The sequence below is a fragment of the Vicugna pacos genome, chromosome 12 (genome assembly GCF_048564905.1).
Source record: "Vicugna pacos chromosome 12, VicPac4, whole genome shotgun sequence".
Classification (NCBI taxonomy): domain Eukaryota; kingdom Metazoa; phylum Chordata; class Mammalia; order Artiodactyla; family Camelidae; genus Vicugna; species Vicugna pacos.
In genome coordinates this window covers 14,187,721-14,258,708 of record NC_132998.1, presented here as the reverse complement: position 1 = coordinate 14,258,708, position 70,988 = coordinate 14,187,721, and the positions used below count along the sequence as shown (strand labels likewise).

The following is a 70,988-nucleotide window of genomic DNA, read 5'->3' as shown; positions in this document are numbered from 1 at the left end:
AGGCTCCCCTTTGTCTCCAGAATATAATCAAGGCTCAATTTTTTCAGCAGCAACAATAGATGCCAGAAGACAACAGAACAGTATTCAAAGTGCTGAAAGAAAATATAATAAAAACTATATATGCTGTGAAGTGATCATTAAAGATTAAGGGCAAAATAAATACTTTTTAAAAAAATGTATTGAAGTATAGTCAGTTTACAGTGTATTGTTAATTTCTAGTGTACAGCATAGTGTTTCACATATACATATAGATTTCTTTTCATATTCTTTTTTATTATAGGCCATTACAAGATATTGAATATCTTCCCTGTGCTGTACAGTAGAACCTTGTTCTTTATCTATTTTATAGGTAGTAGTTAGTATCTGCTAATCCCAAACTCCTAATTTATCCCTCCACCGCCCACCTCTCCCCCTTAGTAATAAATTTGTTTTCTATGTCTGTGAGTCTGTTTCTGTTTTGTAAATAAGTTCATTTGTGTCATTTTTTTCAGATTCCACATATAAGTGATGTCATATGGTATTTTTCTCTCTTTCTGGCTTACTTCACTTAGTATGACAACCTCCAGGTCCATCCATGTTGCTGCAAATGGCATTATTTTATTCTTTTTTATGACTGAGTAGTATTCCATTGTGTATATATATCATAACTTCTTTATCCAGTCATCTGTTGATGGACATTTAGGTTGCTTCCATGTCTTGGCTATTGTAAATAGTGCTGCTATGAACATTGGGGTTCATGTATCTTTTTGAGTTAGAGTTTCCTCCAGGTATATGCCAGGGAGTGGGATTGCTGGATCATAGGCTAAGTTTATTTTTAGCTTTTTAAGGAATCTCCAGACTGTTTTCTATAATGGCTGCACCAAACTACATTACCAACAGCAGTGTAGGAGGGATCCCTTTTCTCCACACCCTCTCCAGGATTTATCATTTGTGGACTTTTTAACGATGGCCATTCTTATTGGTGAGTTAATACCTTATTATAGTTTTGATTTTCATTTCTCTGGTAATTAGCGATATTGAACATTTTTTCACATGCCTATTGGCCATTTGTATGTCTTCATTGGAGAACTACTTGTTTAGGTCTCCTGCCCATTTTTGGATTATGTTGTTTGTTTTTTGTTACTGAGTTGTATGAGCTGTTTATATATTCTGGAAATTAAGCCCTTGTCAGCTGCATCATTTGCAAATATTTTCTCCCATTCTGTAGGTTGTCTTTTTGTTTCGCTTATACAGACTTTAAATATACAAAACTAATAGTTTTTTTTTTTTACCACCCACATTCTCTCTCTGTATAAACTACTAAAGAGTGTTCTGCAGCAAAAAGAAAAATCAAACTAAAGGTATGACATGGGCAACACAACGAACCCAGAAATTGTAAAACACACTGGGCAACTTCCACTGACTAGTAACTATAGTCAGTCAAAAAGCACCATCAGTTACCCTCCACCCCACCCCAGTTCTGTGCACATGTTACTGAAAATAGCAACAGGATGCAGGACTATTAACAGCTGGCCTTTGGCAACATCTCAGTCCAGCACATACATCTGAGCTCCCATATCCACTACCCACCACCCCGAGATCTCTAGCAGCTATTATGGGTCATTGTGGAAATCTACTTACTCCTCCAAAAGAGAGCCAGGGAAGGCGGAACCTCAACACTGTCCTTGGAACTCTAACTCTGGCTTCAGAGCCTGTGGCAGAGGTCCTGGAATTGCTGGTGGATGAGGGCTTGGCTTTAAGACACCACTGGTGTCACCGGCTGAACAATTTCCCAGTGGCAGGAAGAAATGAACCCTCAGATCCACTGTGGTCTGGCTGAGTCTGCAGAGCAGGCAGAGCCTGGGGGAGCCCAGATCACAGCAGGAGCCCGGGAGCCCCCTTTTTCTGGAAATCCAAGTCTTGACGACTGTTTCAAAAATAGGAGCTGAAAGCCAGAAGGCTCCCCAGTGGAGTGGAGATTTAATTTAGATAGAGCACACCGGAGGAAGCATGAAATCTGAACTGACAGCAGATAAAGGGCTAGGATGTTTCTTCCAATACGTGACTCAGGCTCCAAATGAGAGAAAGTGATCTCAGCCACACCACATTATGAAGTCGCTCATCGGCACCCCTAGCCCCAGCGTGCTCACTGCTTTGGGGCTGCTGCCTCCACTGAAATGAAGAGCCCGGTTCTCGGGCTGTAGGTGCGTGGAGGAGAGCTTAGGTGTGATCCTTCGAGTACTAGGATGCCAGTGAGAACCCTCACCACTAACATCTCTCTTCCAAAATGGGTTGTTGATTTTGGTCGTGGGCATAACTGGATGGACGTGGCTCCTCAAGGAAGTCTGCCTGAAACAGGTCTCCCCCTCAATGTCACTGAAGCAGCCTGCTCTCTACCTCCCCTCTCACCCCATGTCTCACATTTTATTGCCTTCTTTACATTTGATTGTGTTCTCATTAGATTTGCTCCCCACAGTAATAAAACGCAACACTTATGGTCACTGACTATGCTGCAAACCCAGTGCCAAACACTTTAGATGAACTGTCTCACTGTATCCCCACATCAGCTGTGTGAAGTAAGTGCTGTTATTATCTCCTTTTTGTTTGAGGCGGAGAGATCTTTGGACAGGGGTGGGGGTGATAATTAGCTTTATTTGTTTCTTTATAGGAGGTACTGGGGATTGAACCCAGGACCTCGTGCATGCTAGGCACCGCACTCTACCACTGAGCTATCCCCTCCCCCACCTTTTTAAAGATGGAAGAATCTTAAGTTCTGAGACTTTGGGTCATTAGCCCTGAGCTGTCTGATTCCTGGGCCTACATTCTGATGCTGTGCAGCCGCTCCAGACTGTAAACACAAAGGCAGTTAAGGTGTCATTCATTCATTTGCAAGTATTTACTGAATGATCACTAAGCTATGTGCTGGGAGTAGAACAGACAAGGTCCCATTTGCAAGAAGCTAACATTCTAGAGGTTTTGAAAACAGGCAAAGAACGAGTAACTAATAAATGAAAAAGATAAATCAGGTAGTGTTAAATGCTAAGATTGCAATAAACGAAGTGGATATGCTGGTTACAGAATGACCAGAGCAGGTGTGTGGCCAGGAGGGAGAGAGAGTAACTTCAGCCTGAGTGGGGAAGACCTCTCTTAGGAGGTGACATTTGACTTTCAGGATGAGGAAGGAAGAAAGTCCCAGGCAATGGCTTAAGGGGTTTTCAAAAAACAAAAAGGAGGCTTGTGTGGCCAGAGCGAAATGCACAAGGACAGTCAACCTGATGCTGGAAGCAAGGTTTTACTATCAGTACGATAAAGAGCCAACACTGTCTCCTTCATCACTGAATCTACAGCACTTAGAGATGTGCTCAAGGTGCACATAATAGTCACTGAAGAAAACGCTTGATGCATAAGGGAGTGAAGGAACGAACACCCAGCTTCCAGCTCTGAGGAAGAAGGCACCGAACCGTGTGTCCTGCACGGACCCAGGATGCAAAGCCTTCCTCCTCCCACCTCCGCTGCCCCCTGCAGGCCTGACTGGTGCAGAATGGAGAACCGCAAATCAAAGCCTTTTGTATTTTGTTGCAGGCCTGTAATACAAGGAGTGGGAGATGGGCGTGTCATTGCTGGGGGGGGGTTGTGTGGTGCCCCTATTCACAGTCTCCACAACAGCTTCCTTTTTTGGCTACAGATACAATCCTCTTCGATCTCTGGAGGTCAAAGTGCTCACAACGTATCAGAGGATGCCACTCCCCTGTGGAGTGTGGTCCTCATTTCTGGGGGACAGAATCCAAAGAGCTATGCTTGCTGCTTCCAAGGGCCCCGAGTATGAGCAGGAAGGGAACTTGGTGAAGAATCACACCAGCCTCCCCAAGGATGGGGGACAACGGACTGGCTTGAGCCAGTCGGTACCTGAGACCATTTGCCTGACTCACGGTTTGCCTTCCTTCACACTGTGGTTCTCATCTGTGATATGTCATCTGATTAAAAAAAAAAAAAGCCTTGCTGATGATCTCCAAGCCACAGGAAGCAAGCATGCAGGCCACCTGAAATAGTCATCTGCACATTCTTATCTGGCCAAGAATCTGATCAGCCTTTCCAGATGATGCTTCTGCCCCTCCAAGTGCCATAAGTAGATGATACAGCACAGAGGAAAGGGCAACAAGACAAGAGCTGGTTTCAGAGGCAGGGATTCTTTTCAGGACCAGCCCCAAGTGTGGCTGCGAACACAGTGAACTTTGATTTTTTCCTACCATGCTCAGTACCACCCCATCTCTGTGTGACCGTCCGGCAAGAGGCAGCTGTAGAGAGGTGATGTAGCTTTAGAAGCAGAACTGGTTTTGAATTCCAGTTTTACTACTGTTAGCAGGTGACCTCAGTCACACCACCCTGCCTCTATGTGCCTCAGCAGGTCAGTCTGTCAACTTAAGAGAAGAGTGTTGAGAAAATTAAAATGCAAAACACATCAGAGCACCTGGCTCTGTCCCAGGCATATGTCCAGTACCCAGCATTCCCATCCTTCCCCTACAGCTGTCCCTTGGGTTCCCTACGGACACTGGCTGGCACAGAGGGACATCTCACGACAATGGTAATGTCCAGTAAGTCTTATGGGTTTCTCTTCCCAATTATATTTGTGTTCCAACTGGGAAGGGTTAGAGTCAGGGTTACGCTGGTTGAATCCAAGGCAAAGAATTTTCTAGTTCAAGGATTTCACACTACGTAGTCATGTTGGCAGAGGGTAAGAGAGCCTTCTCCTAACTGCAGCCCATCACCCTGTACCAAGCCTGCAGAACAAGCCAACCAGGGCTTCTGTGAGTTTACCATGCTCCATCCCCATTTCTACGTGGTACAACCATAGTTCACTCAAATAGACGAGGAAAATCCACATAAAGCTTTGGAAGTAAAATTTTTAGACAAAGCACACTCTTATTGAGTCTTGGCACTAGATCAGAAATTCATTAACTCAGAAAAAAAATGAAAGTCCACTCATTCAGTTCTTACGCCAGATTCACTTTAATGCTGAGAAGTCTAGTCGGCTCTCAAACAGCCAGCCAGCCAGGATGTGCGCTCTCTCAAGCCCCTCTGTTCCCTAGCCCCTCTTCTCTCTGTCTGGAAAGCTCTTATCACCCTTTCTGCACCTGGCAGAAGCCTATTCATCTTGGCGGGCCTCGCTCAAATGCCATCTACTCTGTAAAGCTTTTCAAAATCTTCATCCATCCATCCAGCTAAATTTGCCACATAATTCTCTCTCTCCTGATGTTTTGTTCCCACCTCTGGAATAAGGCTTGTCACAGTTTATTCCCACATCACATTGTAGTACAGTTAGCGATTTGTACTCTGTCTCCCACTCCAGACGGTGAGCAGTTAGACAGCTAAAGCCATGCTTTTTCCACGTCTGTATCCCTGGTGTCACGCACTGTGCCTGGCGTGTTTTAAAGCTCAGTAAATGTTGGTGGAGTCAAATTCATTAACTTTGGGGGAAGTACTGGATCTCCTCAAGCCTCCGTTTCCTCCTTTTTAGGAAGTGACAAAGATGTTTACAACAAAACGTCAGTGCTCAGATTCAGTGATACGTCAGATATCAAATACTGTCTTGCACCCAACATAATCCCTTCTATGTGATTAGCTCATTGGGAGTTGATTACAGTCATCTAGTCAATAAAAAATATTTCGATACTGTGCCCCCAGTGAATCTCAGTAAACAAGACAGGCAAGGACCCTGATCTCATGGAGTTTATATCTCAGAGGGAGAAAAGAGCTGCTGGCTAGTTCATCTATGCATATACCAGAAAATACTAGGGATAAAATGCTTTGGAGATAGTTAAACAAGGTGTTGATACAGAAAATTACTTGGGGAAGGAAGGTGGTGGGGAAGGCTTCCCGGAGGAGGTGATGTTTAAGCTGGAATCCACATGACCAGTGCAACCTGTGAAGGTCTGGGAGGGAGCACTCAGGGCTTTGCAACAGCAGGTACACACCCTGAGGCAGGTACGAGAGAGAAGTCCCGAAGACAGAAATATGAGGTAAGTCTGGTGACTGATGGCATTTTGACTTATGAGAGGCGTGGAGGAAAGGAGGCTGGAAACATAGGAAGGGGAGAGGTTGTTGGGGAACTGCACAGACTAGCATAAGGAATTCATATTTCATTCAAAGTGCAATGGAAAACCATTTGGAAGCTCTTCATCGGGGTAGGAACATGAAGTGATTTATGGTTTTCAGAGTTCACTCTAACAATTGCGTAGAGACGAGAATGGAAGCAGGAAGACCAGTTGCTCCCAACTGTAGCAGCCTAGGAGCAGACGCTGGCGTGGTCTTCGCTGGTGGAAGTGAGGACAGAGAGGAGAGGGTCTGAATACGTTTCAATATTCAAAACAGAAGACCGACTGTGGGAAATGAGGGAAAGTAAGTAACCAAGCCTGATGCGCAGACTTCAACTTGAGCTTCTGGGTGAGATTAAGTTTGAAAGCACAGACAGTATTTAAAACAATTATTGGTAGGCGTCTCTCTCTCTTATTTCTCCTGCTAAGTATGATTAAAAACCCCAGACATTATTTATAAATCAAATATAAGGAGACTGAAAAATAAAGAGAAGGCGGCAGGTCGACTTGGGACTTTGGTGAGAACACAGTAGTGGAGCCCCTACCTGGGCTTGCTTTTTGCCTCATATATCCCGTGCGTAGAGCTGCAGAGGCCAGGAACACCAGTGGGCACAGAGCAAACCCTCCCCCCAAAGCCTGCTCTCTCCATCCAAAGGACCAGGAAAGGAACAGCCAAGTGAGACGGAAACTCTCAGATAGTAACATTTCTCCTGCAGGTAAGCACCTCAGAAAAATCCATGGCCCCTCTCTCATCCACACCAGCAAAAGCCAAGAAGGAACCCTGGATTCCCACCCTCATAAGGCTCCAAGGAGGAGCTCTAACATCCAAAGGGGAGGAAAGGTCGAGTAGGGAGACAGGAATTTTATCCCCACTGGCCAGTAACAAATACCCCAACCCTTTACGGTATTAATGGAGACCACAGGAGGCAAGTGGACTATTCCACGCAGTAGAACTCAGGTGCCCATCCCACCCTGCACTGGGATGGTGTCAGAGGAGGACTGATGGAGAATGAGGACTTCCACCACCACTCCGCAGTAAAAAGACTGCTCTCAGCACAGCATCTGTGGACTCCACCCCGACCCATCTGTAAAGAGGACTCCTCACCTTCACCCCCACCAGTTAGGAGGCAGAGTGTGTTGCGAATAATGCGTTACAGCTCCGTGTTACAGCTCAGTTGTGACAGCAACCTGGATCCGGGCAAGAGGCCAAGTAGCACTCGGAAAGTTGGAGAACGCCCGCTGGCCCGGAAGAGTTAACACGTCAAGCTCTGGACGCCGTCTGTAGGGTAACACAGGCCTTTTATAGGCTGCCAGTTTTACACTTTGCAACATCATATGCAAATAGAGTACAGAAGTTGACCAACCAGGAACAAGCTTTGTAAAATAGACCAATCAGGAGTGAGCTCCATGCAAATGAAGTACTACAAATGGACCAATCAGAAGTTAGGGAAGTGGACCAATCAGAAGTGAGAGTAATAACCAATCAGGAGTGAAGGAAAGTGAGCTCAGGGAACCAATAGAATTCTAGGTGTAAGCTGCTTCAGAAGCAAAAAGTGAGATACAGCCTCTGGGCCAGGGAACTGGACGCTAGTGGGAGGAGAGCAGCAGCCCTGCCTAGGGGTCCTGCCCTATATATATGTGTGTGTGTGTATATATATATATATATATATATAAAAGGGAAGCCTTTTTATGGGGCTTCCCGCTTCAAGTGGAGAACCTCCACCTGACAGTAACAGGGTGGTGGTGCCCCCTCCCCCGCTGCCAGGTAAGTGTCTGATTAAATCCGTTTTTTTTTTAAATATAAGGATTAAATAAGATTCAGAATCTCATACACAATACAAAAATGTCCAGGTTTCAATAAAATAATTCATTATACAAAGAAATAGGAAGCACTCAAATTGAATGAACAAGACAATAGAGCTGACACCAGTTTGACAGAGATGCTAACATGACCTGACAAATATTTTAAAGCAACCATGAAAAATGCTTCAACAAGCAATTATAAATATTCTTCAAGCAAATAAAAAAATAGGAAATAGGACAAATAAAGAAAAACCAAAGGGAAATTTTGGAACTGAAAAATATAACTGAAATAAAAAATCTCAGTGGATGAGCTTAACAGCAGAAGGAGAAAACACAGGAGAGAAACAGTGAACTGAAAAATCAAACATTAGAAATGACCCAATCTGAAAAAAGTGAAGAGAGATTCAAAAAACAGTCTCAAGGATCTGTGGGGTTTTTTAAATAAAAAATAAAAAAAGATTCAACGTTCAAGGCAAAGAGAAAAGTAGCAGAGCTAAAAAAAGTACTCAGAGAAATAATGGCTGAAAACATCCCAAACTTCCCAGGAGAAAAAGACCTAAAAATTCAAGAAGCTGAGCAAACCGCGAACAGCATAAACCCAAAGAAATCCATGCCAAGACTTCATAATTAAACGCCTGAAAACTAAAAACAACTTGAAAAAACTTAACACCCATTCTTGATTTTTAAAAAACTCTTAGAAAAATAGAATCTAAAAAAAAATAGAATTTAAAGGCACTTTCTGCTGTATACCAGAAATTGACACATGTAACTGACTATACTTCAATTAAAAAAGAAAAATACACTTTCCTCAACTTGATAAAGACCTTTCTTATGCTCCTTTATGCAAGTCCTATTTATAACTCTCTCCACCTTCATCTTTCCAAAATGTGTTGACATCTTATTTCCTAATGCCCTGTTGTTTTCTTTTTACTGTTTTTGATTTATTTATTTGTAATCCTTTACTATTATTTTAGTAGGATCTGAGGAGAGGGGGACACTGATGGTGCTTAACCCACACTCTTTATCCAGAAGTCCCTTCCCATCCTTTGAATTAACACCTCCCTCTGAGAAGTCTCCTTGCTGATGTTAGACCACAGTAATCTCTCCTTTCTCCTAACTCCTAAATCACTTAACATGTAACTGTCTTCTGTTTCATTTTTATTAGCCTTGGGAGTCCACATCTAGGTTTTAAGCTTTTTAAAGCAATAATGGCTTTTTCTATTTCTCTTTTACCCACTGAATATCCAGTACAGTACTGTGTTCACTATTTGATTGATAAAAATAAGTAGATTAATTTCATGAATTTATATGATCCCATTCCTATTTTCAGCTTTGATATTTTATTAATGTTTTAATGTGATGGATCAATGAACACATTACATCATGGATTTCACAATGCACCACCCTATTGTACATGACAGCTTATGGGAGGTAGATTGGGCTCATGAACTTACCTTCATATCCAATGAATTTCTCATCCACTTGGATTTCACATCCAAGTCCCAAACTGAAAAGTACACTGCCATCTCCTGGATCAAAGGTAGTAATGCATCCCTTAGAAAAATAAGACTACAGCTCCAAGTAAAAAGCAGATCTATGAAAAGTAATTAATATACAAAAATGAAACTCTTTGCTTTCTTTGTAACAAATGTTAAGGATAATATAATTATAATCATTATTAATCACTAAAGCGTTGAAAATCTTAGTCCTGAATTCAGATTATTTGTAGCTAGTTCAGGTAATCTGTTATAACTCTCTTAAAACTCCTAATTTGGAAAGATACATGCACCCCAATGTTCATAGAGCAGCACTGTTTACAATGGCTAAGACATAGAAGCAATCTAAATGTTTATCAACAGATGACTGGATGAAGAATATGTGGTAAATACACACACACACACACACACACACACACACACACACAATGGAATATTACTGAGCCATAAAAAATAATGAAATATTGCCATTTGCAGCAACAAGGATGGATCTAGAGGATATCATATTAAGTGAAGTAAATTAGACAGAGAAGGACAAATATTATATGGTATCTCCTATGTGTGGTATCTAAAAAGTAATACAAGTGAATCTGTTTACAAAACAGAAACAGACTCAGACACAGAAAACAAACTTACAGTTAAAAGGGGAAGGCGGGGAATTAGAAGTATGGGATTAACAGATACACACCATTATATATAAAATAGATGAGCAACAAAGATTTACTGTATAATAGGGAATAATATTCAATATCTTATAATAACCTATAATGGAAAAGAATCTGAAAAATTATATATACATATATATAAATTGACTCCCTTTGCTGCACACCTGAAACTAACACAATATTGTAAATCAACTAGACTTCAATAAAAATAAATAACTAAATTTAAAAGGAGAAAAAAAAAACTATCTTCCAGGTTCATCTAGGGAGCCACATTCGCTTATGATTTTCTCTTTTGCTGAATGTCTACCAGGTCTAGATTCAACATTCCCTGGTAGTTAATGTTGTCATGTGGTCAGTTAGTGAAAACTTTGTTCTGCTTTGCTCTAGTGAAAGCAATGACAGATTACGTATGGTGAAAAATGAAGTAGCAAACACCCGTGCAGCCTGACTGCAGCATTTCAGACTGCAGACTGGGGTCTCCACGGTCTACTCGCCCAGTTTTGGCTTTCTGACTGGCTGACTGACTAATTATCCAAATCAAGCTTTCCTGGATGGAAAAAAAAGGTGCTAGGGTGAGCCAAAAGGACAAAGCCAATCCCAGGTGCCCAATGTAACAAACGCAAAACAAACAAACAAAATTAAAGCCAACACTTGAGGACTCATAAGCGTTTTCTGCATTCTTATGTGTTTCTGAAATTTCTTTTTCCTTTGGGAAGATTCTCCCATTGTTCTGGGAAACACAGTTTGGGTTTTAGTCAAGCAGATCTAAAGTAGGTCGTACTCACTCTTTCAGGGAGGTCCCCAAAGCAGGAGTAATCCACGAGCAAGTGCAGAGGCTGCAGGCTGAGAGGCTGAGCCCTCAAATGTAAAGCCCGCCTTGGCGGAGAGCAGTGGCCGGCCGCAGAGGCTTTGAGAAGAGGGTAGCTGGCCTGGGCGGCTGGTAGCGGAGAAGGGACGCCCGTGCAAAGCAGCGGTGGACTCCAGGAGCAGGGACACCTGTTCTCTTTTCTGGCCTGTCATGCTGATGGCATCCTCAAGTACTCGGTAACATTTTGTTAAACTCCACCTTCTAGTATCACCTATGTTTGTGTTACTGAGGGCAAGATCCTGTGCCCAATGCACCATGAGGCCAAAAACACCGCAAGGTCGGAGTGTGGAGCACAGAAAGGTTTATTGCAGGGCCAAGCAAGGCACTTGAGGCAGCTCATGCCCAAGAAAACCCCGAACTCCCTGAAGGGCTTCAGCAAAGCATATTGAAAGGCCAGGTGAGGGAGGGGGCGCAGGGTATGTGATCAGCGCATGCACAATCCTCTGATTGGCTGATAAGGAGGTGAACTGCTCATGCACAGTCCTCTGATTGGCTGATGTGGAGGTGAACAGCTCATGCACAGTCCTCTGATTGGCTGATGTGGAGGTAACAGGGCGGTCAACACTATCAACCCCTAAGCACCAGGAGGTCTGGGGGCCACGTGCTCCAGCATCAAGTAGCTAATTTCTTCCCTTTGGTGGTGGTTGTAAGCATTTGAAAAGCTCAGGAAATATACACAAGGCATTATTATCTAGGTATTTCAGAGAGGAGCTAGAGCAGAGGACATGGGGAGGGGTCTGACCCTGGAAGGCACCCCAGGGTCCTGCTCAGTTACCCTAGAACTAACGGAGAGGCTTGTGCCCACACCTGGCGTTAAGCTGGCCTGGAAAGGGAGTGGAAGCCGGAGAAGAGGCTGTGAGATGGCCGTGGCGGGGAAGCCTGGGGCAGCTGTCCAGCAAAAAAGCGGACGGGGAGCAGTCAGAATGGACTTGTGCACCTGTGCACAGTCCCTGGGCGGGGTGTTGCTGGGACCCAGTAGAAGGCTGGTGTCTTCCGGAGACTCAGGGAGGTGTCTCAGACTATGTTTGGGGGCATCAAAGTGATGGATGGTCCCCTAGAACTGGAGCACTGGAGATACTACGTAAGTCAACTTGAGTCTGGTGCTCTCTCTGGAGTCTGCATCTTGGGGGGGGGGGGGTTCTGACAGTCTTGCTGTTTGGTTTGCAGTAAAGCTGGAGGCAGGCGGGGGCCGCCTTATAGCGTCCTACTGCACCTCTCCCCTCAGCTTAGTCTAGCTGTTACTAAGGTAACAATAATCAGAACTGTAAGTTAGGAGTGCCTGGCACTGAACCAACTCAGAGCACTCACCCGGGAGACCCACGGATATTCAGGTCAAGCTGTGAGCCCAGGACTTCAGCTTCTCTAGGCCCCACTCTGAGCCTATGGGGTGTGGACGGGCCCCTCCCCTTTTTCTTCTCTTCCATTTACCCAGTTAGATCACCCTTTTCACTTCTGGATTACCCTAAACTTCACCTTGGCTCTGGTCTCCCAAGGCCTGCCTTTGGATTTTTTCAGAATCCTCTTCTCCAAGGCATGAGGATGGTAAGGTTTTTATCAGATAAAATTATCTCTGCTCATGGACCAATTAGCTCAAATTCAAATGATACTAATGTCTAGGTCAAGGTAAAACTGTTTGTGTCTGCAAGATGTCTAGAATAGGTTTTCCAGGCACTGCAGTGAGCCAGTGGGGAGATGTATCCAGCCAGGGGCCCTCTGGCGCTCCTCGGCGGCTGTTTCATCAGGGCCAGGGCCGAGGACAAGATCAAGTCTATAACCCAGCAGAGCTTCCACCCCTGCCAGACTCTCGGGACAACACTGCACTGACTCTTGGACTGTAGGCTCTTGGCACTAAATCAGGGCAGGAGAAAAAGACTGGCATGCCAGTGGTCTCTGTTTATTGCAAGGGGATAAACGGATGACTGCTTTCCTTTGGTCCTCTTGCCATCCTACTAAACCACCACCTGCCCAATGAGCAGTAACTAAGCACAAAGAATTCGAGGATGTTTAGCACTCACAAAGGACTTGGCACAAAGAGTGAAAAAGAGAGATGGAACATGATGTAATCTTTGGGATATCAAACTAAAGACCATACAACTAGGACAAGTTCTTGGTCTCAGCTTGGCCCTGTGAAATAAAATTCATATTTCATGGCAAGACAAGAAACATTTAAACATAAAAAAATTTCTCTGCCTTTGGCCTCGTCTCTCCCCCCTGTCATGCACTGTGTATCTGCATTGTACATCGACCAAACCTCCCCCATCAGCAGAAATACCTGCTCAACCATGAAGAGCAACATTCTCCTAGCATCAGCAAGACAGCTTCTTAAAAGATAACATTCCTTCTTGACCTTGAAAGGGGACACGATGATGCTCAGATCTGGACTGTGTGAACTGTCAATAATACGTCATCCAATGTACAGCCCTCTGTCTCAAAGAACTCACATAACTGTGCCTGGACTTCTAAGGGGTGGAACAGTTCTCGGAGCTTTCTGAGATGCTCTTCCCAGGTTATAATCCTCAAATTTGGCTTGAATAAAATTTTCCATTTCTTTCTTAGGATGACTGATTAAATTTTCCTCGGCAGCCTTTTGCCACAGAGCTTCTTTACCAAAATTCACGATCTGCCTTGACGTCATTATTATTATAGTTTTTGCCCTGATGTTACAGAACACGCATATTCAATTATTCCAGGGAGAATAAATAGCAAAGCACTAAATTTTATTACTTAAATGGACTCCATAAAGTAAATATCAAAACAATTTACGGTTGATGGAAACTGGCAGGCAGTGAAAGTAGAAGAGAAACAGGTATGTCTCAATGTGGTAGTTAAAACAGGTGAGTATCAGATACAGACTCAGACATTTCCTGCCAAACACATGCACGCATATAATATGCACCTCCCCTCTTTCGGTCCCAAGGAAAGACAGACATTTCTGCACACTTCTTAATGACAGCATTTTTGTGACGTCCTCTCCTCTTCAAAGTCCAGTCTGATATTTATTTTAGATGCAGGTCCCATGCACTAACTTACTGAGGGGAGGAAGAATTCCCTCACATGCACCCTGCAGATCCCTAGCAAGACCTTGTGAAACTGGAAAAGGGAGCCCTGCTTGGTCTAGGAAGGGGGTCCTTCTGACAGTCATGGCCAGGCACTGACTTCAGGATGTGCTCCTTTCTGGACACTGTCCCAGTGACCTCACAGCCTCCCTGCATGACCACACACTCCCAGGCATGTCGGGAAACTAAGGTCAAATCAGTGGATTCAATGGCTCATAACAAGGCCCAAATAAACACAAATGTCCTTTCCTGTGTACCAACTACCCAAGCCAACAACCACGGTGACAGCACTGAGGAGGCCTCTAGGATCAGTCTGTTGGTTGACTGACCAAAGAACAATCTTGGCCACACTCCCTCCTTTCACCATATCATCCTCCCAGGTTTCCATATTGGACAACACGATCGAAGATTATACTATCACCTCTGCTGGACGCACTGGAAGGAGACTTCTATGGATTCTGAAAAGCCAATGTCTTGCTAAAACATCACAATTTACCTTTATTGTAAAGATGTTCAACATCACTAATTATTAAGGAAATGCAAATCAAAACCACAATGAGATATCACCTCACATTTATGAGAATGGCTGTTATCAAAAAGGCAAGAAATAATAAGTATTGGAGAGGACGTGGAGAAAAGGGAGCCCTCAGACACTGTTGGTGGGAATGTAAACTGTTGCAGCCACTATGGAGAACAGTATGGAGGTTCCTCAAAAAATTAAAAATAGAACTACCCTATGATCCAGTAATTCCCCTCCTGGATATTTATCTGAAAAAAAAATGAAAACATTAACTCAAAAAGATAAATGCACCCCTCTGTGTTAATTGCAGCATAATTTATAACAGCCAAGATATGGGAACAACCTAAATGCCCATCACTTAGGTTTTTGGATGAATGGATAAAGAAGATGTGGTTTATATACACAATAGAATATTACTCAGTCATAAAAAGGATGAAATCTTGCCATTTACAACAACATGGAGGGACTTTGCTGATACTAGGCTAAATGAATTATGTTAGGTGGAGGAAGGCAAATAGTTATGATTTCACTCATATGTGGAATACAGAAACAAATTTTAAAAATAAATGAATGACCCAAACCAAATAAAAACAAATACCTAGATACAGAGAACAGAGTAGTAGTTACCAGAGCGGAAGGAAGGTGGGGCAGAGCAAAATGGGTAAAACGGATCAACTGTATAGTGACAGATAAAAACTGAAGTTTTGGTGGTGAGCACACTGTAGTGTATATAAAAGTAGAAGTTGTACACATGAAACTTACATCATGTTATAAACCAATATTACCTCAACAAACAAAAATTAAATTTAAAAATAAAAAAATAAAATTCCTTTTCATTTCGATTCACATAGGTATGCTTTCTGCCATGCACGTGCTATTTTCTGAAAGTCCGGTGGGTGGCAGTAACACCAAAGAACGCCAGCTGCCAGGCTGCCTCTCCCCGTCCTGCCTTTGTGTCATCAGGAAGATCGCTCGGCAGTGACTGCAGCGTAGAAAGAAGGGGATGAGTGTCTAAGTCACACTAACCTCTGTTTGGCTCCCAGCTTCACAAGACAGCCTATCTCTCTGAGCCTGTTTTTAGGATTAAGGGAGATGATAAATGCAAAGCCCTGGAATAGCACCCAGCGCACAACAGAGTGCGTACAAATGGTAGCTAGGGTTTCACTAAGCCTGTTTGAACTGTTATGACCAATAAAAGAGTTCATGAGACACAAAATTCCTATTCCCTTTCCACACTCATTTAGTATTCAAAAAATAAATGTTTGGAGAGTGGTGCTCTCTGAACACAATCCTGTAAAAGAATTACAATAAACCCCGTGGGGGATGAAAAGGTCCTGAATGTTCAGGCAAGTGTTTTGAGCCAAACTTAAAAGGCTCTGCGTCTGGGTTCTTCATCTGAATCTGTAGTGCTTGGTTTCATTTGTTCATTTATTCAGCACATATTTATAAACTTCCTCTTATGAGCCAAGTAATGTGCTGTGGAAAGCAGTCTCTTGAAAACACATTGCGTGTTTACATCCTGCTGATATGCAGACGAATTCTGGTTCCCATTGAATCCACACACGATGGTTTGTGGCATAAAAGTTGACCCAGTAAAGTCTACATCACGACTGGACTCCATGAGAGGAGACCTGATAGAGGTTTCTGGAACCAGTACTGACTTCTGAGTTACATCCCTATTCGCATGCCTTTGGGCAAGTAATTTAACCTGAGTTGCCCTAAATATCTCACTGGACCGTTTCAAGGGTCAAATAGAACTGAGTGTGAAGAAAACTATACAACACAGAGCATATTGTTGTGATAAAAACTCTTATCTTCTGTTATAGTCCTGATTCTTTGGGACAAAATTCCAGATTTTGTCTAAACAGTACTGCAAATTCCATTCTGCCGCACGATCAGTGGAATGACTGACTCATCTACCCTCATGCGTTCCCACTACTCTGGCTACACAAATGGCTGTTTGTTTTTAAATTCTCCTTTTGCAAAGTCAAATTAATTTGGAATCATTTTTGCCTGGTGTTCGTGGACAATATGCAGCAGTGAATGGAGCCCCACCAGCCTTCCATTCGGGGCGCATTTACCCAGTGCCTGCTCTGTGCCCTGCTCTCCGCAAACCAGCCTCCATCCTGAGACAGGAAGCAACTGCAGTCAAAGGCTCATTAGTGAGAGACAACCAGACAGGGGTTGGAAGAGCGTTTGATGTGTTTCAGTAACTTATGAGCAGTTGAGGCTTTTATGATTTGATTGATGACATTTTTACATACTCTTCAATAGTTCTTATTTCTATCCCCAACCTTTATTAATCTGCTCATTTTATCCCAATTTCATCTGCCCCACACTACCCAAGGGATGGCCCTGGTTTTAATGAAAGCACATTTTCCCCCAACATTAGCCTTAGGTCTTCATCAATGTGTTCAAGCTGACGGTTTTAAATGTCAGTCAGTAAAGCAAGCAGTAAGAAGTAAATTAAACTAGATTGCTAGAACTCAGACATACCTTCCCCATTTACACTAATCCCCAAAGAGATATTTAACAAGAGGATTCTAATGAGGCCTAAACATTTAGCTTTATCCATGTCAGCTGCATGATGGTCTGTTTCCTTTGATTTTTTTTCTCTGACCTCTCCAGCTGATATTTCAAAAACATGAAGTTTAAATGCTGCAGTATCATTATATAAAATATAAAATCCTGCAGGAGACACAGCAAATGGCAAGTCCACTACTGTTCTTCCTGCAACCTCTCCTGAGTGAGCAGGACTGGGTTTTGCTGTGCCATTAGGGAGCTGCTGTCACACCAGTTCCCACCTTGTCATTTTGCTGTCTGCAACTCACGGCCATTAGAATGTCGTCACCTCTCTTCCACCCACCCAGATCTCCCCTGTCCCTCTAGGCCTGTGCAGACCCCATCTCCTCCACACAACCTTCCCTGTTTGCTCCCCACATCTCTAGCTCCAGAATCGCCCATCAAACCCCTCCACTGAGCCTTTCATCACTCTGTCCCACTGTCAACGCGGCACCAGTCACCGCAATAGCACAGCACTGAGTCCATCAGCCAGAAGAGGAAATTGACCGTCTCCCACCTCCCATGTGTCCAGCTGGCTGGTTGTGATCAGAGAAGTCAACACAAACTGAGGGAGTGTCGTCTTCTTAGATAAGCTGCCCACAGCCCTGGGTCCTGGGATAGAAAGGGCCCAGGAGAACAAAGAGGCCCAGGTCCTCTGCTGGCCCGCTGCACTGTTAACCACAGTCCCCATGAGAGTTGCATCCAGTGGGGCATACATGGCAGATGAAGATTTATTAACTACAACTACCCAGGGGCTGTTTCCTTAATTTTAAACTCTGCAGTAAGCATCAGCTAATGAAGGCTTCCAGAGACTGGAGGTGCTCAAACAGGGCAGCCATCTTCAGAGCAGGGGTGTAAGGAATTCTGACTCTTCGCCACTACAAGGTTAAAATTAGAAGGCCTGCTATATAAAAGTAAAAGATGTCACTCGTCTTGTTAAATGCCTTAGACTTGATGTTAGGGCTGATGTTAGGGCTGAATTAAGGTGAAGCTATCCATCCTCATGCTTCAAGGGGAAATTGATGATTCTCATCTGCTTCCCCGACTAGGCTCTGAAATCCTTGAAGACAGAGGCTGTGGCTTTCATTTTTGAATTTTTTATCATCTAGCATAGTGCCTGGTATACAGTTCCTGAATTTAATATTAAAGCCATAGATCAAAGACCTTTGTCAAACTGTGTGATCCAATATTTAGTTCAAAAGAAGCCCATCCCTGCCCCACTAGAAGCAAGCTGTCCTGAAGGTTATGTGCAGGGGTGACAGGACAACACGGAAGGCAGACTCAGCTGGCGGAGGCGTGCAGGTGGATCAAATCCCATAGCCAGGGACTCCTCGGGGTCACTGCCATCCTCCAGGTATGAGGTGTGACACTGCAGGGGCAAAGTTCACTGGACTTTTTGGGCAAAGGGGTTAGGGAAAAAGACATAGGGGTCAAAAATAATGCTAAGGTTTGAGTTTGTGTCCAATCCAACAATGGCCCCATTGGAACAGAGAAGTCATGAGAGGTGGCGAGAATGGGGCTGCTGGAGTGTGAGGGTGACGAGCTTTTAAAATGCTGAATTCTACGAATATGTAAATACTCATGTATGACTGAAAAACTGTGCTGTACACCAGAAACTGATACAACATTGTAAACTGACTATAACTCAATTAAAAAAAAATGCTGGGTTCTAGTCAGCAACAGCACACCAAGGAGTTATGGCTACTGAGTGGCTGGTGGGGAAAAAGACTAGCACTTGGGGAAAAGGACAGGAACCACGGGAGTTGGTGGTGGAAGCTCTCTGAGCAGCCAGCTCTTAGGGGAGAGGTGAAGGCTAAGGACTTGACATGGAAGACATAAAAATGAAAAGGAGAAAAAGAGGGAACCAAGAGAGCAGAATGTCTCCAAGCTATTCAACCAGGTCAAATGCTATTGGGGGTAGATGGGGAACTGAGGGAAAAATCAATGGCTTCACCACCATGTAGCCACAGATGACTGCTAGAAGTAAGAGACAGAGAGGACGGTGGCAGGGTCAAAGGATCATTCCTCTAAGAGGGAAATCTGGTCTTGCTTACAGTCAAGGGAGGAGCCACAGAAGATGGAGAATATTAGGATGTAAAGTGACAGGAAAGATGGAAGGATGTGTGTTCTGAGGCCAGGCTGAGCTCTCACTCTCAGGGAAGGAGGTGGACCAGGCAAGAGAGAGTAAACAATCTCTTCAGGGCTAGTTCCAGTAACCCTGACCTACAAAATGAAAATAAATACCAGACAGATGCAGCTCTAAAAAGGCACAGGCTATATGTGCAGTATATTGTGTATGTGTATTTTCATGCAGTGTATTGTATATGTGCAGTCAAATTGTAACAATTCTACCTAATAAAACTGAAAACTGAAAAAAAAAGCACAGGCTTTCAGTTGATCGGAAATTTGATACTTAAGATGTAAGGATTGAGCATCCAAAACTGCCGGTGTTGCAAAGGAAGAGATGCTTGCTAAACACCCATACAGTTCAGTTGTGTGGACTGAAAAAAAAGAGCCAGATTTACCCATAAATTAACAAGGCTTAAGCCCCAGGGACTCTCACTTGCAACGCTTAAAAATATGGGTGTTACTCAGGATTCTGTCCTAGTCACCCTTTCCTCTTATTTCTACACATCTCAGGTAATCTCAACCAATCCTGAGGCTCTACTATCAAAATGCTTCTAATTCAAACTCAAATTACCAGCCCAAATCTACTTAGATGACCCAATGGATCATGAATCCAAGAGATCCAAAATTGGTTTTCCATCTCTCACCCATCCCAACAAACTTTCTACCTTCACATTTGCATCACCTGCTGTGGTCTGTTTCAGCGAATGGAACCACTGCCCTAAGGGAATAAATCTGGGCATGGTCCTTAACACTTTCTTCTGCTTTTCAACTTGGCCACCACCTCCAATGTCTAGTCCAGAGGATCAGCAGGCTGCATAAATCAGGAAGCACTAGTTTATGTTCCAGGGGTGCCATTCACATAGGCTACAATGTGGATGCGTGCTCGTTGGTGGTAAGCCCTGAACGTGGTGACCCTGAATCCGTGGCCAAGTCTTGCCTAGTTTACTTCCTGAGTATTTCTCCACTCTGGTCAATTCTCTCCATCCTTATGGCTAGCACTCTGTTTCAGGATACCATAATCTCTTGCCTTCATTTCCCTAATTCCAGTGTCCCCATGCAACTGTTCTTCCCACAGGAGTCCAAAGTAAGCTTTATAAAATGCAAACCTAACGGTCAGGCTTCTATATAAGCCATCACTAGATCCCAGGACCCTCAGGATAAAGTCTTACTGTCCTTCCTCTATGATTCGGACCCTGCTTTCTCTCCCCCAGCTTTGTTTCTTACCACCGTCCAGCTCACTCCATGCTCCAAAGTAGTTTCTCAAAACATAGCTTGTATTTTGCACCTGCTGTTTCCCATGATCCCTTGGTGTTACCTGTCATAGCATTTATCACACTGCATCTGCTTATCTGTACCTCCCAGTGCATTTTAGACTTTATGAAGGCAGAATCCACATTTACTTTGATCATAGTTGGTATTTCCAGTGCCTACCAGTGCCTGGCATTATACGTACACTCAACAAATATTTGTTATATTGAACAATGAATGAATCAAACAAAATTTTCACTAACACCAAAATTTTTAATGTTACTTTAAACAGAACACTGATAAAGATCAAACATTAAGGAAGAATTGTAAAAAGGTAAACTGAGCTTTGGTACTGTGTTCATAAATGCCTTCTGTTAACACAGATAATAGATCTGCTGGCTGGGAGTAAAATCTTAAGTGCATTAGCACAAATTATGAAATGGTGAGAACTTGGGTATACTCTTATCAATTTACTGAACTTAGTGCAAATTAAAAAAGGACAGGGAGGAAGCTAATAATACATGGCAGGTATGGTGTTTCTATCAAGAATGCAAAAAAAGTTATGATTTAAATGTTGCTATCAAGTTAGATACTATTACCAGTGAAGAACTAGATTTCTAGAAAGAAATCACTTGGAAAAGTTCTGCTTTTGTGACTTTATGTTAATTATATCACTATTATTATTAATAAAATAACCAAGAACCATGTAACAGGCACTGTATTAAATGCTTACATGAATTAGCACACTTAACCTTTCCAAGACCCTTTGAGGTGGGTATTTAATATAATTCTAATTTTACGTAAGAGGAAATTGAGGTTTACAGAAGTTGAGCAATGTGTCCAGAGGCACAAGCAAGTTAAGTACAGCAGATATATATATATACTCAGGTCGTTTGATCCAAAATTACTCTATTTACCACTGTGTTATTTTGCAGTAAGGTAACAACGTGACATTTCCTAAACACTGTACTTTATTCCAACAAATTATAGGAAGTCATCATTGTAATAATAATAACAATAGTAACTTGATATGTACTTATATATGGCCCTGTTCCAAACACAAAAATGTCTCATTCCTTTTATCTTCACAATCATCCCATGAGGTAGAAACAATTAGTATACCCATTCTACAGATTAGGAAACCAAAGCAGTGATACAAATATAACTTTATTTGTATGCTAATGAAGCAACCTTATCAATATGGTTATAAAAATTCATGAAAATATAAAAATAATGTAACTTATGGGGCATTAAAGAATGTATCTAAACTTAACATTTAAAATGACTTACAGAATAAAACACTGATCTTTACAAGTATACTTCATAATTTATATTTTTATTTTCAGAAAAGGACTTATAAATAGTTCACTTAAGTATATTTCTCACTAGTTAAATCACAATTCACTTTACAGTTAACTTATATCCAAAGACAGTCCTTTTCCTATATGATTTCATTTTCTTAAAAAGCAAAACAACACTATTTTCATAGAAAAAAACTTAACATATGGAAGTCAAAGACAATAATTTCAGTAAAAATGGAAATCAACCACCATATCTTTTCTTGAGTTCTTCAACAGAATTATCATTCAATCCTGATTTGTCTATATGATTGAATAATACATGTGCAACTGAAAAAGAAAAAAATTCATTATAACCCCTATTTTTAAAAACTAAGTAAAACAAAGATTAAAGAGAGTAATCAAATCTGTTAACACGTTGACCCCCCCACTGTGTCTTGGGTGCCCCTGAGAAAACACAACTGTTACCCAGACTCGGGTGATATGGCACTCAGCGTGCTAAATACTTTTTACACTGTAAAGCAATCATTAGGATTATTTACCAATTCTAATTTGGATATTTAAAAAGCCAACCTGAGAACAGAAAGTTATACAACAATCCAATGATGTTTCTTACCAGAATATTTTGCTTTAGCAGTAAGAAAATGTCCCCTACATCCACAAGGACATTAACTTTGCAGATTATACATAATTCATAATTCATTCACCTAAAAGATTTTTGTCCTATCTAACAAGTGTACTTTTATTTATGTAATATTTCAATGAACTGTTTTCCAAACTTTAATCATTTTATTTTATTTATTTATATTTGGTGGGGGGAGGTAATTAGGTTTACTTAGTTATTATTCTTAGTGGAGGTACCAGGGATCGAACCCAGGACCTTGTGCATGCTAAGCATGCACTCTATCATTGAGCTATACTCTCCTCCCCTAAATTATTTTATTTTAAAAGAAAATTTTATATCACTACTATAAATTGAAAGTTAGCAATATCCACAAAATCATGTTTGATAGGTGAGGTACACATTTTTATAATATGTAATAAAATACATAATTATCAAAAGTTAAAAAAAGATTTGCCCATGAGTCATTTAAAATCTTTATCTTTCATACCACTGAATGGTCTACATTCAACACTCTGGAAAACACTGTTACTGTTCATCTGTTCCTCAACATTAAAATTAGCTACCAGTTGTTAACAATAATGGCAATAATAAAAGACAACAGCAGCTCCTATTTACTGAATATGTAGTTACATGCCAGGAACCATTCTTGCTTCCCATGTTTAACTTAGCAGACAGCGGTGACCCAACCAAGACAGAACTGTTGGCAGGCCAGTTGGCACGACCAACTCACACTCTTTGAGTAGCCTGAAGTTATCACATCACAGTGGCAGGAAGTCCATTCAATCAGTGCACTTACACTAAGAGGTTATTATTACTAAGCACTGTTCTACGCCCTGAGGCCTAGAGAACAAGGCAAAGTTCCTGCTGTTAGAGAGCTTTCATTCTATCAGGGAGAGAGAAATAATAAACAAATGCATAAAACATTGTCAACGAGTTACATATTAGGAAGAAAACTACCACAGGGTAAGAAGACAGAGGGAGAAAAGGCAGGGGAGGTGGGCAGTTACTCTGACTAGGCCAGGGGAGGAAAGGTGTCTCTGAGTGGACACTATTAGGTGGAAAGAGGAAGAGGCAGGGGGAGGACATGTGGGAGGATATTCCAGGCTAAGGGAACAGTCAAATGCAAGGCCCCTGAGGCTACAATGAGATTAGCAGTTTTTTATATTAAAAAAACACACAAAGTCAGTGCGATGGGGCAGAATAACTGAAAAAAGTGATAGAAGATGAGATCAGAAGAGTAATAAGAAAGACAAGGGGAGGGTATAGCTCAGTGGTAGAGTACATGCTTAGCATGTGCAAGGTCCTAGGTTCAATCCCCAGTACCTCTATTTAAAAAAAATAAAATAAAATAAATCTAATTACCTCCTCTGCCTAGGAAAAAAAAAACCAAAATAAAAACAAAAACAAAAAAAAAAGTAAGTAGTATTTTCAGGGAATTTCAGGGACTGTTTCTGATTAAAGACAAAACAGAAACTTCTTTTGGTTTAATCCTATTAAGAATCTCTCTAAATTACAGATCCACTTCCCTAAGTATAACAAAGAGTATTTTTCTTAATGATTCAGACTCAGTGTCACCGCTAAAAACAAAGAAGAAACAGGAGCCCAAAGTATACTTAGTCCAGGAGGTATCTGAAAATCATATACTGAGCTGTTGCTATTTTTAAAACTAAAAAACTGGTATGCCTGCATTCTAATGATTTTTCTTTTTTTCCTAAAACTAGAGTATAGCCTAAAACTCTTGAGTACAGCTGACCCTTGTATAACACGGGTTTGAACCCCACAGACTCACTTACAGCAGGTATTTTTCAATAGTAAAAGCTGCTACATGATCCATGGTTGGCTGAATCCATGGATGTGGAACCTCGTGTACGAGGACTGACTGTAAAATTGTACACGGACTTTCGACTGTGCGAAGGGTTGGCACCCCTAACCCCCACATTGTTCAAGGATCAACTATGATGGAAGTTTCTCCAAAGTTTGATTTTACTTAAATTCGGGTTCCCCAAAATTGACATTTTATGCCAAAGATTGTGATGTAGAATTAAGTAAAGGATCTAATTCTTCAGGCTCATCACCTGCCTTTCTTTACCCCCTAACTCTACAATCCAGCCACATGGCACTCCTTTTAATTTTCTGAGCTCAATTTGCTCTCTTACCTCTGTACATACCCTCTTCATCTAACTCCTGCACTTTTTTGAGAATTCAGCTGCACTTTTTTGAGAATTCAGCTTAAATCAAACAAACTCAAGGAAATCAGCTCTTAAAGAATGAAGGACGCCTTCCACGCACCCACGCCCAGTTACATGCGCCTGTGGCAGGGACTTTGTATATGTCCACCATGCCAGGAGCTCAACCATTACACCATGACCGCACTTTCAAGTAGAAGAGCCCAGATCATAAGCCCGGACTGCCTCAGTTTAAATTCTGGGTCTGACTTCCTACCTATGTAACTTTGGTCAGGTTCCTTAGCTCTGTGTGCCTGAGTTTCCTCCTTTGAAAAGGAAAATGGCAATGATACCTATACCTCACAATGCTACTGTCAGGATCAAACAGTTTAACTTTACTTAATTTAATTATAATTCAATTTAATTAGCTTAATTATAATTATTTAGACTTAACTGTATGTACCTTGTACATAATTAACATTCAATAAATATTTGCTATCATTTGTTGAATAAATAAAGGAACGCACAAGAATAAAAAGATATAAAAAAACTTCCTTCACAAAACTTACTTTTTTTCTCAGGTTCTGACATAAACATCACTGCCATATCAAACCTTTTTAGTTCAGAAAGCTTTTGTAAGATTTCAAAAATTAGTGATGGCTTTTCCTTCCTGAAATAATCCAAATAAAAACAAGTGATCAATTAAAAGTAGCTCATTTAATTACTTACTAAAATAAGGTTTCTATGTAAGGTCTTCATTTATCACTTTCCCCTATATACTGTCTATATTTTAAGGGCTCAAATGAAGGGTTTTGTAAGTCCACTGAAAAAATTAAATCATTCTGAAATGTGAGGAATGGCAAACAGACGTTATTAACCTTCTATGATACTTTTCACTTCCATACTCTACCCTTCTCTAAAAAAAACTTTTAAGTCCTTTTCCTCCTGATCATTTCACCTTTTATTGTTTGTAATTGTCATTTATTTACAACTTCTGCAACAGTAAACTTTACTAGAGAGCCAATTTTGCTATATAAGAGGTACTAATATGATAGCAAAAAGAATAAATCTCCCAAATCACTAGAAATAGCTGAGCATTACATATGAAGTATAACTAAACTTACTTACTCAATGTAAAAGTCATGCAGAATTTTAATGATTTGGTTGAATACACCTGGATCTAGATTTTTCTGAAACAACTTGGGATACAAGGATGGCTCAATTTGCTTGGGAAAAATAGAGAGAGTTAGAAAATTAAACTATGGCACTATTCCAAAATCACAAATTATTTATATAATAATTCTTAGGAGACTATTGTAAAGAATAACTACAATGCACTAGTACTTAAATAATAAAATGGAGTCACACTGAAATGTAACTCTGATTGAAGAATGGAAGTTAGAGGTACCATAAGATAATTGCTCTGTTCAAGTCAGAGGAAAGTCTCATGGAGAGATGTATACCACCCAAGAGAAACAGGCAACGTGAAAGAGCCCTTAAGGAGCAATAAAAAGAATTAGAGAGTTTAAAAATAGAATGATATAATATATTTGGAAACATTATATACTGCATAATTATAAGAGATTATTACTGTAAGTACACTTGAAATAGACAATGCTAAAAAATCCATTATTTGGTAAATTTCATATGATTTGATTCTTTTTCTTGAGCAAATAAAAGCTCATTTTCAGAAGAATGACTGACTAAATATTGCAAGCATTGCTTTGCACACAGAAGGCACTCAGTGTATTTTAGCTTCTTTCCTCATCCGAAGGGATGAAGAATTAAGTTTGGGTCATAGTATTTGAAATTAGATTAAATTCTGTTTTCTAAAATAACTTAACACAGAACCTATTTCCAAAGGGTCCCATATTGCAAATATTTAAAGTGGTCTGATCAAAGTGATATATGTATCAGGCAAGGGATAACAGAAGGGCATTGTCTACAATCATTTTATACAAAAAACAAATACGACACTAGTATTATATAGTGACAAAAGAAGTTCTTTGATTTTTTACTTACAATAGAACTACTAGCTTCCTCCCTCTTACCTTCAAATACTGATACAGCATATCTGGAGAATTTTTCAGTTGTCTGAAATCAGATTCAAGCTGAAATGAGTTTGCAGGAACTGGAGGAATAACAGTCCTGATAAACTGAGCAGGTGTTTTGTCTACTTCTACGGAAATCTTCTCACTGTAAGACTGACATACATCCTTTTTCAAATTGACTTGAGGTCTGAAATGTTTTAGAGGCATCAAATAATCAAAAAAGAACCACAAATAGTCAAAGTTTATATAAGGAAACATCAATAGAGACTTTTTTAATTTCTGACTTTATTAATAGTACATAGTCTATTTATACTCTGCAAGTAGTAAATTCTTTCAGCTGATAATATATGTGTATTTTTGGCAAGACAGATTGCCCTTTCACAAATTTTCACATGCTAGTTATGTAATGACTATTCTCATCAGTTGGGCTAACAGCCTGGCCACCTTTTGAGAAACAATTTCTATATACTGCGTTATGACCTCACATTTATTCACAACACAGCCTTCCACTCTGAATTATCTGAATTACCAGTTTCAAGAAAGATGTTCCAAGAAGGAAGAAATGCTTCCTCCTTCAAAAAAAAAAATCTGCCTACTTAAAGAGTTTTCATACAATCTATATATTACTCTAAACAGAACTACTAAAATTCAAAGCTAAAAAAAACCCTTTTAATAGGACTGATGAGTAGCAATGCAAGAATATAGGAATAAAGTTTCAATACCCCAAAGGAAACAATTAATCCATATCTTTCATATTCTCATTAGGGAAATGCATGACTATTTTTTAAATTCCAAACAAAATTTTAAAAGCCCACAAATAATCTTAGTATTAACAGCTAGAAAAATGATAATGCCTAAATTCTACACTGTTTATGTAACTTCCTTTTAAAAAACTAAACATTCTCATTCACTAAGTGAAACATATTTACCGGAGTTCTGGAAAAGAAAATGCATTAAATCAATTTGTTCAAGATACTTGCTCTTGTCATCTCTAAATCCCTAACTATGGTAAAGGATTAGTGATCATTCCTTCAGCAAAATCCCTTATGGCTAAGTGAAAAGAAAGGAAAAAAAAAACTAGAATGTGAAGCTGGACAGTTCAATTACGGTGATGAGAACAAATCAGAAGTCTCATCAGTAATACCAATTTTCTAACGGAATTACTACCATTCTAGATGATTATGAAAAAGACAATTTCTACTTACTCCAGAGCTGAAGTATCACTGACTTCTTCTATTTTCAGTACTTTTGCTTTTGGAATATCACTTGTGGGCACGAGGTCCTCTTGGCTGGAGCCCTTCTTACTGGCAGCGCCTGTGGCTGCTAGTACGTTTGCTCCACTAACAGGAGTGCGCCCTGGAGCAGCAGCAGTGCTATCTGGCCCATCAATAGTCTGTATCAAATTACCAGTTTCTTCAATAATAACCTTCTTGAGTGGTTTCTAAAACAATTAAAATCAATTCTTTACATCAACATACAAACATTTCCAATTTTCAGGTCACAAATTAAAAGGTTACAGTGTTCTTACAGCCAACATCCCAGTATAAGTAAATTCAATTTGGAGTCATACTGCCTGAGAATACAAAGAATAAGAAGATTCATGGCACCTGTCCTAAGTAAGTCTAAATGGGGGAAAGAAGATGCATAGATAAATAATTACAAGGCAATGGGATACACACTATAAAAGATGAAGGCACAAAATGCTTAAAGAACACAGAGGAAAAAAGATAAAAAATGACAGCAGGGGAGCTTCACAGAAAAGGTCACAGGAGTGGCAATGTGGAGGGTACAGTACCGCCAGTGGAAAGATGCAAAGTCCAGTGGGGCGGGTGTGAAGGGAGGAGTAGTGGAGACAAGGCCTGAAAGACTGCTTAAAGACAGCTTACAAAGGGACTTGTGTGCCATGTCAAGGAGTTTGGAGTTTATCCTCGAAGCAATAAAGCCAAGAGAAAACATGACCAAACTGACAGCAGTACTGTGGGCTAACTGAAGGCAAGCAGAACGAGGCCAGACAATAACCAGCATTCTGTATGAAAGAGACTAACATTAAAACCTAAGTGTATCCTCCACATATCTAGCAGCTGGATAAAACCAGCCCGGATTAAAGATTCGCCAAATAATATTCACAAAGTTGGTAACTAGTTGACCATAATAATGGTTTTTAATTTAATAAAATAGCACTCACTATTTACTTCAAATCATTACAGGTGTCAAACATTTTCAATTTCTTCCTAAGTTTACATGTCATACTCTTTTATTTTTAATAAGAAACTTCCTTCAGTATACTCTAAAGTGTTCATTCCAACTATACAGCTGAATTTTAAATCAAAAAGTTGTAAATATTAAAACTTTTGACCTATATGCTAAATTCAATGTTAAAACCACATATTCTATTAGCATAGCTAAGATAAGACCTAATGGTGACAACTAAGTGTTACTGGATGAATGCAAATAAAAAAGCTATTAAAAATTTGTTAACAGAATCTTGTTAGCAGTTCTATCTTACAGAATAACCATGTTAAGCTAACTTTTGCTTTGCTGAGAAATATTACCAGTAATAGTTTTCTATCAAGACATTGACCAAGAACAGACATGTGTTAGTGTTAAAAAAAAAATAGTGTTAAAGAACAGAATATAAAAAAAAAACTATAATTACTGAATTGTATCAATGCAGTCCCATTTAAAACCAAATCCTTTCTTTGACAACAGATGTGTAAACATAATCCTAAGTAATGAACTTCCTAACGGATGAGCTCTGTTAAGGGTAGACCAGAGGGTACTGAGAGCTGCTCAATGCTACTGATAGTGGCTGGGAGGGATGGGGAATGACTGCACACTGGTAACAGGAGTAAAACACAGAAGATACCACTACAGAAAGATATAAGAAAATCTGAAAGGATCAATTCATCTCTTCCTTTAAATTAAGATTTTGAAGCATAACATTTTATTTAGCTCTCTATTATGACCATTTCAAGAAAAAGAAAAGAGAAATAATAAACAAAAATAATATGAAAAGAAATATGTATGTGTATAAATGAACCACTCTGCTGTACAACAGAAATTAACACTGTAAATCAACTATACTTCAGTAAAAATAAACACAGAATAAACAGAAAGGGAGAAAGAGAAGGAGAAGGATCAAGTAAAAAGGTGAAATTTTGATATGGGAAAACAGGAAAATGAAAATAAATAATACAAAATAAAATATTTTAGCAGAGACTAAGAGATCAGGAAAAACTTCCAGATACTACCACCCTATCTGGGAAACCCAGGCCCCAGCCGATCTCCATTACTGCTCTCCTATACTCTTTCTAGAGAAGATCCTTCTGGGCTGCCAGTCCTTGAACATGGGATATAGGCCTAGCCTCTCACTTAAATAAAGGAACCCCAGGACTTTCTCTCCACTTCCTGGGCCTCCCTTTATGTCCTGGCCACTTTTGTCAGTGACTAGGTGGCCTCACGTATATGTGGCTGAAAAGGAAATTAACATTTTTTTCACCTGAAACTGTCTTAGCATTAATGGACATCATTTCCTTTCATCTCAACTAACCTGGAAGTTATTCTCAATTTAAGTAGAAAAAGTAAGAATCACACAGGGATTAGCTAACTTGCCTAAGATTTTAAAGTTTATGAATTGGGGCTCAAACCGACTCTTAAACGCATCATACCAAGCTGCAGCTTCTATTTTTTAAAATAATGTCCATTTTTTAAAATGGAGACCTATTACAAAAATAAACAGCAATTTTTTCCCCTTCCCACTAGGGCAGTGATTTTGTTTATGTTGGATCAGTTTCAAAATGGATCTCTTAATTGATGGAGGTGTTTTATTTTGTTTTGAGATCCAGCCGCAAAAGATTCAAAGTTATGCTGCATTTTCACAACTATTAACATAAGTTGATTTTTAAAGTGAGGGAGATGAGAATCCCACAGATTTATAAAAGCTGTTTCAGGTATACTGGCCATGGGATGTTATTATATAAGCAGACATCTGACCTACGACATGGCAATGTCTTTATAATTATGAACAGCAAAGTCTGACAAACACCTTTTTTTTTAACTTTTGAATTAATTTTTGTTACAAAGTTTTACAAAGACATAAAAGTTTAAAATCACACTGAATTAAACATTTAATCACCTTTATTGTGAAGAACAGAGTAACAGAAAATGAATATGATGTGTAAGAATGAATATAATGTATGAAAGCAACTAGATGTATGCCTGGCATGTGAAACAAGCGCTGTCTCAGAAAAGCTCAGGAATAGTCAGAATAAGAACCCTAGACAAGTACTAAACTAAGAATTCCTCTATCTGCTACTAACTTGAAATACAAATTTCGCAAAACACTTTTAACACTTTCTTTCCCTCACCTCCTTCTTTTCTAAAAAGAGAATAAAAATACCTGCCCTGATTTCCTTCTAAAATTGTTATTTTTCTCAAAGCATCATCCAGGGGTAACAGTTAATTCTGAGGGCAGGGAGAGGATCATGATCAGGGAGGGGCACTCAGGGAGATTTTCTGGAGGCTGATACTTTTCAATTTTTCTGACTGGGTTGGTGGTTTCATGGGTGTTCACTTCATAATTATTCTTTAAATCTTAATTTGTCTTGTGTACTTTTCTGTATATATTTTATTTTTCATAATTTCTATATATAGTACTATGTAAATGTTAGAAACTACTACTGAGTCACATTATATATATTTTCCTTAAATAATTCAATTTTAAGGTTCCAGCATAAAACTGCTGAATTTTACCAGCTACTCTTTCTGTTTCAATACCGCTGGAAAAAGCTGACTTTGCCGGACTTAATGACAAACAGTATGCATACCAAAACCAGCGTGCAGTGTATATTCTTAAGGATAGTTTTGCCTGTACAGGCATACCTCACAGATACTGCAGGTTCAGTTACAGACCACCACAATAAAGTGAATATCGCAATAAAGCAAGTCATAAATTTTTGGTTTCCCAGTAAATATAAAAGTTATGTTTTAAAAAAAGTTATGTTTACACTATACTGTTTTCTATTAAGTGTGCAATAGCATTGTCTTAAAAAAATACATACGTTAATTAAAAAATACTTTATTGCAAAAAAAGGCTAACCATCTTCTGAACCTTTCATCTTTTCTGCAATACTAACAAAGTTCACTGACTACAGATCACTATAACGAATGATATTAATGAAGAAGTTTGAAATATTGTCAGAATTAGCAAAATGTGACACGAAGACACTAAGTAAGCAAATGCTATTGGAAAAATGGTGCCAACAGACTTTCTCAACATAGAGTTGCCACAAATCTTTGATCTATAAAAAACGCAGTATCTGCGAAGACAATAAAACAAGGAATGCCTGTATCAGATTTTTGCAAAAGTGCTAATTTTAGATCAACCTAACCCAACACAGGATATCTCAAATAAAAATAGTAACAGAAATAAAAAGTATTTGATTACTACAAAATGCAAAACTATTTCAAATTCCTTTAAAATCAGAAAATATATAGAAATATTTATAGTGTTAAATTAAGTCACTTTAAAAAGTAATCCCAGAACTCTGAACAGCTCAATTTTCCCCAATTTTATTACATCAATATTCCTAAGAAATATTTTTTAAAGATTCTAAAAATGGCCCTAGGAAGAAATTCCAACATTTCTTTTAAGAGTTTATCAATTCAACAGTTTGTTTCCAACTTTTTTTTTAATTTTTTTATTGGGTGATTTACAGTGTTAATTTCAGGTGTACAACAAAGCAATTCAGTTATACATATATATACCTATGTATATATATATACACACACATAAATTTTCAGATTCTTTTCTGTTATTGCTTATTACAAGATGATGAATACAGTTTCCTGTGCTATACAGCAGGTCCTTGTTGTTCATCTATTTTATATATAGTAGTATGTATCTGTTCATTCCAAACTCCTAATTTATCCCTCGCTCCAGTTTGTTTCCAACTCTTAATACTGATATTTAAATAACAAGGAAAAAAATTAAAGAAAAAGGGCTTTACTTACAGTTGACCCAAGATGAGATGGATTATAAGTGGGTTTTATCACGTTTTGCCTTTGAGTAGAATCAAGAAAGACATCATCCCAGTGTCCTTTCTCAATTAATTCCTTGAAAATAAATTGGTAATCATGATTATCAAAATATTCTCAAGTTAACTATGCAACAAATAAATGTGTTTATGTTTCAGAAAGCAAGACCATATTTTGGTGGAAAGAATACACTACCTTTTTAATTTTGGAAAGTTCAGTTACTGCTTGCTTATTTCCAGGTTCCAGAAGTAAAACAGTTTCAAAATCTAAAATGAATTAAGAAATATACTAGTGAAAATGCTTTTTGGAGTTCAAGACATGTTATATTTAGTTAGTAACCCCATATTCATCTCAAGAAGTTTTACTCACGATGCTAGGGAACGGGTGAACAATAACAAGAACTAACATTTACCGAGTACTATTTTAGTTGCTTTATGTGAATTCCCATGTAACCCTCACTACAACTCCACTTCACAGATGATACAACTGAGGCCTAGAGGTCATCTAACTTACCAAAACTCACACTGTTAACAAACGACAGCGCAATGCAACAAATGAAGATTGAATCTAAGAGAATTCCATTTAAAGAAATATTATTCAACCTTAAGAAGGAATCAAATTCTGATATATGCTACAACATGGATGACCCTTAGAGACATTATGCTAAATGAAATAAGCCAGACACAAAAGGACAACTACTGTGTAATTCTTCTTATATGAAGGCACCCCAAACAGGCAGATTCAGAGACAAAAAGAAGAATGCTGGTTACCAGGGGCTGGAGGGAAGGGGGAATAGAGTGTTACTGTCAAATGGGGAGTGTTCAGAACAGAATGATGAAAAAGTTCTGGAGATGTATAGCGGTGACGGTTCACAATAGTGTGAATGTACTCAAGGCCACTGAACTGTACACTTAAAAATGAGTTAAAAGAGTAAATTTTATGTTATGAATATTCTACCATAATAAAAAAAAATGCATGGTCTACAGCTGAAGCCAGATTTAAACTGTCAGACTTAAAAGAACACATCAAAAAACATAGGCTGAAAATCAATTATGTAAGTATTAAAGTCAAGAAGTTAGAAAATAGGCAAATTAAACCAAAAGACAGTTGAAAGAAGGAAACAAAGGTAGAAATAAATAAAAAGAAAAAACACAAGAGAAATAATCTGGTTCTTCAAAATGACTAATAAAATAAATACTTTAAAGATCATGAAAAAATAACGATAACCAGTAAGAAAGGGGGGGGGGCACCACTACAGATCTTACACTAGCCTCCATCTCCTTGTTGCTGATTCTCTTCCTTTTCTTTTCATTCTTGCCTTTTTCTTGCTTTTTCCTTTCTCACCTATAATTCAAATTTTTCAATAATTTTAATTGGCGATTGGCCAGATTGTACTATATGCTATTAAAAGATAATCAGGCCCACTTTGGAAGTTGCATTCCTTCAGATCTGCAAACTCATTCATAACCTAAACTGTGAAAGAAAACATACATCTCTAAGTTCTGTATCCTTGAACTGCGGGAAGGCTATGCAAATCTCTGCTTCTATGACTTGGGAGTCTCAACAGGATAAGGGAGTGCCGCTTGTTACAAAAATAGTCGTACCTTGTTTGGCCTCATTTAACTTTCCCAAAAATGTTCTTGCAGTTCCTCTTCTGGCAAAAGCTTTAGAATATGAGCCATCTAATAAAATAGCTTGTGTGCAGTCTTTTTCAGCCTCTTCATACCTATGAAACATGACAACATTACCAAGTAGAAAAACACAGCTTATAGAACTTCATATAAACTGAGGTTCTAAATTAAAAAACATGCATAAAATTTCAATTATCAACTCCCAAATCTGTGTTTGAGGGTAAAACATCTATTTTTTAAATTTTTCATTCTCATCAAATCTTGGAGTCATCTGGTAAGGAGGGAGAAGGTATCAGATTAAAGGAAAGTCAGGAATGAGTCTGCTGGTAGGACGGAGTCAATATGATGAGACTTGAGTAGCGCGGACAAAAGCACACCACTGCTGACAGCGTGCCTCTCCTTTACCTCTCACTGCATATAGGCACTACACTAACACTTACCTCTGGCATTAACTTTCCAACCAAACTTCATTGATACTTACCCATAGTATACATCACTTAAGGAAAACAACACATACAAAACTCAGAATTCACTATATATGTGAGAGCGTGTCTTCTGATACTTCTCATACATTCTACACAGCCATGCAACTAATGATCAATTCAGCCTAACTAGGTATTGCTTTACGAAAACAAAAAGCTAAGAATATCTAAAAAAACAAAGAACAGAAAAAAAAAGTGAGATCCTCATATATATTACAATGACATTAATGAATTATTGTGAATTTATTTGGCAAATAATGGTATTGTGGTTATGGATGAAATATCCTTTAGGAATGAGATACCATAATACTCATGATATGCTTTACAGTAATTCAAGGGAAACAAAAGCTGAAACAAATATGACCAAAAAAGGTATATGGCTTATGAAAACTAGATGATCTGGTACATAGAGTTTATTATGTTAGTTTCATAAAAGTTTGAAAAGTTTCATAATAAAAAGAATTTACTTCATTTTTCAGTGAGAGGGAAAAATTACATTTGTGTGTGTGCATGTCCATGACACAAAAAATATATTTTTTGCTTGATTGATTATACCATTCTCCCATCAAGATACTGCATGGCTCCCACACTTCTCAGGATAAAGTCAAGCTCCTTTGTAGAGCACAAAGTCAGGGGCTTGCCTGACTCTCCAGCCTTATATCTGCCATCATATGGACCACCTGCCCTTCCCAGAAGGCACCATGAAAGTTTCCACTCCTGTGCCTTTGAACCTGCACTGGGACACTCGACTTGTTTTTTCACCTAACTCATACAACCCCTTTAGATCTTGGTTCAATTTAAACTCCTGTTTGAAAAGTTGCACCTTCCCTTGTTCTTCATCTAGTCTATAATATTTAACAGCAGTCACCACGTAGTAAACTTCCGATATTAACTGTGAATCAAAAAGACACAGTAGAAAAAGATACAAAAAAGAGTCATATAGTTCTTTAAATTTAAAATATACTGTTAACTTGTTATAATACATTTATGGCATTATCAAATAAAGCAATAAGACTAACAATAAATTAGAGCTCTCATAAATGTGGGTATAATTATTCTTGGCATTAGTCAAACCTAAAAATCTAGGCCTTACAATTTTAAATCATATACAATTCTTAAATAGCAAAATGCAAAATTTTCATAAGTTAGCAAGATATGCAATGATTTTACCCTGGTTAATCAAAATAATTCATCTTTACTGTTTCTGCTAGCGTCAATGAGGTTAAATATACAACCAAAATTTACTTCTATGACAGGGGTTCTGAGCCTGAGATCCTTTGAGAGATCTGAAAACTTGAATGGGAGAAATATTGTATCCTTATTTTCATTAACTTTTAATGAAATGTAGCTTTCCTTTCAATTATAACTGCAGGTAACAAACCATAGTACCTATGACTTTGTTAGCAATAAAAATTAGATATTTTCATATCACATTACATTTGTTACAGGTATCTTTGAGATATCACAACTATTTCAGATATACAGTAGTAATTTAACCTGCAGTTTATCTGCATGTGATCACAGCATCCCTGTTTATAGACACTCCTATGTCACAGCTGGTCAACTACCAGGCACCTCTGCACCTAGCAGTCACTCAGATGCCAGAGTGAAGCCATATATTATCACACTGGTAACATGATCATCTGTGCTGCTTTCTGGGCATTCTCTATCCACACTTACTGACTGATTAGTATATGAAAGATTTGTCAAAGAACATCCCAAATACTAGTGGCTTTATTCAAACTTTCACAATAATATTTCTTTAAAAAAATGTCTAACTTGCCTGTTTTTTAAATGTAAGTTCTCATTTTGCAGAGTGAATTTTTAAAAGTAAATATACCAGTATACCACAAATTTTAATATTTTTAAAACTGTATTTCAATATAGCTGATATCTTCTGTAATCCTAAATGTGTAATTATGCATTCAAACATACTATCTTGAGAAAGGTACACCATGCAGCCAAAGCAGTCTCCAGCACCAAAAAAGTTTAGAATCCCTACCTGTAATAGTTACAGGATTTTCTAATTCTGTTACTAGTGTGTAAATGATTATATAACAATAGATAAAAAGAAATGTAAGAGACAGTTTCTGTCATCAGATATTATCCTGCTGATTATCCAACTTGGAGCCCTTGAGTCCATCCAGCAATACGTGGTTAGTATCACAGGACCAAGCTATAGTTGTATATGTAATCAAACAGCAGTTTTAATGACAGTAACTCCCTTTTGTTATATAGGTATACACTTTCACATAAGATTCTGCCCAAAGGGTTCTGGGGTTAAAAATAATTTTCAAATCACTAATTCAGAATAACATAAAGCAATTAAAGAGGTGTTAAACTGTGTAATGCCAGGCCATTAAAAGTGGAAAAATATTAACAATAGTTAACATCTACTGAATATGTACGACACTTAACACACACACACACACACAATCTCTCTCTCATTTAACTTTAATGCTTAAGAATAAATGAATTAGGAGGTGGGTAAAGGTCCATGGTAGAGCACATGTTTAACATGCAGAAGGTCCCTGGTTCAATCCCAGTACCACCATTTAAAAAAATAAAAATAAATAAGTAAACAAAGAGAAATGAATTAAATTCAAACTCACCCTTTAGCGACAATGCCAATTTATGGTAAATTTCATTTTCATTCTGAAAAGAATTAAAAGTAACCATTACTTACTTCTGAATCTTCAGATACGCCATTGCTCTGTTAGCTGGAAGAAGGGCATAAGCACCATCTGCTGCCATCCCTCGAGTATAGCATTCAATTGCTCTTTCATATTTCCCCTCTTTGAAAAATGCATTCCCCTATCATTTTGGAAAGAAGTATGGATAAAAATTTTAAAATATGCAAAAACATTAGTTGAATTCAAAGCTGAAGAAACACTGCAAATACACTCATCAATATTGTATCAGTAATTAAAGTATGTTTTAACTGTTAAAAATCCATGATACAAGGGGAGGGAAATAGCTCAGTGGTAGAGCACACGCTAAGCATGCATGAAGTCCTGGGTTCCATCCCCATACCTCCAACCAAAATAAAAAAAATTCACGATACATGTTTTAGAATCTGTTAGTTTAGGTTGTTTCTTATAATGATGTTCTCCTTTCAGTACTCAAAAGAAAAAAAGTATACTACTATATTACTTTGCAGCATTAACCATTTTACTAATTAAAGATTGGACAAAGCTTAAATTTAAAAAAACATTTTAATAAATATAGGCCCAAATATTACACTCTTTAGTTATATTAGAATCCATACAAAAGAATTTCATAACTCAAATAATTTCTGTAAAAGAACAGAGTACCAGACCATATAGCTCCTTCTTTAGTAACATTAAAATGCCTAAACATAAGATAAATTAAACTGTATTGGAATGTATACTAGATTTCATTGTAGTATTTATTTATAATCAGAGTCAGATATAATTCAATCAATAATCATTCCATAAATATTTATTAGGAATCCTCTGTGGGTCCATGAAAGGCTATAAATATGTTAAATTTCAGCCCAAGAATTCTAAAGAAATATTGATCAGAAATAGTCCAGTGTGAACTAATGAAAAGTAAATAAGAACAAATTATAATTTATTTCTGTGTTAAATTTATAACTAACTGTATGTAAATATATCAAAATGTTCAAAAATTGTTTCTTAAACTTCAATACATTTTTTAAATTATGTATTAAGTCATCAATTACTCAAAGTTTTAATTAGTAGGCACCAAAGGTTTTAGTATATTTAATTTTAGTTTCTACTAAAGTTTAATATAACATTAGGAAAGAAAAAACTGAAACACAAAAAACTACAATTAATCTCAGCAAAACATATATATTATATGCTGGAATCCTTCTGGATTACCCGATCTTTCTCTGAAATGGCCTGCTGTTTATTCTGTTGTTCTTCAATTTGTTTTTTCTCTCCCTCAGTTGTCTTAATCACTGTGTCAGCTTCCTTCGGACATGAGTTTTCTTTGGAAGTTAAAGCCTAGGAGACAGAGCAGTCAGCTAAAATAAAACAAGTAATGCAAAATGCATATATATTTGACTTTAAAATAATGAATTATTCAAATATATTAGAATTCCTGCCACATTTCAAATAATTAAAATAATACTATTTACTCTAATTCAAAGTCTTTCTACTTATTAAAATAAAAAGCAAAAAAAAGTAATGTGTATCTTATTCCAATTAAAATAATTAGTATTCATAAAAATAGTTGTTCATTTATTTATTCAACAAATATTTACTGAATTTCTACACTGTTCTAGGAATGATTTTCAAAAATAAAGTAATTGAGACCACATCACCAAAGCTCTCAAATTTAATATTCATCATTATTTGACATAGGACAAAACACAAAATATACAATATAGTTCACAATTATAATCAAGTTGATATATTTACCAACAGATTTTATGTGCAATAAGTAATGGCAATATTTAAAAGCAGATTTTCCCTAATTGTCACTTTTTTCTCAAAGTTTCAACAGATGGCAAAATAATTATAATTCTGATTCAACAGCAAAGTGAAAGGAATGTGTAACTGTTCAGTATCATTTGACAGCAAATTTCACATTTAATATCTACTTTTTTACTGTTAAAACAAATCAGCATTTTTGTGCTATATAAACCATAAAGACAGAGCATGTTTAAAAAACTACAAAATCAAAGAAATAAGCAAAAATTTGGTACAAAAATTACAGCACAAACCAAAAAAGAAAAACCAGTGGGATAAAGAAAAACTAATTCTGTCATCTGGGAAAAAGTAAAGCAACTGTGATACTAAAGATCTCAGACAACTTTTTAGATAATGAATAATTAAGAATTTTTAATATCACTATACCACCTCTAGCTTACAAATGTGTTTAGTAAAAAACTTTATAGCATAAAGAATTAAAATTAGAAAAAAATCTATATTACATAATCTACAGTACAAAGTCTATGCAAAAATCTTTATCAAATAAAGGTAATAAATTGGGAGAGAGGATATAGCTCAGTGGCATAGTGCATGCTTAACACGCATGTGGTCCTGTGTTCAATCCCCAGTACCTCCATTAAAATAAATAAATAAACCTAATTACCTTTCCCCGCAAAAAAAAAAAAAAAAAAAAAAAAACCAAAGTAACAAATAACGCACTTAATTTAAATAACTACAATTTACCTGATTAATTTTCCTGAGCTCATTTGTAGCTTCAAAGTTATCTGGTTCCAGTTCTAACACTTTTTCATAATCTGAGTAAAAGAGAAGATAAAGAATATTTGAAAGATACATGGTATTGAGAAACCTCTATAAAACAATAATCATATGCTACATATGACAAATAGGTAACTATCCTTTAACAAAATTAAGAGGAACTAAGAAATACTAACATTATGCTTACTGGACTTCCTCCATCCCCCAAACCTTGACAGAATCCTTGTGACATATCACCTTCTTCCACGAGTCCTAGGAAGGATACTTGCTATCATAAGGTATACTTCACCACACCAGGAAGGAGCACAATCTTTCAGACAACAGTTTTATTTAGATTTTGTGATTTATACTACACAGACCGATTTCATGGAATAATAAAAGGCTTAGAACTTACAAATAAACAAAAATGTGTTAAGAGCTTTTACATGTATTACCTCTAGCCTTACAATAAGCAACAAGATGTTTTAATCCCTATTTTACAGATGAGAAATTGAAAAATCAGAGAAGACACATAACCTTCCCCTGGTCACACAGCTAATACATAGTCAATTGAGAATCTGAACCAAAATCTAATCGGTGGCAAATAATGCACTCTCTTCCCAAAATATCAAGATATGTTTTAAATTGCAAAAATGAGTTTTATTCAATATACAAAAATCTCTGAAGGTAACTGTGATTATCTAGTATTCTTTGTATAGTATCAGTGAAATTAAACTATTAAATAATTTTTTAGATAATGATGACCTGGAAAATATTAATACCTTTTTTGGCATCCTCTAATTTTTGCAAAGCAAATCGAGCAGCACCTCGCCTTGCATAAGCCTTTGTATAACTTCTATTCAAGGCAACTGCTAAATTACAATCAGACTCAGCAACAGCAAATCTGCAATTTAAAAAAATTAAAGTGAAGTTAATAAAAATCATTTGTGAAACCAAAACTTCAAAATTTGTTTCTGAAATCTCTGAAAAGGGGATTCACTTCCCAATTGAAGGCATGTTTCCCACCTCCTTTTATTTAACTAAGTCCACTAAAATCAGTAATTCCTGATGGTACTCCCTTTAAAGCAAAGAACAAGAATGCCCATTATCAATGCTTTTTCTCAGCACTGTACTTGAGGTTCTGGCCAGTGCAGTTCCATAAGAAAGAAATAAAGCTAAAAATTTTAGAGTGGAAAGGAACAAAACAGACACTGTCAGATGATGTGATGGTCCACCAAGAAAACTCAAAACAATCTAGAGACATTGTTAGAAATAATGAAAGTTTAGCCAAGTGGCTACTTTACTCCAGATCAGCAACAAAAAACAAATAAATCTAACAAAAGATGTACAAGATCCATAAGCAGAAAATTGCAAGACTGTCTTCAAAGACATTAAAGACTTAAATAGAGCAATTTCACATTCATCTGTTATAAGGCACAAAAACATAACAATATAATTCTCCCCAAACTCATCTGTAAATTCAGTGCAATTGTAATCAAAATTTTTCAAGGAATCTGACAAGATGCTTCTAAAATTTGTACTTTTAAGTAAAAGTCCAAGAATACCCAACATTCTTGCAGAACACTAAGGTAAGAGAACATGTCCTACACCAATTATCAAGACTTCTTACCACACTGTAGCCATTAAACATAGCGTGGAGTGGTTATTATAGTAACAGACAACAGATCAATGTAAGGAATAGATCGATGAGAGATCCATGCAAACCTGACAAATGACAATGGTGTAACTGCAAATCCATGGGAAAGTATGGACAGTCAATAAATAGGGCTGGAACAACTGGGCTATTCGTATGAAACGACATGAAACTGGAATTCTACCTTCAGCATATATAAAAGGACTTAAGTGTGAAAAACAACCATAAAAAGTTTTAGAAGAAAATATAGGAGACTGTTATGAGTGCAGAGACAGAAACTATTTTAACAAATCATATTTTACAAAGTGCCAACATATTTTAAAAAATCCATAAATGAAACACATTAAAATTAAGAATTTCTGATCATCAAGGTTCCATTAAGAAGAAAAGGGAGATCAGCCACAAATTGGGAGAAGAGAATTACTATAAATAAACACTAAAGAATTTGTACCCAGAATAAAAAACCAATAATAAAACAGCCTAACAGAAAAATGACCAGAAGACAAAACAGGCATTTCACAGAAAATAATTAAATAAGTGGTGAATAAATATATAAGAATATGCTAAGACCACAATGAATTACCATTTCATACTCTGTAGATTGAAAACTCAGAAGCCCAATTATACCAGTGTTCGTAAAGATATGGAACAGGTGTTCTTACTGCTAATCATACAACTACCTTTAGAACAACTGGTCACCAACACATTTAAAGTTGAACATGTGCACAACCTATGACCCAGCACCAAGACACATGTATAAAAGTTCTCACAGTATCACTGTAATTAAATAAGAAGGGAAGGAGGATGGGAGGCAGGAAGAGGGAGGGGAGAAGGAAAGGATGAAAAGGAAGAAAGGAACCAAAAAACAATCCAGCAACTGGAGAATGGGTATGTAATGGTATACTCCTAAAAAGGAACTGTATATAACAGTGAAAATGAGAGATCTACAGCTATATGCAAAATATGAACAAATCTTAGAAATATACTATTCAAAGAAATAAGACAAGCCACAGAAGACCACATTTACCACGATATACTTTTAAGCCTCAAAAATAAGCAAAGTTGTACAGTATATTATTTAGGGATATATACACATATAATGAACTTTTTTAATCAAAAGAATAGTAAAAAAGAAAAAAATTTAAAAGAATGATACATAACTCAAGATAGTGGTTTAACTGGGAGGGTTACAATGGTCAAGATATGCAAAAGAATATCAAAAGGTAGCTTCAAAAATAATAATGTTCTGGTTTGAACCAAGTTGGGTGGGTTCATGCAGATTTATTTAAAATTATTCTTTGTCACATATCAAATATTATAAAATATAAATATTGCCCTAATTTGGATATTAACAGCCTAAGTTTCAAAGACCTAAATATGCTATTTAAAATATTTGTAGATACTAACTACTATAATAAATAATGAAGTAGATAAACAACAAGGCCCTACTGTAGAGCACAGGGAACCATATTCAATACCTTGTAATGGCCTATAACAAAAAAGAATATGAAAAGGAATATATGTATAAATGAATCACTATGCTGTACACCAGAAATTAACACAACATTGTAAATCGACTATACTTCAATGAAAAAATAAAAATAAAATAGTAAAAACTCAGACACCAATATAATTCATATTTCCAAATAATAATTAAATAATAAGAATGTCCTCCTTGATGGTATTTGTCTTTTTAAAAGTTCTTATGATAGGTCAGTTCCCTGCTTAGGATAAGACCATACACATTTATGCTCTTCAACATTAAGTATGTATTTAAAGGGTCAGTATGACTTAAACAAAAATTGGAACATATTTTAAGTTTACTATAATAAAACTTCTCCATGTTAAATAGTGGATAAATTTTTCAAAATAATGGAGGAAAATTAATTTTAAAAATGTTTACCCAGCTGACTTTTTTTTCCTGTGAATTAGGTAAAGAGCCTCATTACTCAAGTTTTAGAGGAGGAGCACCTCCGTAAAGTAACTTATAAAAGCATGGTTTGAGCATCTGTGTGAGAGCACAAACTTGGGTTAACAAACCTTGATATTGTAATAATTGCTGTACCAAATCATATTCTCACCCTTATGTATTCTCACCTTTATGTAAATACATAAGAAATGTATAATCAAAACCAATGCTTTCTATATTTGTCATTATACTGCTACTTCAAAGCAAAATGTCCAAAAGCACAAAAGACTAAAGTCTCAATACCAGTCACCACCTTATCTATGGAACTTAGCTCAGTTGCCTTGAAGCTGCTTTGCTAGCAGGAATCTGCTACAAACTGTCTCCTCACCGTAAAAAGCAGAGACTTGCTTTGCTTGCTTTGCTCAGTTCGAGGTCATAGATTCAGGGCTGTTTGTGCTTATGGAAAACCCTAACTCATCCACTCGTCCCTTTCCCTGACTGGCAGGACACGCTTTGCTTATCAGGCGTAGGTGGATAGCGTAGGCTGCTCTTGCTCACAGAAGACTGCGACTTAGCCCTTAGCTGGGAACAGCTGGGCTGCTTCCCATGCTTAGACGATTTCTGACCATTGTATAGAGACTTTGTGGTGGTCTGGGTTTTCATTATCAATTATTTGGAACATGTAACCCTGCTCATGATTGTTTGAGGCTTAGAATAACTGTTTGTACTATCAATATTGTAACCTTCTCTCTAAATTTCAATTTAGATTATAAAGTTTCTGTTTTTCACGAACTGAAATTGCTGACCTGCATCCCCGCACATACACCATGCCCCTTACTCATTCCTATGAGGTTATTTCACTTTGACTCTTTGACTATTCTCAATAAATACAAGAGTTTTGGAGGAGCTCGGGGAGTCAGTCTCTGGCTCCTTCTCACTCTCTTGAGCTGATAAAGTCTTGAGTAATTTCATTCTTCCGTGGTGGGACTTTTGCTTAACAAAACCCACGACGAACAGAACCCACACATCTGGATGTTTAAAATGGCTTAAATAAAAGAATTCAATAAAAGGGAGTGAGTTATAAGAATTTATACTTCAAAAGAAATGTAATACTTTTTCAAGCATTCCCACACATTTTATCACGAAACATTTTTCTAAAAAACCAGTCTCCATACACACATAAAAACATTCACACACATTATGGAAATTCCTTACTTTTTCAGTCTAAAGTATGCAGACGCTCTGTTTGTGGGCAACACAGGATTATATGGATCAGCATCCATGCCTTTGGTGTAGCATTCAATCGCTTCATCATATTTTCCTTGTCTGAAGTATTTATTGCCCTGAAAAAGCATACACGTCAGATATTTACTAGCGCAGAATTCCAGAACCATTTTTTTTCATTATTATCCATCTCTTTCTATCTCATTAGCCGTGTGATCAAGGCTAACAGGAAAGAAAAAAGAATTAGCAAAGTGGACTTTTTCCAAGTGCTGAAATTCACTTGTCATAGTTTGGGCACGATCCAAGAGTCCTGGCAGATTGGCAAATGAGTAAAATTCCTAGTATTAAATAGTTCTGACAATAATAACCCACAGGAATGTAATAAAAGACAGGCATCAACATAAACTTTAATCTGAAAAGACTGCCACTTCTTTCAAAAGTGATATAGCCAATTTTATAATAATGAGGCATTCCTCAGGGAGATGCTGAACGGTCCAAGAAGCAACCAAAGATGACCAGTGATACAGAGGAGTGGGATATAACATTCATGTCAAGAATCACATGCTGATTTGATCAGTAATTCAAATTACTAAAAGCCCTGGAACAACTCCCTGTACACTCCAAGCACTTTATATATAATTCATTTACTAACACAACAACCCATTGAGGGTTAGTAATGTTATTAATCTTAATATTAATTTTACAGCTGAGAAAACTGAGGACATACAGGAATTTAAAGAACTTGTCACAGGATGTGAACCTAGGTAACCTAGTTTCACAGCACACATACCCCTAATTACTACGCACACTGCCTCCTGCTAGAGATTTAGCCGGTAACAACTTAATGTTTGAACACCCCCTAAACTATGTTGTGGAAATCTTGGGATCCATGATTTTCTACGCATCCTGCTTACTTGAAGGAACCAACAGCTAACCTAAAGAGTACCTTTTCTTTTAGAGCAAGAGCCTTTTGTGAATCTACATGAATCCCATCCTCTTCTGACTCTGATTCTTGAGACACAGAATCATGGGTGCTCTCTTCTTTGTCAAGCTCATCAAGGATACTGTCCTGAAATCAGAAGTTGGAGAACAGCGCTCATAATTACATGACCATTAAAAACAAAAAGGAAGATACAGCTCCCCCTCAAAAGAAGTACACGACAGAACTAAAGTTGTTATAATCCAAGAACCTAATAAACATCTATAAAAGCAACCCAAATAACCTCTCATTGTTAAGATTATATCCAGAGAAAAAGGTACTCTTGTTCAGAAAACCAAGAGCCATACTACATGGAGAAACTGACTCTGAACTCATTAAATAAGCTGTCAACAGAATTTACAAAGCACCCCTAAATCACAAACTATTAGCAGTGAAGTATTACAGCTTTACATAAGGGAAGTTTGTAAATAACTCCAAATGTATGTAATAGCAAACAACAGGTTTTTTTCTAAAAATCTTCTTATTTTTAGTTTTTTAATTCTTTCTTATTTTTAAAACACAAAAACTTCTTGTAGAGTACAGTTAACTCCTGATTCTCACAATAACCTATGAGGCAGATGTATTTCACTTGAAGGAACTGAGAAACAGAAGTTAGTTAACTGGCTCGGGGGTCACTCAGCTAGTAAGTGGCCAAAAGAGGATCTATCCCTAGACTGCCTCCAGAGTTCTCAGTGACATTTCTCAGGGTATTCCAAACTAGAGCTGACTCTCCCAAAGAAAATACATACAGGCTAGTCCGGCAATTCCCAGTCTCTTTTGACTCACATGTTCTTTTTATGGTAATAAATCATCTCATGGAACCCAATAATTTTTTTTAATCTTTTTTTTTAGCACATATGATTAAAGAATGATTTTTAGTAAGAGCTTTTAAACCAGTAAACATTAAAGAGATTATTAATGCTCATACAAACAAAATCTTATTATATGAACAAAATCCTTTCTGCGTTGAGCAAATAATATACTATTTTAAATAATCTATGTAAGAAAAAACAATTTGTTGATAAATTTAAAAATAAGATCTGCTTAGTTTCACTGAATAAACATTACAAGATGATGTACTGAAATTTAGCAATGTGTTTTAACACGAAGATTCAAAAAATACCACCAGCCTACCAACATTAAAGCCAATATTAGTTTTTATTCCACACAAAATAGTCTGTAAGAAAAAGACACAGGTCCTAAGAACTCAACATTATTTTTCATTTAATTCATAGGACTCTTAACTCCTAGAAAATTTTACTCAAATACTAAGAAGCACATAACTAGATCAACTTACCACATCAAGTTTTGCCCATGCCTCATAATCATAAGATTTTATCCTATTTTTTGTGTTTTCATCTTTGGTTTTTTTAGATGACTCTTTAACTTTGCCCTTCTTCTTTTTCCTAAAATTACCATTTCGAATAGGAGGTAAATTCTAGGGAGGAAAAACAACAGTGTTTTGAGACTGCTCTATTACTTTTCTGTGTAACAATATCATTTACCATTTCATTTATAATTATGCTTGAAAAGTTTAATTCATCTTTGACAAATATTGAACATTGTTCAGTCATAAGAAAATTATTACCTAGAAATTTTAACTATACACTTAATTTGCAATCCTCAATTCAAACTTAAAAAACTGCCTGATCTTCAGCCTTAGTACAATGATTTAGCAGCAGTGCAATGGCAAACTGAACTGCCCCCACATCATTACAAATAGTATGAAAAAGCTATCCATATTTGAATGCACTGTCTTAAATATTTGGTTGCGCCTAGGAACTAAGTTTTTATGGCAGTACAGTATGTTAATATATCATTAAATGCATAATTATATATGATATGCACAATATATGTAAAACCTACATATTTTATGATGCTATTCTTTAACCTTAAGAATTATCACATGGTCTTCCTTTCAGTAACTATTCACTAAGACTTAAAATGTCTTAATATAGTCAATACAGTTACTACAAAGACTTTAAAAAGCAGAATTTTTCAAAATGTTGGCAAAGAGCAAATCAGTATTTCCACAAAACATTTTAAAGGTGGTGCTTTACTTTAAAATAAGTAGTTCTGCTGGATGCTAAAGTAGAAATTTAATTATGAGATTTAATTATGAAATTTACCTCTTCAGGAATGCCATTTTGTCTTCTAAGTTCCATATCCTTTTGCTTAATATCTTTTTCCCAGTTTTCTAAATCCCTCATAAAGTCTTGTAACTCTTCTGCATTTTGTTTCACTTGCAGTTGTAATTCAATTGCTTTATTTGTTGAAGTCATTATGGCCTGTAGAGTTTTGATCAATCAACCTCTGAAAAGAATTAAACAGAATTATTTGGTTTATTTTTTTGAAACCTAACTAATTAATGGTTTTTACCTCTTCATAAATGACCAAAAGGAAGGGAGCCTAAAGTGATGCAGAACAAAGAAAATACCAGCATATTCTTTTAAAAAGAATTCTTTTAAAAAGAATTTGATTTGAGTCAATCAAAAAATTTCTTCTGTATGGCACAGAGAATCATATTCAATATCTTGCAATAACCTTTAATGAAAAAAATATGAAAACAAATACATGTACGTATATGCACGACTGGGACACTACGCTGTACACCAGACACTGACACACTGTAAGTGGCTATATGTCAATCAATAAAACAAAATAAAAATAAAAATGAGTTAAACAACGTTTCCTGAATAAACAAATGCAAAACAAACAAGTTTGGGCATCCCCACATTGCAACATGAACATAAGGCAGTGGGAAGGAATCACTGAAATTAGCAAGCAGCCTATGGTAGCAGACTGGCTGCTCATCTCTAAAGTTTACAAGTTTAACCTAGTTATTTCCTTTACTCCTTTTTCTTTCAACATTTATTGTATTTCTGCTATGTGATAGGCCCTGTATCAAGATTTAGCGATGCAAAAACAAGAAAGACAAGGTCCCTTCTCTAGTAGGGTACTGAGTAACAAAATATTACACTAGGCAGGGTTTCTTAACCTTGGGACTACTGACATTTTGGGCCAGATAATTCTTTGTTGTAGGTGGGCTGTCCCATGCCTTGTAGGATGGCTGGCAGCATCCTTGGCCTCTACTGACTGGGCTCCCTTCTCTCCAGGCTGTGACAACCAGAAGTGACTCCAAACATTGTCAAATGTCCCCTGGGAATCGTAATACCCTCTGGTTGAGAACCACTGTTCTAGAGGTACCTAGAGATGCTATGGGACTGACCACAAAGGCAGACATAAATCAGAAGGCAGGGTGGTGGGTTCAAGCAAAGAGTCCCCTACAATTTAGCCAAGTTTCAAAGGGGGTCAGCCAAATGATTAATATGGTGGAGTGGGCAATCAGAACAAGGGACGAAGCGGGAGAATGATGGAAAACAAGGCTAACGGGTGGATGTGGGACAGATCATGAAACGCCAGACCACGAGATCCAACCTACAGTCTGAAAGCTATGAGAAACATTAGGTAAAATAAAAAGGACATGATGACTGATTATATTAGGGAGTTGGGAGCAGAGAAGTACTCAAATCATGTCTTAGACTTCTGGTTTGAGAGCCTGGTAAGATTCATGGTGCCATTTTGAGTCAAGAATCACAATTTTCAAAGGAAGAGGTTTCAAGAGTGAAGGACAAGTGTAAAGACAGATTTTTTTTCAGTTTGGGATATGTTGAATTTGAGTTCTTACGGGACATCAGGAAGACATACCCAGTAGGAAGTTAAACAGAAGACTAGAAATATTAATTTGGGTGTCACCAGCATAAAGGTAGAAGCTACAATCATGGGATTTGGACATGTTTAATTACTATGACAGTGCAGGGGAGGGGGAAAGCCTGGAGATACTAATACTTAGGGAACAAACCAAGGAAGAGATGAGAACACAGTAAAAACTAGGCAGTTGCATCTAGAGAGCCGGAGGAAACCTTAGAAAGTACTGTCACAGAGAATTTTCAAGAGTTCAAAAAGACAGAGAGGGTAGCAGTGCCAAAAGCCACAGAGGTCACATGGAGGAAATAAAGCGCATTCTATTTAGTCATATAAAAGTTAATATTTATTTTTAATGAGATTTTTTTAAGGACAGAAATAAATCGTGCTGAGTAAATGCGATTATATGGGGATTGGTAAAATTTTGTCTTCGATAACCTAAAACTGCTCAAGAGTATGGATGGAGTGGAGATGGAGAAACAAGGTAAAAGAAGATATAGGAAAGGGGATGAGTGATGGGACAAGGTTCCCCAAAAGGTGGGAGGGGATTCAAAGCTTAAGCGTAGCGGGGCGCAGTTTTAGGATGGGAGAGATAGAAGAGATTAGAAAAGGGATTCGTTTAGGAGGAGCAATAGATGTTAGCAACCCCAGATAGGGCTCCTGACCTCTCGCCTTGCCTCAGAAACTAAACTAAGTTTAAGCCTCTTCCAGGCAGTGCCTATCTATGTTTAATGGCCTATGTATATCTCATTTAAAAAACAAAACTAGTACAGTATTTTGTCGGGGGACTCAAAAATGTGAATAAAAGCGCAGCAAGCCACTGAAATACCATAGAGGGCAGAAACCTTTTCCATTCCACCCATCACCTCTCTGTTCCCAGGGAACCTGAGAAGGGGCTAGGGGTCCAGGCAGGCAACCAGAAACTTCCAGCGCCTGGGGTATCACTTTCATTCCCAATATGTGGGCGTGCATTGCACACCCACGCCGAAAGGGGGCGGGCCCCACCGAGGTTTTCTCCCGAGGGTGCATCTGCAGTCCTGACCACTGCAAAACGCCCAATGCCCGGGGCAGCCGGGATAGAGGGACCGTCAGCAAGACGGACCGTCCAGGCCCGGGCCGCGAGAGCGAGCACTCCCGGAACGCGCCCCCGGGTGCGCCGCTACCCCGGAGACCGCCGCGCCGCCCGCCCTCGCCTTCGTCCTCTCCGCCTCAGCCGGGACTCATGGCTGCGCCCTTTCCCCGCGCCAGGCGACCCCAAAAGCCTCCTCGCCGCTGCAGTCGGCCACAACGCCAACGCCGGCTCACCTCACCAGGCCGTTACCAGCCCCGCCGGCGCGGCGTCCTGCCCTCAGCAACTCACGCCGGGCCCCTCCTTCCGGGGCTTTCCCACAAGTCCACGCGTGCCCTCGCCCCGCCCCCTGGGGCGGTGACAGAGCGTGCGCAGAAGGCCGGGTGCCCTGCGCCCTCCTCCTCCCGACAGAACCAACTTAGAGAATGGACTGTGATGTTTAAAGCGAAACCTGACGCTTTGCCTGCTTCCAGGATGACTAAACTTAGGTAATCCAGAAACTGCAGGATCATCTTGACTTGTTCTGATTCCCCAAATAATAACGAGTTGAATATTCCCTTGAATTACCCTCAATCTTATCCCTAATGTTTGCCTTGTTGGTGTGTAACGATATTTTACATCCTTTGTATGACAGTTTACGTGAGAAAGTTACTGTTTCTCTACCAAGAACAGGCTATGTAAACTGGTAACTCTAGCAATTTTTCAGGGTTTTGTTTTGTTTTGTTTTGTTTCCTTTAAGTACTTTTATTTCGCAAAGCAGCTCTTCAATCTGACTGCCTTGCACCTTTGCGAGTAAACTGTTCACCCTTTTCTCACTGTATCTATCTGAGTCTTTCTGGGACGTGTGTCGGTATTAAGGTCTGTCCTTAGATTTGTCCTGGCCACAGACAAAAAAAGAATATGAAGCTTTTAATATTTCATGCCTCTGCTTTCTGTATGAGTGAACTTTTATTTTTGTGGCAACTCTAAAGTTGTAAAACAAAAATAATTTTGAATCCCATGAAAACAAACAGAAACAAACCTTTCAATTTGAACAGCTCTGTGATCTCAAGCATTAGACCAAAACTCCAGATTAGTGGCTTTCAAGCTTGGCTGAACTTCGGAATCACCTAGGGAGCATGGGGGAAAAATACCTCTCATGTCTTTCTCTCTCTCTCTCTCTCAAGTCACATAATAATCCGTTGCTTAGTACAGAATCAGAGTGAGAGGAGTTAGTCAAATGGTCTTGATGGCCACCATCACCTAATCCTGAGACTCCCACTGTCCTACGAAAAAACTATGCCTGTAACGGCAGCCTTCCCCCTGCAAGGGAGGTGCAGGGTTTTTACTCTTGGCAGTCATGTGCTCATCTAAAAACTTAGAATTCAATAAAAAAGGAAGGAGAGGAAGAGAACAGATACTGAGGGGCAACTAGTAACCTATCAAAGGCCTTAATAGGTCTTCATCAAAAAAATAATGAATGAATAAATGAGGCAATACTGCTGGAACTCCAGACTCACTGTAACCTGAGGGAAAATGTTGAATTCTGAAATGCTGATTCTGCCACTTAATGAAAATGTAATCTGAATGTAATCTGGGCACCAGGTCTTAAGCTAAACGTCAGTTGTTGAGGGTAAAATTAAAATGGAGAAGATAAAAATACCTACTGGAGAAAGAAAATATATGTTAACGGCCTACTTAGCACAGCTTGGGACACAATAAGAGCTTAACAGATGTTATTTCCTGCCCCACCCTCCTGCAAAGCTAAGGTCCAGACCCTGGAATTTAATAACTCCTACATCTCTCTCTGTGTGTCCTACTTGACTACCTGGGCACTGGGAGATGAAGGTTAAGGTTGATAGCAGGGAAAGTAAACTGCCTCTCTAGTGCAAAATAAAATTTGTATACGGAAGACAAAAGAATTATAAGAAATAAGCATGTTATTTTGCATTCCTTGTCTTACAACAATGGTGATATTATCGCCATTTCATTGATGAATATACTGACCTGAATAATTAAGAAATTTGCCCATACAACCAGCAAGGGACAGCCTACATTAATTTGGGGAAATTCTCAGTCATTATTGTTTCAAATATTTCTTCCGTTCTTTTTGCTCTTTCTTCTCCTGGTGTTCCCATTATGTATCTGTTACACCTTTTATCATTGTCCCACAGTACTTGGTAATTATGTTCACTTTTCCTCAGCCTTTGTTCTCCTTGCCTGTTGGCTTTTCAGGATTCTATTGAACTATCCTCACGTTCAGAGATTCTTTCCTCAGCAGTCCATTCTACTAATAAGCCTGTCAAAGGTATTCTTCATTTCTGTTATAGTGCTTTTTATCTCTAGCATTTCTTTTTGGTTGTTGTATGATCAGGCCACCCAAGATGGCTGTTCTCTTGTTCTCTGTACATCCCCTGCCCAACGAGTCCCTGCCTCACCTACACCCTACTCCCATGACTGACTTTCCCTCTTAATAATAGAGCCTAACAATAAATGTCTACTTCCCCTAGTCCCAACTAGTGATTGCTCTAATCTTTAGATCAGAATGTCTCCACTATGATAGTTTATCAGATGGGTGGTGAGGAGTGTGCTGGCGCCCATTTTCTCTATAACTGGTAACTTCCCTATCTCCCCCACACCCCCATAGTGAAGACTGCTGCTATGTCCTGCCAGTAGGCAGTCCCCTGTGTCTGCTGCACACAGTGGGTGTCGCTCCAGGACCTTGCTTCAGGCATGTAAGACCCCCCCCCCATCCATTAAACCACTGATGTCTCTGTTGCTCACTCTGGGCTCTTTCTTCCACCTTAAGGCTGGGCAAGTACAGGGCTTGCAGGCCTGTGGGGTTCAGCCCAACAATTGTTTCTTAGAGTTTCCATCCCTTTGCTTACATTGCCTGTCTTTTTTTGCATGCTGTCTGCTTTATCCAGTAGAGCCCTTAGCGTGTTAACCATAGTTGTTTTAAGTCCCGCATGATAATTCCAACATTCCTGCCATGTCTGGTTCTGATATTTGCTCTCTCTTTATTTTTTTATATATATTTTTATTGAAGTATAGTCAGTTTACAGTGTTGTGTCAATTTCTGGTGAACAGCACAATACTTCAGTCATACAGTAACATACATATATTTGTTTTCATATTCTTTTTAACCATGAGTTACTACGAGATGTTGAATATAGTTCCCTGTGTGCTCTCTCTTTAAAATGTGTGTTTTGCCTTTTGGTGTGGTTTGTAATTTTGTATGCAGATAGGTTAGGGGGTCTCCAGATAAACAGACCCAGGCATGGCTTTCTTGACAGAAGAGAAGCCATCTGGGGCCTGAGCCATTTTGTTAGTCTAAGCCTGGCCACAATGCTCAGAACAGGTCTCAGTAATTAATGATCTTAGGGAACAAAAGAATGCAGAAACAAGACTGTTACCAGGTGAGAAAAGTAAGAATAGCAAAGATAATAAATCGGTTGTTCCGTTTCCATAGTAAAGACTGGCCTGAATCGCTCAACCACCACATCAGCTGGAACCTAAGGGATGACGATGTAAACCTTTTCTAACCCTTTTCTCACTTCACTCAACTAAAGCCTGGGCTATGCCGACCGCCCAAGCCCCTTCATGAATATTTATGTGCCCTTGGCTTAAAGCTTCCCTGGTTTTGCTGTTTGGGGAGACACTGCTTAGGTAAAGATCCTGGTGTTCTCTCTTGCTTCTAGTAATGAATCCTCCCTTCTCCCGATCTTTGGCTTCATTGTGTCTTTTGGCTCAACAACCACCAAGAGGCAAACCCAGTTTTCACGTGACAATTTTTTCTTGATAGCCAGACATGATGTACTCAGTAAAAGGAAGTGCTATAAATAGGCCTTTAGTAATAGGGTGCTGAGATGTGAGGGGTGGGAAAGCACTCCACAGTCCTTTGTAGGTCTGTCTTTCAGTCGGCCTGTGCCTCTGTACTGTAAACTGCACAAGTGTTTCTCAGGTCTTTTCTCCCCCTTTGTGGGGCAAGGATGCGTTGGGGTTGGCTGGAGTTAGTCCTTCCCTCCCCCAGTCAGTTAGGCTCTGATAATACCCTAGTCGGTTGGGCTCTGGGTAACCAGTTTCCTTGAGGGCAGACTTTGTTAAGAAGGATTGTTAAGAAGGACAGAATACTCTGGAGTATTTCAAAGTGGTTTCTTTTCTCACACCTGAGCTGGAGGCTGAAGGAATTTCTCTCATTTATTTACTGTGGGAGCCTGGTGGAGCTCCTGGAGGTAAATCTCAGAATATTGTGCAGGTGCCCTATAACTGGGTCCCCTGGAGTTGTTTTGTTTTGTTTTAATCTTTTTTTAGTTTATTTTTTGTTGTTGTTGGGGGCAGGTAATTAGGTTTGTTTGTTTGTTTATTTAAATGGAGGTACTGGGGATTGAACCCAGGACCTCTTGCATGCTAAGCATGCAATCTACCACTGTGCTGTAGCCTCCCCCTCACCCCCGTGGAGTTTTAACTCTCAAAGCCACTGCACTGAGCCTCCAGCAAGTCATCAGTTACAGCTCAGGTTTGCCTACTCTGGCACTGGTTTCTGCTCGAGTGTCTCTGTTGCAGTAAGCTGTGTCTTCCTATATTCACCCGTCTTTCCAATCTTGCAGGCAGCAGTTTGCCTGTGTCCTCCTCTCATACAGATCCAAGAAGAAGTGTTGGTTTTCCCATCTGCTGTTTTCACTTGTTCTTAGGATGAAGTAGTGACTTCCAAGCTCCCTCTGTGTGGAACCAGAAGCTGCAAGGGCCCTCCTTCTACTCTTCACATTACAAGTCCACCAGGACAAATTTTCTCCCCATCTTAGCGAGAGAGACCTGGTGAGTCCTCGGGGACTTTACCGAGATACCATGTCCTCCAGGTCATCCTGAAGAGCGCTAACGCCAGAAGCATCACTCGTAGCCCTGCTCCTCAAAAAAGGCAGGGAGACAGACAGTCGAGGGGAGCCATACACAAAGAAGAGACCCATTTCCTATTTTCTTAAATGACTTTAATTGGAGACTCAAATCCTCTAAACCATAGTTCAAGCCTTGTTCTGTGGGACAGCATCTGATTCCCAATGGGGTTAGGGAAGAAATGCTTAATCGAGGTTGGAATAGGGAGCCCCAGTCTCCCTGGTCTTCTACTGTAGAGTTTATGCAAATTGTGGCTGCTGAGTAAGACTTAAAATAATTACATTAGTAACACCCAGCCATAGGTTCCTTTCTTCTTCTGATGCAGAATCTTCTTCCTCTGAGGAGACCTCCTTCACGAACTATTTGGAATCAAAACCCAGCTCTGTAGCTGCACTAAATATCTACAGGCTTCTTGATGCAGTTACTGAGCTGACTGTGAAAACACCAGGCCTGGAGAAGTCTACTCCCTCTCCAGCCTACTCACTGCACCACCCATTAACCTCTCCACCCAGCGCTGGAGTTCTCCCGGACCCTGTTCTGAGAGGACCTGACACTAGAAAAGACCAAATACCCATCCTCGATCTCCATGGCCTGGTTTCTTTGAGGCCCCAGCATAGGGCTGCATTGCAGTTTGCAGAGCTGTGTACAATAACAGCCATTATAGTCATCTGGAATTTCTATCAGCCGTTCTTCTTAAGAACAATTGAAAACACCTTCACAGTAAGAATACCATCAGGTTGGCCCCTTCACCAACCCCCAAAAGAGGAAATGGGGCAAACCTGTTTACATTAAAAGGAAACATGAGGCCTGGAGAGGTCAAAGGCTTATTCACAGTTCCACCTCCCATCAGGGCAAAGAGCTATCAAGGGTCCCCAGCTTCTGTCTGGGCTCTTGTTTCCAGAATGCTGGAGGCCGAAGATTTGACTGTTTCTCCAGTTTGTATCTTTTCTCTCTCTCCCATATGGACATTTCTGGATTTGGGAATCCCTCCCAGTCTCTTCCATTCCCTCCCTCTCCAGCCCAGAGCAGATAGCACCTCAGTCCTACAAGAGCCCTCACTGCCCTCATGCCCCTTCCTGGCTCAAAGCTCTATTGGGTGGAGGACACCACATAGGCTGTGGCGATGTACTTCTTGCCGTTCCCATAGGTTGACTTCTCCCAGGTGTAGGTCTGGATGGCCAAGGGATGTCCGCCCAGGCTTAGCTGGCACCTGTGGGGAAAGATCACCAAATCACAGGGACCTGCTTCACTCCACCTCTGTCCCCAGGCTGGAAGGATCAAGTCCAACTGATGCAGAAGGGCTGCACCTCATCTTAAATGGCCTCTAAGGGGGCTCTTTCAAAATCGTCTTATTTTCTGTCTTCTTAAAGAACACTGGTCCTCATCTTTCCCAAAGTAAAACTCTAAAATCCAATCCTAGAGCTGAAGCCCCCAGAAATGAAATACCGTCTTAGGGTTTCAGAAGTGTTTGGACCCAGAGTCCTCAAATGGTAGAGAAGATGAAGCCTAGTGGTTTCAGACTGCACCCTCTGGGGCTCCAAGGTTCCCCCAAACAGCCTCAGGGCCAAAGAGAGAGGCTTGGAGCCCCAGGGCAACTCCATCTCTAACTGTTTGTGTATTGAGGTCCGATGGAAGATTGCCCTTAGGGGAAAGGAGGGGAGATGGTTCTGCTGCTAAGATGAAGGTTGGTGGCCACCGTCTAATCAAACAGCCTCGTGTTCCAAGCGAGAAAACCAAGGCCCAGAACGGTGATTTGTCCAAGCCCTCTGAGCCACCAGGACTTACACTTTGCCTGGCCTGGCGATGAAGCACAGGGAGTAGAGCGCAAACTCAAACTCAGGGCTACTGCCGATGAAAGCTGAGCCCACTTGCTTGTAGTAGCCGTCCCAGCTGAACTGCATGGCCAGCACGTCGGGGTAAGAATCCCACTGTGGAGAGAGGGCAGCAGAGGGAGGTCTGGTGGGTGCCACAGGGCAGGCAGAGGGGTGGCCAGGACTTGTCGAGGGCCCTTGGGGGCCTGTGTGAGCTTTCTGGGGAGGCTGGATTCTTTAAATCAACAGAGGAAGCAGTCTGCCCCGCTGAGGTGTCTGATTCCCGCTGAGACCCTCCATCTGGAGCCACCAGCAAGTGTCTCCCAAGGAGGCCGGAGTCCGCATCCAGATGGCAGATGCCGGAGAGCGGGGACATAACTATTCCCCGTGGCCCTCACATGTAGAAGAGAGGGACAGTGTATTGCCCCCAAATTATTTCTAGGCCCAGGGCAGCGAAGGTTTCTTTTTTAATAAAAATGTAAGAAGTTTAACTCAGACTAGCCAGACTGAAACTTCTAAGGAAACTCAGGCAATGGGTAATTGCACGTCTTTTGTTTTCCCCTTGGAGAATCCTCTCCTGTCCCCACTCTCCCATTGAGAGAGAGTGCCTTCTGCCTCTGGCCCCCTACAGTTTGGAACCTCCACTAAAAGCATCCTGGCCAGTTAAGCCCGGTCTCCAGCAGACAGGAACGTCCTATTCATAGTCCCCGTTAGGCTGCCAAGAGGGTCAAAGTGAGAGACGAGTCTGACTGTTTGGAATGCAGAATGAGGAGAGGAAGTCTGGGTCCTAACAAGCCTTTTCCAGCCCGTGGGGACACTCCGTACTCACAGGCCCGTCATAGACGTGGCTGTAATAGTCAACCAGGCCTGCCTTCTCCTGTGTGTAAAAGCGGATCCAATTATGGAAGCCAGTGACCTTGCCTTTTTTGACTTCACCTGTAATAAAGAGATCAGCTTGGGTGATCTGGGCTTCCCCTCCAACCTCTTTCCCCGCTCCGTGCCAAGGCTGCCCAGTCTCTGACTCCGAGAATATTCACCTGCTCAGCCCCTTGCCCCAGCTTCCCAGAGTCCCTCGCATCCCTAACTCTCACCGCAGAAGCCTCCACCCCATTTCAGCTTCAGCCCTGGGAGAGTTCCTTCTCCCAGCTGATGCTGGGCCAATCTGAGACGCTCCTCTAGCCATTTCCCTGGGAGCAAGCCAGCCTTGGTGGGAGCTGTATGGAGTGGGGCAGTGCAGAGAAAGAGCATGGCCTTCTTGGGAAGCGGCGGGTCAAGCCCCAGAAGCAGAGGACCATTGAGATACACAACCATGGCCGCAAACACGTCTCCCTTCCTACATGTGCCCCTTGGGAGCCCCAGTGTCTGGTGATCTTTCTCCCTTAGATACTCCAGAAGAAACTTCCTCAAAAATGGCTCTCTCAGACCCCTCCCTCTTGGCCCCGAGGTACACGTGCCCCCCACCTCCCACCTCCCACCGCAAGCTGGCCTGGCTGCTGATTCTTCGGTGCCTCTTCATCCCTGCAACTCTTTCTTTCCAAGCAGAGTAATCCCACCTGAGAAGACGTGTTCAAAGCCACTTGAGTCCCCCTCTTCACTGCCTCTTGAATACAGCCCAAACCACATGTTCTTCAGGTCACTGACAAACTCTTGTTCCGAGCTGTAGCGGTCTGGGGAGAGGAACACAGAGGACTCAGGAGAGGGGAAGGCGGGGCCAGACCCTGGGAAGCAAGGAAGGGCCACCTGCTCCAGCACAAGAGACATGTGGGTTCAACCAACAAATGTTCGTTCAACAGTTATCTGCGGGGCACCTGTTTTGGGCCAGGCCCAGATCTAAAGGCTGAGAGTTCAGGGAATCCAAAGGACAAGATCCTTGTCTTTATAGTTTATATTCCAGTGAAGGAGACAAATAATAAACAGTATGATTTCAGACAAGTGCTATGAAGAAAATAAAGCAGATTGTCCCATGATGGCTAGGGGTGGGGTCAGTGTGGGGGCTCTTCTAGAAAGGCAGATGAGAAAGGCCCTTCTGAGAAGGTAGCACTAATCAGAGACCCGGAGGATGAGTCATCCACACAAAGATCGAGGGGGAAAGATTCTAACACGTAGAAGGAACAGCAAGTGCAGAGGCTCCAGGACACCTTCGGCTAGGTGTTCAAAGAGCTGAGAGCCCATAAGACACACAGTGAGCAGGAGGGGACAGCGGTAGGAGAGGAGGACCAAGAAGCAGGCAGCGGCCGGGTCACGCGAGCCACCCACCCCAGCCAAACAGTGATAATAACAAAAATATATGAGTACATTTTATGTGCCCAGCGCCATTTTAAGTGCTTCCAGTCCTCACACTGAGTTTTCACAGCAGGTTGGTACTAACTACCCCCAGTTTAGAGATGAGGAAACTGAGGCAGACAAAGGTTCTAGACCTCATGCGTAATTACACCCTTCATAAGAGGTAGACACAGCACTCGGGCCCGTACAGTCTGGCTCCGGAGACTGATCTCTTAACTACAGCTTCTTGGTGGTGGGAGAGCCACTGAAGGGTTTTAAACAGGGGAATTATGTGACAGGAGCTTTGTTTTTAAGGAACCATCCTGGTTGTGTACGTAAAGAGGCCAGTGAGGTGTATGAACAGAAGCAGAGAGACCAGTTTTGAGGCTAACGCTCTGTCCACGTCGGCAGTGGTGGCCTGGACTGCAGGGGCGGCCGCAGAGGAGGGGGACACGTGGGCAGATCGCAGATAGATTTTGAAGATGGAAGTGATGGATGGTCCTGGTAGAGGAACAGGGGGTGGGGAGCAATGAGATAAAGAATCTAGTATGACTCCTGGGCTTTTGGCCTGAGCAACTGGGTGAATGATGGGGTCATTTATGAGATGAGGAAGACCAAAGAAGGAACAGGTCTGGAGGAAAAGTCGGGAACCGTGAGTTCTCTTTGCACTAAGTTCTGAGTAGAGACGAGATGGATAGCCAGGTGGAGGTGTCGGAGAGGCCGTTGGGACCCAAGGGAAAGGTTGGGGCTGGGGATCTGAATTAGGGAACCAGCAAATATCACCGGTTTACTGCCCAGAACAAAAGAGATACTGGACCTTTTTCCTTCTTTCAAGGATTTAAAACACAACTAGATATACGTATCTGTATGTATGACTGAAACATTATGCTGTACACCAGAAACTGACTATACGTCAATAAAAAAGAATGCAAATTAAAAAAATAACAACACAACTGGAAAACAAGACTAAAAATACACGAAATAACAGCAGTTTCACAGTCTGAATGGCTCCCACTTACCCGGTGCTGACTTTCCACTGAATGTTTTACATGCATTGATTCCCCCAAGATGCCATTTCAAAGATAAGGCTCTGACAGGATCTGAGGGGCTAGTGGCCCAGAGTCACGTGCACCATTAACAAGTGAAAGGAAGTCTCTCTGGCCCAAGGCTATTTGGGGCCAGACCCCAAAAGCTTGACCTCTGAAGAGGCGCTGAAAGCCAGCCGTGAGCTGCGGCTGTTTCATAAATGCGGTGGGATGTGAGCTCAAACTTTAAGAATAAGGGGGATGTGGACAGGGAGAGTGGTGTAGGCTGGGTGGGTAGTGGACAGCCTGGACTGGGGCTCAGTCTCCGCCTCCAAGATCCTCTTGTGTGCTTACTACAAAGAGAACACCAGGGGGCGGTACAGGATTGCATCCTCTTTATAGGGATTGCTTGTGTGTCCCTGGCTTTACCTAAAAACAATGCTACAGACTCTTACCGGGGCCGCCCAAGGATGGAATGCCGCCATCCCACGGCCAGCAAGGAAAGACCTGGCCGGAGCCGCTCCCGAGCCAAGGCCCAGCTGCCTGGAGTTCAGGAAAGGAATCTGGAGGACACTAACAAACACACCCCATGCCAAGAAGTCCTGCGGCCCCAACCTTTTTTGGTCTGATTCAAACGATCTCTATCTGGAGTCAACTCCAAGCAGAACCCTTCCCGGTAGAACTTCCCCCAATGAACCTCTGTTGATTTTCTGTTGCTGTTTCCCCAGCAAAAATGTGGAGTGTGCCCCGCCTCCTTTCTGGACTTAGTACCCGAGGAAGGGGCAGAATCAGGGACTCTGTGTGCCTGGAAAGTGGTGCTGACTCTGGGATCGCCTGAGGTGACGGAGAAGTTCCTGGGGAGCAGTGGGGTGACTCACGGCCTGCAGAGAACCCTGAGACCGAAGCAGCGAGTTGGGGAGTAAAAGAGGCAGCTAAGATTAGGTCAAAGAGATGGGGTGACTTCTAAACCAGACAGAGGTTTGGAAGCTGTTCAGCTCCTGCTTGGGTCCATGGTCTCTTCTGGGCTCCTCTCTGGCCCCCTCCCGCTCCCTCCCAGAGGTACACTGGCCTCCACGTGGTCCCCACCTGCTGTCTTAACCTGCCCACCGTGGAGCCCCCGGAGGTTCCAGGCCCCCTGAGGCAGACCCGAGTCCGAGTCAGCACTGCCTCCTCACGGGGCCTGGGGGAGGAGGCCTCACTGCCTCACTCACTCTGCTGATGGAGAAAGGCGTACAGCTCCTTCATGACGGCCGTCTTCATGACCTCTCTGAGGAAGGTGTCCTGCTCGGCCAGCTGCTGGGCTGTGAAGTGCTCCCCGCGGCCCGTGTCCCGCTGGTAGTTGTTGAGGAGGTTGATGAAGGCTGCGTAGGTCGGCTTGGAGAAGAGCTTCTCGTTGACATATGTGAAGAGCCTGGGGGAGGCGGAGGGAGGCCAGTGAAGGGCCTGAACGTGCGGCAGAAACCCCTCCAGGAACTTCCAGACGCAGGGGCCGGCACGCGAGGGTTGGGTTCAGAGGAAGTGTGGGCACTTCAGAGACTTTTGGGGACAATGCATGAGGTCACTCTTTGCTGCCATGTCATCTCTTGGAAGTACGTCCTAGTCTCAGTCCAGCCACTCCCAGAAGCCCTCCCACAAGGATCCCACCGTCCCTCAAGACGGCTTTATCTATCTCTGGAGACCTATTTTCCCCTCTCCCTTTGATCCTGCCTGCCTGGAGGAGAAAAGAATTGGGGCCCCAAAAGAAGCAGAGCTCGGGGAGAGACTTTGCAGGAAGAGGCGGGAAGGGAACTCACGGCTCTGGGGAGCAGTCCACTTGGTCTCTGGTCTCTGAGGGCGAGACACATTTCTGGCTGTTGAGAACGATGTCTCCCTTCTGGGCTTTGTTGGTATCTGCCCTGTAGATCTTCTCAGAGACGCCCTGCAGCTCCTCCTTGGTTATGGCGTCACTGCTGCGGGAGAAGCCCTCTGGGAGGAATTGGGGTGGGGGTATCTCAGAGCCCGAAGGAGGCCAGGAGACAGGCAGCTGTCTGTGTGCATCCCCTCCTGGGCACCTTCCAGGATCCGGCAGCGGGGGAGAGAGGCGACAATCAGGCACCCTAGTGATTGCATGGCAGGGGCCTGGCCTAAATGATCCTTAAGAATCAGCACATGGCCTTGCCCACAGAATGTCCACAAAATATCCACACGGCCCTCTGCCTCTAGGGAAGTTCTCCCATCGCCTGGAGGGGTTGTTAAAGCAGAATAGGGGTCCCCACCCCCATGATTTCTGAGTCATTGGGTCCGGGGTGAGCCCTAGATTTCCCATGTCTAATAAATTCCAAGATGATGCTGATGTGGCTGGTCCAGGGACCACACTTAGGAAATTATTGCTCTAGAGAGTTCCCCAGCCTCTGGAGCGACAAGAGCAGGAGACTGACCATGGCCACACAGGCTCTCGAAGTCCTCGCAGCAGTTCCCAAACTCTTGGCAGCGAGCATTGCAGTGGCACGGGTGGTGCTTGTGGAAGGGCTCCTGGCAGCGGCCCTGGCAGGAGTTGGGTGCCGAGTACAAGTCTGCGGGGACAGGGAGGAGGTGTGTCCTGGGCAGACCGCTAGGGGTCGCTCCGTCGGGGCGAGTTCCCCCCACCTCCCCCCATCAGCCTTGCTCTCCTGACTCTTCCTATTAAAGAACTCCAGGGGAGGAAAACAAACAAGCTTTATCGGTGCACACCCTTCATGGTCAGGAAGTCCTTTCTGGTGCCGAACTCTACTTTCTGGCCTGTTGTTTTTATAATCTCCTTACTCTAAAAATAAAATCTCTTCCACTTCCCTCTACCTCTCGGCTGTCTTTCCTGCCTGTTCCCCAGGCTGCAGAGGCCTTTGGGCTGCCTCCCACCCAGGCCTTAAGAGTCCAGCGAGCCCCTCTTGACCACCTCCAGGTGCTGGATTTGGGGCTCATCTGGCCTAGGCCTGGGCCTGTGGCCACTAGCATGGCTGCCCCCTCCTTGTCACCCTCTCAAGTCCCACAGCCGAATGGTTCCCCTTTGGGGAGGCCGACTCACTGCCCGTGGGGGCCCCCTCCGTCTCTTCCTCCAGCTCCAAGAATCGCTCTGGCTCTTCAGAGTCCTCTTCAGCTGCAGATCAGAGAAGTCAAGTCACCAAACATCCCCGAGGGGTCCCTCCGCTTTGTCTCTGGTTGTCAGCCCTGCCAGCCTCAGGGACAAGCATGTGCAGTGGGAACAGGGTGAGGGTACCGTGAACTAGGTGTAGGAGGAGGAAAATCTGAAAATGTGAGGCAGAGGGAGATTGAAAACTGTTCTAAAAAGTGAAAGCACATCCCTGGGGATGAGCTTCCTTCGCCGTTCACCCTTCTGATACTCGGCGTGCTTACCCATAAAAAGGGAAGGGGCAGGAGGTGGGCCCTCTGGGGTTGGCATGACTTTTCTTGAATGCAAACCTATAGATGGGTAGATGTGACTGGCTCCAAACGACAAGGCCCTCTCTTAGGAACGTCCCTCACCTACAGTGACTCCCAGAGTCAAGGGTGAATTCCTCCCAGGCCTCGTGGAATAGAACTGTTTCCTGAGATACCAACTGCCCTACTTTCTTCACAATTATACTTGGCCGTGGCCACAGAGGCTGTGTTTGGGTGGAAGGCGTGTTCAGAAAATCACATTCCTGTTGCTGCCCCATTCCCTTGCCTGCGTGCTGAGTGACTGCAGCCTCATCTCGGGGAGGGGACGGGGGGAGGGGGGAGAAGGGCGCAGTGAGGGTAGGGAGTGAGAGGAAGAAACGCTCCTGGGGACTCTCAGCTCCTTTCTCATCACAGAGCAGAACGAATTCTCACAAAGAAACAACGCCATCACAAAGTGCGTCAGCATCTGTCAGTGGGTTCACTGGATAGCATCATGTTATCACCATCGGAACCATGGGGCAGGTTATATATTCAGTCAACAAACATCCTCTGGTCACTTGCTTTCTGCCAGCCTGTGTTCTAACTGCTAACAATCCACAGAGTTCTTAACTCAGCTGCATTTGACACTACATAGACTTTTGTGAACTGATCTAGAGTCTCAACCATCATTTACAATATTTTTCCTATAGGAAAAGAATGCTGAGTTGCAAATCAGAGATTAGTGATGAAACGGCTTCTAGACTGAATATCAGCTCTATCCGGAAATGCCAGCCTGATGAGCCCAGGTGAACAGGCCTTCCTATGTCTGCTGAATGGGGCAGAGGGTAGCAGAAGAGCAGTGGGCTCTGATTCTGGCACTGAGTTCTGGGCCTGAGTTTCCCTGCCCCGACCTGATCAGCAGAACTTCTGCTAGTATGAATGGTAGTTTTGTGTAAATTGAATCAGTGTTTCTTCTGGGGGCATGTGACTGGGTCAGCAGGGACCACGTGGGCAAATTAGGAAAAGGTATTCCTTTCTCTTCACCAAGACACATGGCTTAGTGAGAAGGGTACAGATTCAACTTTGGTCTAACTTGCCTTCTCAGTCTGGGGCCTTTGTGCAGTGCACAGCCTGTACAACTGTGTGTAGTGGTCTTGCTGGCTGTCGTCCACCATGGCTTCAGTGACTATGTTTTCCAAACTGGGAGTCAAGGCACACAGTTTGACAGGGAACTTGGCAAGGCTTTGTGTCACAAAGCAGAAGACCATCTATCTGGAAGTCTAAAACTTTGGAAGCCTTTAAACAAGGAAATTATTCCAAATGAGTTTTTCAAATGATTCATTTAAAACTGTGTGGTTGGAGTAACAGAGGGACAACTGACTTTCCAGGGTGGTGCATGTCCCATTTGATCGCTGGCCTTGGAATGACAGGTTGGTCCACACACCCTAGGAAGTGTGGTGCGAATTGTGATGGTCACTGTGACCCTTTGCAGGCTCCCTGGTGGCACTCAAGTTGGGAAAGTTCACTGCCATTTTTATACTTCGGCAAATAATAATTGGTAATATAATATATGCTCAAATAATATTTTCTTCTTTTTTGCTTTTTGGGGGATGACTTAAACTTTCAAGATATTACTCATCCTGATAGTTCCTAGACAGATATTCCAGGGAAATGACGTCTATTTTAAGTTGAGGTTTGACATTGGAGACATCAGAGAATACCTGGGACAAAGTGGCGGCCAAAGTGGCTCTGCCTGTCAGCGTCCTCGTTCAGGCCCTTGGAGCCCTGCCATCAGTCTGGGACCCTGCTCTGGACAGCTGGACACCCTGGCCAGCAGCCCCTCAGGCAGGCTGGCTGTGATCATGACCTACCTGCCATGCCTCCCAAACCCTTCACCCAAAAGAAGCCTCACCGATACACAGGTACTCATAGTCTTCACAGCAGTCCCCGTGCTGGGGACACCGGCGGTCACACTGGCAGGCAGCGTCCCTGTCAAATTTCTCATAACAGCGAGATGTGCATGATTCCGTTCTGTCTGTGGGCAGTAAAGGTCACAGATTCAGCTCTGTGCGGATCCTACTCTCCTCATCACAGTACCCTCTGCGGGAGGGTTCCCAGCAGGGGCCCCACCTGGCAGGGAAGGTCATTGCCAGCTGCCAGGGAGCTGTACGTGCACAGCCTCCCATGCACGACATGAGCCTCACCCCCACTGCCCACCACCCCCACCCACTGACTATTGCAAGGCTCATGATATAGACCAGGGTCACAAGCTACTGGGGCTAGACCTGTAACACACACGAGTCAAGAAGCAGGGAGGCAGTAGAAAGAGGTGGGAACTGGGACCAACTTGAGAACCATGCCCTGCCTGAAGTTGGTAGCGGCTGTCAGCTCCAGTCAATTGTTACCACATTGGGATGCAGGCTGTGTGGCCAGAGCCTCCAGTTTTTCAAGAGAAGCCTTAATTTTTATGTAAAACTTTTCAAATTTTTAAATATTTGGACAGAACAAAGAGAGGGGTCTGTGGGCCAGGTGTGGTCCACAGGCCACCATTCACCTATCCTGTAGAGGATGGTGAGTCACTGTCACTCAAGTGATCCCACCTGCCCTCTTCCTCTGTCCCGTCCTCTGCCTCTCATCCTGTCCCTTTTACGTCTTCTGCTTCTTTGTTCTTCCCTCCCCTTCGTTTGCTCTCCTCTGCACCCCCTTTCCCACTGTGTCCCATCTTTCTGTTTCTTCTAGTCCTGGGCATGCATTTGGATGAGTTTAGCTCAGGATGGGGAATGAGGTGGGTGTGGGTGAGAACTGGGCTTTGGAATAGGATCTGTTATGCAACCACAGACCACATCCCTCACTCCAGCCAAATGGCTTGCAGAAACAAGCTTTTGGCGCAAGGGGCATATAACAACAAATTTTGAAAGAAATGGTACAAACCCACCATCACTCCTAAAAAAAACAGGCCCACCACAGCAAAGACAGTGGAGAAGGCAAGCCAGGACAACAGCTGGCTGGGTGCCCTTTCCTTCCACTCTGGGCTGAAAGGGTGATAACTGACTCTTTGTTTGTATCTGAGGCCCCTGGGGTTTGGAAGTAGTGGGTCCTGGGTCAGGCCGTGGGTTACGGAGAATGTCAAGATCAGAGTCAGACTTACAGTTAACACTGGCATTTGTGTGAACGAAGAATCTGAAACCTAATTTTGGCCAGAGTTGGGGTTAGTTAGGTTTAGATTAAGAGCTCCAGTTAGGATTTGGGCTTGAATTAATTACTGAGAAAGTAACAATTTTGTGTTGCTGTTTGGGTGAGGAATGGGGAATAGATTTAAAACGACATTCAGGGTTGAGAAACATGTCAGGACTAGGAAAGGAGAAAAAAAAATCACAATTTTGCCTTTGATTAGATTTGGGGTTTGGTTCTGGTTGTGATTACACAGAGGTAACAGCATTATGATTTAGCCTGGATCGGGGTGGAAGTGGGTGTTAGGGATGTGGGTTTAGTTACAAGTTTGGATTCTGGGATTAGGGTTTATACTGTGCAGAAGGAGGCATAGCAGAGAGGCCAGGGGCTTGGACTCTGGCACCAAAATGCTTGAGGCTGGAAATCTGGTTCTGCTGCTTCCTGGCCATGTGATCTTGAGCAAGTTATTTGTCCTTCTGTGCCTCAGTTTCCTTATCTGTAAAAGTGGGATAATGATGGAACCCATCTCATGGACTAGTCATAAGAATTAAATGAGTTAATGTTTATAAAGCACTTAGTAGAGTGCATGATACATAGTAACACCATGTAAGTGTTGGAGAAATAAACGGTGGCAATATTCCTGCCCATCTTCAAGATGGCAAGTGCCCAGACTGGCTGGAGCAGTCTTTCCTGCCAACATACTTAATCTAGCTGACTCCTTCCCTGGTTTCATCTGAGCCATCCCTTGGGCTGGGGTGTCAGCACATTTATGTTGCTGATAGCTTCCTGGCTGACACCATCTCTATGGGTCTGTGTTCTTTACATCAGAGAAGTGTCAAGTCAGGATTAATCCAGGTTCTGGGGCAACTTCGCGTTGTGTAAAACGCCTCCAGTGTGGCAAGGAAGGCAGATCCAGTGGGCTGTCCCTAAAAAAGACCAGACCCAAGGCCACTTGTCCCTTCCAGCCCAGAGAAACTCCTCCTGCATCTTAAATGATGCTCCCTTGGAACCCCAAGGCAAAGATCTTAAGAAGTTTTCAGCCCAGAAGGAAGGCTCTGTGAGCTGCCCGCTCAGTCAGCCTGGCAGTACACCCAGAATCCAAAGGGAGAGAATTGAGAGAAATCAGGGCAACGTTGGTAATGGATCAGCAGAGTCCAAGGAAGGAATTCACTCCATTCCAGCAGCTGGCATTGCTTGAGAAAGGCTGCAAGTGAATAGTGAGCTCTGTAGCGTCAGGAGGACACCCCCACCGGCCCTGCCTGAGTGGACTTTTTCATCTCTGTTCAAGAACTCTGTCCTCAGTAAGAACCCCGAAGCTGGGATGCTTCACACCTCTCTAAATCTGATCAGCCTCAAGAGGACTTTGGGATTTGAAGGGGAAGGGGAGGAGCGAGAGGGACTTTTCCTTGCAGGCACTTCCCCGTGCTGTTCTGGGGACACTCAGCTGCCTAGTCGCCCTGACTACTCACTCCAGCGCTCCCACCCATCACCTCCCATTCACACAAACACTGGAGCAACAGCCAGGCATCTGAATCACTGCTCCAGGAACCCTCCACCTTTTGTCCCTCTGCCCCATCTCTCTGACTCTCTCTTTCTGCCTTTAGTCATTTTGGCCTTTCTTCTCCAAGACACAGATTCATCCCTGGTAAAGAGCTTATCACCCTCTGCAGCCTCCCACTCCCTCACAAAATGCTAAATTCCTCTGCACATTCTAAGACTTCAGTATGCCAGAGCACCACTCCCTGTCTGCATTGCCCACCAAGAAGGCCTGGTTCCAAGCCTGGGTGTCCCTATATGCCGGCGCTCAGCCCCTCAGGTGGTTGGAGGATCCTACATCTGTGCTTCTCTGGGTCCCCCAGATACTGTTTCCTTGGAGATCTGGTCAACCAAGATTTATTTCCAGGACCAGCTTCCTGCCTCAGTTCACTTGAAACAACAAAGGACCCGAGGCTGGCAATGATTCTCCAGTACATTTCATATTTTTGCATCTAAGCACAGAGATGCTGGAATAACAGAGACAAGAGCAAAGCCTCTACCCTTCCACCACCCAGGAGACCCTCACCTCCCCGTCAGTCCCACAGCAGGACCCACCACCGCAGGGGCAAGGGCTCCACCTGCACTTCTGAAGCCACTGTTGCCTCAGCCCTCAGGAATGTCTCCCAGGGACCAATGTCTCCAGTAGCTCTCCTCTCCAGAGACTGGGGCACCCCCACCCCACAGCCACTCCTCACTGAGCTAGACGCTCTCGCGCCCTTCCTCACTCTCCACCACCCAGAGCCCAGACAGCTGATTCCTGGCTGCTCTGCCGTGGGTGTCAGAGTGGAGGGATCCCAGCATGGGAGGCCTGGGAACAGCTTTCCCCTCTAGAGGGTCTCCATTCAGGAATCCCGTTAGGGTCTCCTTATCCACAACCTGACTGGAAATGATTCCGAGAGTAAACTTTGTATTTATATAAGTTATTTTATATAAATAAGTATTAATCATATATTATAATCAATATTTATTATTAATTATATATAAATATAAGAATATTTGTATATTATATAAATATAAATTATACATATGATTTCTAAATTATTTGTTATATAAATATATTTTATCTAAATAATACCTTTATGTAACTTATTTATAAGTAAATATAAATTATTTAATATTTATTTATGTTTATATTCAAAATCATAATCAAAGACCCAATTCCTTGAGATCCCACGCCATGTAGGGTGCCTCTTATACACTGCCTTATTTAATGCTTACACCAGTCCTATGTAGGAAAGACGTGGTGGGAGTGGGATGGGCTTCAACCTCGGATTCTTTCTCCTCTGGGCAGAGGAGGATTCTCCCCACCCCTCAGCTCAGCCCCCTCTCTTAGTACACTTCCCACTCACCTACTAACTACCAATTACCACATCAGCGTGAACACTAGCCAGCTGTTAAACAAGAAAGTGCTCCTGTCCTCAGCCACAGGTCCCACCCTCTGCACCGCTAGTACCTGGGTCCTTCTCTGCTTTCGTTCCTCTAACGTGAGACAAGACCAGTTCCTCTGACCACTTACTTGTACAGCCCCATTTCTCCCTGAGCCTGCCCACCTCCTAAGGCTTTACCCAGAGAAAGGTCTCACCCCAGACAACTCACCATGGAGGGAGTGACCCAGGCAGCCAAGCCGTTCAAACCCACAGCCCAGCAGCAGCCCCAGAAAGCAAAACCTCAGTGAGATCAAAAGTCAGGTTCGGCTAAGTGATGCTCAGGGCTCACCTTCCAAGGTGTCAAGACAGGGCTTGCAGGGCATCATTCCATCAGCCTTGCAGCTCCCTTTACACGACCCAGTCCACTCCAGAGGCAACTCCTGCCCCAGACCAGGCCAGGTCGAAGGGGTCCGTGGCTTTTGGACAGAGCTGGCCCTCCCTTGTCTTCCTACCATCCCCCTCTACCAAGTCCCCCAACTGTCTGCTTCTTCATGTGGGGCCCTGTCATCCCCACCAGTAGCAACTTACCAGCCCAGGCCAGGCCACAGAGCATGGCCACTAGCAGGGGTACGCAGGCCCTCATGGTGTCCAGTTGGAGGCTGAAAGGGGTTGGCTGTTGGACTTTCACCAGACTCCAGGTGACTGTCACAGCTCCCAAATGAGCCTTATTGCTCGGGCTGATGCTTTTAAAGACGTCAGAACTTGTGGATCTGGTGCCTCCAGATCCTTACAAGAAAAAAAAGGAGAGGGAGGGACCCCAAATGGAAGGAGGCGGGGAGAGGGTGGGGCCTTACAGCTGTTGGAAGCCAGAGGCAAGGTGACTAAGCAGGCAGGTAATGCCAGATGCTTAGAACAGGTAATGCTAGCTGTTTGGAGCTAGACAACAGGTCACGCAAGCAGGCACAGCACCTTGGGTTGCTTTGGGGGCTTCTCTGACCAGGCTAGGAGCGTCCATGGGCTTACCTTTGGGTGACGCCCTCTAAACATCCACCTACCGGGAAGCCGCAGGCCCAGTCTTCCAAGGGACTATGACGGGCTCCAACTTTGAGCTCCAGGGGCTCAGTGTGAGGAACGTAGTAAGAGGATTA

The 70,988-nt window shown here is 41.3% G+C and overlaps 2 protein-coding genes and 1 long non-coding RNA gene across 4 annotated transcripts; 1 reads left to right on the top strand and 2 right to left on the bottom strand.

Annotated features, from left to right (window-relative positions):
- Positions 1-21,372: 21,372 nt before the first annotated feature.
- RPAP3 (RNA polymerase II associated protein 3) lies at positions 21,373-50,748 on the bottom strand. Of its 2 annotated transcripts, none has more exons than XM_006202889.4 (17): positions 50,661-50,748; positions 47,780-47,963; positions 46,948-47,088; positions 45,618-45,740; positions 44,663-44,790; positions 40,667-40,788; positions 39,873-39,943; positions 38,574-38,699; positions 37,394-37,521; positions 34,199-34,320; positions 32,790-32,860; positions 32,571-32,672; positions 27,764-27,999; positions 26,559-26,745; positions 25,636-25,733; positions 25,077-25,177; positions 21,373-22,047 (listed from the first exon to the last, which is right to left on the bottom strand). In XM_006202889.4, exons 2-17 carry the CDS (start codon positions 47,930-47,932, stop codon positions 21,962-21,964), a joined length of 1,995 nt encoding a protein of 664 aa, XP_006202951.1. In that variant the 5' UTR covers positions 47,933-47,963; positions 50,661-50,748; the 3' UTR covers positions 21,373-21,961. The 2 variants fall into 2 exon arrangements, with proteins under 2 accessions (XP_006202951.1, XP_072829035.1); XM_072972934.1 differs by lacking the exon at positions 50,661-50,748 and adding an exon at positions 50,549-50,658.
- An 89-nt stretch (positions 50,749-50,837) lies between these two features.
- LOC140700143 (uncharacterized) lies at positions 50,838-55,585 on the top strand. Its single transcript, XR_012078394.1, has 2 exons — positions 50,838-50,912; positions 55,098-55,585. It is a non-coding gene; the product is annotated as an uncharacterized lncRNA (long non-coding RNA).
- A 751-nt stretch (positions 55,586-56,336) lies between these two features.
- ENDOU (endonuclease, poly(U) specific) lies at positions 56,337-70,609 on the bottom strand. Its single transcript, XM_015238053.3, has 10 exons — positions 70,429-70,609; positions 65,679-65,801; positions 63,435-63,506; positions 62,812-62,946; positions 62,188-62,359; positions 61,606-61,805; positions 58,661-58,774; positions 57,937-58,043; positions 57,082-57,224; positions 56,337-56,506 (listed from the first exon to the last, which is right to left on the bottom strand). Exons 1-10 carry the CDS (start codon positions 70,481-70,483, stop codon positions 56,386-56,388), a joined length of 1,242 nt encoding a protein of 413 aa, XP_015093539.2. The 5' UTR covers positions 70,484-70,609; the 3' UTR covers positions 56,337-56,385.
- Positions 70,610-70,988: the final 379 nt, after the last annotated feature.

Excerpts from the sequence above, each read along its gene's own strand:
- RPAP3 (XM_006202889.4), bottom strand. The coding sequence starts at position 47,932 with ATGACTTCAACAAATAAAGCAATTGAATTACAACTGCAAGTGAAACAA. Across the intron at positions 44,791-45,617 it reads CTCTTGCTCTAAAAGAAAAG|GGCAATAAATACTTCAGACA; the intron begins GTACTCTTTAGG and ends ATGCTTTTTCAG. Across the intron at positions 25,734-26,558 it reads TGCTGTATCAGTATTTGAAG|CAAATTGAGCCATCCTTGTA; the intron begins GTAAGAGGGAGG and ends ATTTTTCCCAAG.
- ENDOU (XM_015238053.3), bottom strand. The coding sequence starts at position 70,483 with ATGAGGGCCTGCGTACCCCTGCTAGTGGCCATGCTCTGTGGCCTGGCC. Across the intron at positions 62,947-63,434 it reads GGAGGGGGCCCCCACGGGCA|ACTTGTACTCGGCACCCAAC; the intron begins GTGAGTCGGCCT and ends CTGTCCCCGCAG. Across the intron at positions 57,225-57,936 it reads GCCACGTCTATGACGGGCCT|TGGGATTCTTACCCCGACGT; the intron begins GTGAGTACGGAG and ends CTCTCTCCACAG.